Source organism: Copadichromis virginalis, linkage group LG4 (genome assembly GCF_057382275.1).
Source record: "Copadichromis virginalis isolate Kocher_CV1m ecotype Utaka linkage group LG4, C_Virginalis_male_GT1.1, whole genome shotgun sequence".
NCBI classification, from domain to species: domain Eukaryota; kingdom Metazoa; phylum Chordata; class Actinopteri; order Cichliformes; family Cichlidae; genus Copadichromis; species Copadichromis virginalis.
In genome coordinates, this window is record NC_140621.1 from 2258714 (window position 1) to 2320787 (window position 62074).

The window sequence follows — 62074 nt, forward strand, 5'->3', positions numbered from 1 at the left end:
GAAGAAGCTCATCAAACTGAACCATCAGCAGATCACTGCTCCAAAACCAGAACATGATCCGAGTCTCCCTCCACCACCAGAACACCAGCTTTACTAACGTGGTAGATCAGTGTAGTACAGATCAATAACTGATGAGTCATTTGATCAAAATCACTGAGTGCTTCACGTCTGACCCTCTGATGCTTCTGTAGACATTTTGCATATTTAATGAATGTCTGACAGTTTTACATTCATTCTATGAACACAGTGGAAATGTTGTGTTATAGTCTCCATGTTGTTTCCAGCATCATAAATTCTTCAGTTCAGAAAATTAGATTCTTTCTTCACAGCTGAAAAACAACATTTATTCTCTATTGAAATCTGCATCGTCCACTCCAAAGGTCACAATCTGAAGGTAACATCTGGTTTTGTTCCCTGTGGTTAACTCTGAGCATCAGTATGGTGGGATTTATCCACTACATCCACACCACTGTGGTTCAGTGTTGTCCTGATGGAGTAACAGCAGCCAGTATGATCCAGGCTTTAGCTGCTGGGTCTCTGTGTGACCTCTCAGACTGTTTAACAGATCAGACACAAAGAGAATCAGAGCAGCTCTGTTCTTTAAAGACAAACATGAACCCACTCAGGTCACACTTTCCCCACAGATATGAGCATCACTGTCCTCAAACAGCAAATGACCAAGTCGAACATTTGGATCTTTTCTCTTTCATTGTTTTCTTTTTAATGAATCTTTGTAACAATCTGAGGATGTTTCAGGTCATATTTATCCAGGAAACACAAACATGTAAAGGAGTCATCACAGCTCTCTGACCTCGTTGCTCCAGGTTCACCACTGAAGTTTGGAGGTCGACCTTTGGACCAGTCGCTCCTCACAGACGGACAGCTGGACCCTGCAGACTGTGACCTCTGACCTCTGCAGACACAAACATGATTGAAGCAGCTGTGATCACACAGACTGCAGATAATGCAGCTGTTTCCTGTCAGTAACATCCTCTTAGATTAGAGTTCAGCTTTTTACAGGAAAACTGGACAAAACTGATTTTTGTTACAAACTCATTTTCATTTCCTCTCAGCTCACAAACACAGTCAGACAATCAACCAGAGTCAACACTGATTATAATGTCAGTGCAGAATTATTTCTGTTACTCAGTGAGTTCAGCTCTCTGACCTCGTTGCTCCAGGTTCACCACTGAAGCCTGGATTTCGATCTTTGGACCGGTCACTCCTCACAGACGGACAGCTGGACCCTGCAGACTCTGCTCTGTCCTCCTCTTCCTCCATCATCATCTTCAGTCAGTCTGAGAGGTAAACCACAAACACTCAGTGAGTTCACATTAACAGGAGGAACTGACCTCTGACCTGTCATGTGACCATGAAACCAGGTCAATATGTCTGTAGGTTCAGTCATCCAGGTCATGTGATCTAAGGAGCTTGGAGAGAAAAGAGACGTCTTTAAGTTTCTGGAAGACGTTTCATCTGAGAAGCTTCTTCAGCTCTAAAACCAAACGGTGGAGAGTCCCAGATATTTAAACCTGAGAGGGAAAGAAAGCATGTCGCTGACCCACCACTGATGTTATTTCAAGGAGGAAACTGAGAGCCTTTGCACCAGGAGCACAAACATCAGCTCCAGCAATGATCCACTGATGTGTTTTTATTCCATGTATGAATGTTGTTATTGACAGAGATGACGTTTGTGTGTCAGTGATGCAGTGACTGTTGTTGTTACCTGTACAGGCTGGTTAGACTCTATGAAACAGATCATACAGATCTCTGCATGTTAGAAGAGACTATTAAAGGTCATGAATGAGACAAAGGCAGGGAGGCGTCCTTTACAGCTAAACAGCAGAGTGAGAGAACAGCCAGCACCTCTACATTTATCACATTATACAGCACATGTATGATACTGACAGGGATGAGAAGAATTTAGTGATTCTGATCCCATCATTGATATTACTTATTGATTCTCAGTAGCTCTGCTCTGACAGTCACCACCATCACTGAGCAGCATATCAAAGACATTTGTGCACATTAACTGCATGTTGTGGCTCAAATGTTTGTGCATGTTGGAGGCATTTCCTCTTTGTTGTGATCAGTGTTGGTCATTACTCAAAACAGTCATTATTACACATATTACACAGAACACTTTGATTAAAAGTAATGGAGTACGTTACTTCATTACTCCTCATAACATTACTTTGATGTTACTGTGTGAAATGAACAAATGAGCATGTAACAACATAAAGCTGAGGTACAGCCCCACACACCAACACAGATCCTGATGAGGTCACGTGATGTTTCTCTGAGTGTTTATGAACACAAATCAAAGATGAAACAGCACAAAGACACTTCAAAGTGATTCTACTGTAGAAACATGAACAGGTAGAAACCTGCAGCCTGACTGCTCATCACTTTGTTACCTGTTCAAGTTCAGCAGCAGCAGCTCACTTTATCACGGTGCTGGTCTGGGGTCAGTGTTTACTCAGCTTTAACCTCACTCTGGGTTCTTGGCTAGCTTAGCGTTAGCTTAGCGTTAGCTGAACGTTAGCTTAGTGTTAGCATGCTGTGTGCTAGCTTAGCGTCAGAGCTCTGCAGGTGTCTCGTGTGTAAATATTAATCACAGTGACAGTAAAGGAGGTAAAGGGCTGTGACGTCATCACGTACGCTGCGTCCTCTGTGGGCTCTGAGTGAACTCAAAGTACAAACTACAAGTACACAAACACGAACGTAGCTCAGAGTGGCGGACACACTCGGCCTCGTTGGTCCAGCTGTGAGTCCGTTACCGTGAACTATGGAGCGGCAGATTTGTGCTGAACTAAGCTGCACACAGCTGATGTTAGCCAGGAAACATTACACACTGACTTTAATGGAGAGACCGGAAATACAAACACACACAGTTTGTTGTGTGAAGAAATCAAACACGAGCTGAACAAACAGTAAAGTTCCTAAAGACAAACTGTTAAAGGAGGAAACAAAGCAAACTTACAGTTTCTTCACACCAACAACAAGCTCCACTCCACACCTGGACACTAAACACGGACACACAGGTGAGCTGCTTCCTGGAAGGAGGCGGGGCTCCACCTGAAACTCAGCACAGGTGGGAGGGGCTCAGCTCTGTGTGTGCTGATGTGTTAACTTTAAAAATATACCGTCTGACTGCTCAGACTGAGTCAGAGTAAAGTTCACATGCTGACGTGTGGAGACATGAAACCTTGTTGTAGCTGCAGGTGTGAACACACTGATCCCAGATCAGCTCTGCTGTATTTGTAACATGAACATTTCTGCTGCAAAGCTTCAAATGTTCAGCATGTTTCTCTGTTTCCAGTCTATAGATCCAGTCACACTTTCTACCTTCACCTGTGCAGTAAAGACTGAGAGCAGAGCTGAAAGCAAGCGTCCAATCAGTGAGCAGCATCAACACCTGAGCTTCATTCAGACTCTGTTATTGAAGATGTTGTTGGTACAAAGTTCATCTGCTGCTCACATGAATCCATGAAAGATTTATTTCACTGAATGTTTCTTCAAAGCTCATTTCAACCTGTTGAAGTCATGAATGAAAGTGCAGACTGAGAGTGGATCACATGATGTTTGAGGTGTGTCATGTGACATGTTCAGTATTGTCACACATGTCTAGATTGTCCCTGATATCATAACTGCTCAAACACTGATGATTATATTTGAAGAATTATTCCTGATGGCAGCAAAGTTTGAATGGAGCTCTCTGTCTGTGCTGATTTGTCGCCCTCTGGAGGTCAAAGCACAAACTGCATGATGTCACTGTAACCACCACAGTGACAGGAAGTGTTTTTATGACTGAAACACTGAAATGATGCTAACGGCTGTCGTTAGGCTCACTGACAGCAGTGCTGATGTGTTCATGTCAAACACTGGCTCAGGTCAGACTCCTTCATCCTTCTCCAGCGTGAGGCCGCCCTCAGACCCACAGGAGCTCTGACCTTTGACCTCCTGACCCTAACCATTTTAGTCTTGTTGCATCTGCAAATCCATCCAAACTGTAGCCGAGCAAAAGAAGCTGGAAGTTGTTCTATGAATGATGTTGTTGAAGGAGCTTGGAAAGAAAAGCGTCTGGACTTCTTTAAGTTGCTTGAAGAGGGACATGGACGTCTTAACGCCCACTTACATCCTGGGACATTTGATCACAGGAAATCACATGATGGGGTGGGGCTAGATCTCACAATGGGTTCACCCAAAACCTTGGCTGATTGAGACCCACACCCGTTCTCACACCGTGGCTCGTGTGATTAGGTAGAGGATCAACAGGGGCTCCGTGTCCCTGAATTTAAACTGAATCTAAACACACCGTGCACAATGCCAAGTTAGATAATGGTTAAAAGAACAAGATAAGAATAAATAAAAAGATAAAATAAGGATAAGAAATAACTTAAAAAAATAAAATAAAAAGATAAATAACTGCAAATAAGTACAAATAAGTAACTGAAGACACGTGTGGTCTGCAGATGTCGATGTACATGGATGTACATGGAGTTTAATGTGCAAAATGAACTTAGTGTGCAAAGTGACCTGATGTGCAAACTGCAGTTTGAGGTCGGTCAGCTGTTCAGGAGTCTGATAGCAGTGGGGAAGATGGAGTTGTTGAGTCTGGATGTTCTACATTTCACACTTCTGAACCTTCGTCTCGAGGGCAGAGGTGTGTCTCTCCTCTGGACTCTGTGATGGTAGCTGCTCTGCAGAGAGGGCAGCGGGGTCCTGATGATCTTCTCCACAGTTGTTATCACTCTCTGCAGGCGTTTGCGGTTTGCAGTAGTGCTGCCGTACCATGCAGTGATGCAGCTGTCAGGCTGCTCTCCACAGTGCAGCTGTAGAACCTGCTGAGGATCTTGGCCAACATACCAAATTTCCTCAGCCTCCTCAGGAAATACAGCAGCTGCTGAGCCTTCTTGACCAGCTGTGTGAGTTTGAGTCCCTCACTGACTCAAACTCCTTCAGTGACACTTGCAGCCTTGCAGATTAGTTTGCTGATCCTGATGCATCTCTGGAGCTGATGCTGTCCCCCAGCAGACAACAACAACATAGATGCTCTCACTAGTCCACTTTACCCTCTAATCACATCTCTGACATCTGCAGGTTGCTCCATAGAGACTCTTGTGCAATGCCAGGTGTTTGTGTTTGTCTGTAGGTACACATTAGATATGACCATAGACGCACACACACAAGTGAACACAGCAGCACAGATGGTTTCCACCTGCTTCCCTCTTTCTTCACACAACTGTGAGGATGATGAAGAGGTTTCAGGACGAGGTGGTCAGCAAGCACAGGATAAAGCAGGGCCATGAAACTCTCTGGTGCAGCAGATGTTTAATCAGACTCAGCTTTAGGCTTCTTTTCCCACCTGGCAGCAAAGTAACAGCTTCACTAATGTGAACAGTCACAATGTTAAACGTTTCTATATCTTCATATATTTTTATCTGTTGATGCTGCAGAATAAAGTCTGTTAACAGAGTGCAGGATGTGTAGAGCAGGTCCAGCTCTCCCTTTACTGTGTCCACTTTCATCAGCCCCTGTGAAGTGACACAGAGTGCATGTGTGTCTGTCAGCTGTTGTTTGTTGTGAAGGATGGAACAAATGAACACACACTTTTAGAGAAATCTGAAAAAGCAACACGTGCTTGGGCTCCTTCTGTGCTCGTCTTCATTAATGCTGATCTTTCTTTCCTGTTTGTTCTTTGGCACAAGCTTCAGTCTTTTCTCCCAGGGCTCCTTCACACTTAGAAACACACCTACATTCATTTATACACAAACATCATGAAACAAAGGCTTTGTAAAAGAGGACACGAGATCCTCTCTGAACAGCACATTCATATCAAACACAGGACTGAACAGGATATACTGAGTCTGTGCTGTTTTCATTGTTACTTGCTGAGTATTTTTCCAGTGTTTGAAATGTGACTCAAGTCTGATTCTTCTACTGTGTGTGAACTCTAAGCAGCTGCATTAAACAGCTGCTTTTCAAACCAGGCTCAATCCTATGACTCTGTGAATGTAAACTTTTGTCACCTGCATGAATAACAATCCTTGATCTAGTCAGGACTGCAGTGCTCCTGTGATCCCAGCTTATAGATGGAGGCTAGCATGAGAGGCTCAGCAGCTAAAGCAGCACACCTGGGTCTCCCAGCCTATTAAAAGCAGCCCTTTGCTTCACCTGCTTCACTAAACATTATTATTATTATTTAAGCAGAGTGGTGTGATTGATGTAGGCATTGCTGTGTGACAGGAGGACTTTTCTTGAAACAGCTCGTGTGACGTGAGCTGACGTAAAAACAGTGATGTTAGCTTGATTCTCTTGGCTAAAACTATTTTAAAAAGAGGGTCAATCATGCAAATCTGCCAATAGAAGCCAAAGTTACAGCCCCTCAGAGTTTAAAGAGAAAAGGCCCGTTTCCAACACTCGGTTGTGCAAAGGGAAACAGGCCCACAGTGCCTGAGTGTGTGGGTAATTCTTCAAATAATATTCAAAAGCAAACATTTTGAAGCATGTAAATAAAATTCAATCATTTCTGCTCTTCAATACCTAAGAAATGAAAACTGGCAGATGGTCCCAAAATGTGAAACGCCTGGCTATCTGTGCATTTAGTGCTGCAAGTTTTCACTGTTTACCTTCAGAAGCATAAATCTCTGCACAGATAATGTTCATATGTGGATTCCTGGTTTTCTGCAGTTAATTGTGACCCAAAGCGTATTTTTAAAGTGGTTCCAGGCAATAAAGTCTAAAAATAAATACATCTACTTCCTTTTTCTGTGTTCCAGCCTCAGTGACTCTGACACAGTGCTGTAATATTTACACCTCTGATGAAAGCAGAGTTTGTAGTTGCAGAGAAATACTCGACTCATTTTGGGCATTTACGAGCAGGAACCTCAGAAAGCCCCTCGCTGCTTCACTGGTTAAGAAGCAAAGCAAACATTAGTTCACAGTGATGTTAATTAAGGCCCAAAGTTTAGGAACGAACGTCAGCACTTCACTAATGAATGTAATGCTGATTCATGTGCTTGTTTTGTAATGTGCATGTTGTGCGTTGCTATTTCCCATATTCTTTGGCACTGATAGATGAAGAGTCTCAGGCAGGACCGAGGCTGCCAGCTGCTGACAGTGAGCAGGGAGAGAGCAGCAGAAGCTGGGCAAGAGCAGGGCACCTTCAGCCCCCTTCATCAGTCAGAAATCATTTGGGTGTCTGTGTGAAATGTCTGATTTTTAAAATCTTTTTGTAGACATATTTATTAAATGTTTAACAATTATATAGAAGAAAGACAATGTAAAGAACAAAACATGACAAAACAAAAATGAGTTGAAGTTATGAACTGTTTCTGAGAGACAAATAACACCAGGATCCTTTTTGTGTAGCTGACAGCTGGTAACTGTGCAGGGGCGGGTCTAGCAAAGTGTTGCCAGGGGGGCAGGTAGGGCATTAACAGGGAGAGGGGGGCACAAAGAAATACTTTTCTTTCTTATTCTCATTTAAAATGCTTTTAATAAATAATTATCTGAATCTCACAACAAACGTTTTCATCTGATGTAAAATGTATAGAAATCCATTATTGTACATAGTCATTTTTTAGGGTCCCATCATAATTTCTTCAGAAGTAAGTACTGCATATGATGCCAGTGTTTCCCACATTTTCTAGATTCTGCACCAGTACTGTGTGTAAAATGCATCAAAAAGTCAGTTTGATTCTTTCTCAGCTGTCTTTCTGTCTCCTTTCACTTTTTAAAGGTTGCCATGTTAGAAAACATATTTTGCCCTGCCGTGCTGTTTATTGATGTGGCAAATGAAAGGTTTATGAAAACATATCTAAATCTGTCATCAGTAATCAGCAATGATCATGTCTCACCTCTAGTCTCTGTCTTAATGTCAGGTTTCCACCGTGTGTTGTAGATGTTCAGGAGGTTAACTCGACCAACAGTCTACTTCCTGTTTAGAATACCAGGACAGGGAGGATGGTGCAGGTTTAAGTTTATTAGACTGATGCATGTATACCAACAAGACAGCGTCCATCACTGTGACAACAGCGTTTGTTTTCATTCAAAGGCTTCATGGTTTTTCCTTTAATACCTGGGGGGCCGGTCTCCAGTCAAAATGCCCGGGACCATTTTTTGTCCCAGTCCAGCCCTGGTGTCAGATCTGCATGCAGTGTCAATGAGACGATCAACAACAGATCAGACAAAACACTCAGGCGGACACTCCTCTGTAGAAGGAAACATGGAAAGTGTGAGGTAATCAGTGCACAACATCACTTTGTATTTCAGGCTGTTTTTATATAGAACTTCAGCACCAATGTAAAAGTTCTGGTTTGAGGAAGATGAAGAACATTTTCAGGAAGGATGCCGTCTGCAAGCAGAGCTGCTTGAACCTCAGCGCTGAGGTCCAGACTACTTCCTGTGAAGCCACGTGATGTAAATCTGCTGCTGTAACTTCACAGTTTACTGAAGCTAAATGCAACGTTACCATATAATCTGTTTTCAACAAAGGTTTCACTCCGTCCGGTGTTGATGGAATGATTCAGGCCGTACTCGTCAGGCTTCCCGTCGACCACACGCATTTCAGTCACAAACCCCGTGACTGACAACAAGGGAAACAGCAGAAGAAAAGATGTGAAAAATACTGGATGATGATGATGGAGGATTAACCGCGGTGGCTAAACTGTTTCCTGTCTTTGTGGGCGTACTCACAGGGAAGTTTCCAGGCACGTCAGTCTTGGTGGCTAAAGTCTCCATTTTCCAACATGTATCGCTACAGGTGCAAAGACACAACATTAATCATCAGTGTAAATATTTTAATGCTGTCCAAACGGTGTTTGCTTTGTCTGTCCTCTCGCGCTCACAGAGGAAACGAGGACGCCACCTTCAACCCATCTTCAGTTGGCTCAACCATGGCCGGACTTCCTGTTGGCTTTGTGACAGCAAACCACTTGAAATGAGAGCAAACTGCAGTCAAGCACCACTTACAGCAACCTGTGGACACGCAAATGGAAAGCACTGAGAATCATACAGAAGCATAAGAGCTGTTTATTGTAACACGTGTGTGTGTGTGTGTGTGTGTGTGTGTGTGTGTGTGTGCACATTAATAACACACTGATGTATGTTAGTTTGATTTATGCCATATCTGAGAAAACAATTGCAGAATTTTACATCAAAGTTTCCAAAGCTGATGTTTTGTTGTTCACTCTGTTTTATATTCATATAGTTTGTTGTTTTTAAATCAGTGGACAAAATAAATATTATCACACAAAATCCAGGGTGAAACATAACCAAATAACCTAAATGGTGAAGTCATTATAGAAGTACATGTTGCAAAGGTCGGCCTCCTGTATAGACTGCTAAACTGTGTGGGGGGGCCCTGCCTGTCCTCGTTGGATAAGCTCCACCCCTTTTCCATAAGACGGAGACATTTGTATGAAAATAGATGGGCAGTAAAATAAAAAATATTATGGATGACTCTGTAAATCAAAGTCGGCCTGAGGCAGAAGCAGAAACCATGAGGAGCACAGCACCACTCCCAGAAGGGCACGAAGTGAAGCCATAGCTGCTGAAGAGTGAAGACGTGATGATGGAGGAGATCACAGATGAAGATCTGCTGCCTGCTGACTCTTTATATAGAAGAGTGAGACTATCTCCCCACCAGCAGCTGCACTTATACAAACCCCAGGTGCTGGGATGGCTTTGAACATGTGACATTTTCTGCAAACACATGGACAGTTTCATAAGCACAAAGATTATTCCTGCAGCGGCAGAATCGTATCCACTGTGTGAGAGGTGAACGTCAGACAGTTCTTAGAAAATGTAGTTTCTCTTTAAGCTTTTAACGTCTCTTTTACCCCCATTTGTCTAAAACTACTTGACAGCCCTTCATGTCAGAGGTTTATTACCTGTGCAGGATGGAGCACATGGTCTCAGTCAGGCTGGACACGATCACTCCTACAGGAAGTAAATGTGATTTTATTTCACCTGTGAAATGATGAAAAACAGCAGAATAGCTCACGCTAACAAACGGGTGTTGAAATGTTTCATTTTCTGCTGTTTCACAGGTCAAAAAGGGCGTCGAAGCAAACTGAAGCTGAGCTGCTGCTGCTGTTGTAGTGCAGCATCTGCTGTGTGCTTCATCAGAGAACCTTCTGTACACAGCAGACAGAGGCTGCTGCCACTGAAGTCCATCTGCTAGAGAGCTTTAAACACTGGTTATTGAAGTGGCTTTGATGATACTGATACACAGTCTTTGCTGCTGTCACAGGACAGGGATCCACCAGGGAGTAGTTGTCAGGATAAAGAGCCTTCGCTTCTCTAAATATAAACTGGATACTTGTAGGAAACTTTGGGAAGCAGCATTTTTCCTCATATCGTCTAAACTGAAGTTAGCTCAGGTGCTTCTTCCATACTTGCTCTGCAGAAAGCCAAAGAGTTTGGAGCTCTGCAAACATTTGCAGCACAGCTGGATGTTTGTAACTTTGGTCACCTCTGTATCATCCCTCAGATTCTTTCTGCACAGCTTTGAAACCACGACAGCACGAGTGATGCTGAGGAGACGTCCAGTTTAAACAGACCTTTATTCCTGGAACACAAACACATGAAGTGATGCTGCTAAAGAAGAACATTTAATCGCACTAATGAATCAAGCATCTGTTTGTCTGTCAGTCTGTCAACAGTTCCTCTGATCGACTTCAGACTTGGTGGGTGTTTTGTTTTTGCAGCGGTCAAAGTCGATCAGCGTGTTGCTTTGTCTGCTGTAAATCTGCCTGTACAAAGGGAAACATGCATGTTTTAGATGCAAACTCACAACATGGCTGCATTTTTGTGATTATGTGTATTTTATATTGATTTATTCTATTATGTTTTGTATATGAATCTTTACAAGTGTGTCGATACAAAGGCTTGATTAAAACAAAGGTCTCAGCTGTGCTGTTAGGGATGCTCTCATATTTGTTTCAAATGTAATAAATCAAAGGATTTCAGGCTTTTCATCCTTTTTATTTGTTTGGTTCTAACAGCAGCTGGATAAAAACATGCAGGTGATGAATATAATTGTGTGATATTATGAGCATTGTGAATAAAGAAAGAGCAGAGATAGTAAAAAGGAAACAGGTGATGGACGTGAGATTTTCAGAACAAAAGCTCCTCAGTGAGACGATCACCTGGACACAAGGTCAGGCAGCTGGGACTCATCTAGAGAGCAAAATGGAAAAGTGATCTGTGCAGAACATCACTGTTGATTGCAGTTATTTACATCAGACTTCTTCTCTGAGATAAGAGCACCGTTTGTGGGAAAGATGACAGTATTTCCAGGCTGGATGCTGTTTGCAGGGAGAACTGAATGAAACTCTCCTGCACCTCAGCGCTGAGGTCCACACCTGTGAACACAGATGAGGTCAATCTGCTGCAGCACGTAGAGCTTTACTGATCAGCAGGTTCAAAGGATTCAGCAGAGCGTAGAGTCAGAGCTAAATGCCACATCACCATAGAGTTTGTTAACAACAGCTTTCTTTGCCCTTTGTCTCGATGGACTGAATCAGGGATACTCGTCATACTTCACCTCAACCACGTCACTGAGAGACCCCAGCCTGACACAGCAGCAGAGATGATGAAAGCAGAAACAGCAAACAGATGCTTCAGTTGTGTTTCTCTCTGTGTGTGCGCTCACGCCCACTTGTGTGTGTGAACTTTCCACGTACCTCAGCTTGTTTCTCCAACATGAGCCATCAGGGCTGAAAAACATCACTAACACATGAATTCTTTCTCTTTTTGTTATCACCTGTGATCATGTGTCTCATGTTTCTGTCATTCACCAGTTCTTGTAGAGTTACGTGTAACTAGACTTCTGTGGGACGTAAATGATTGTTTTGTATGCAGATCTGTACAAAGGATGGAAACACTTGATTACAAAGGAGATCTCAGCTGTGTTGTTGTGGATGGACTTCAACGTATTTGTTAAAAAAGAGAATAAAGCAAAGTGTTTTAGCTGTTTGGGAGTTTTTGTTTGATTCCATTCAGTTTTATTTCTATGGAGTCAAATAATAAGAAAGGCTCTAGAACAGCCCTGAGTTTGTCCAGGTGACACTCCTCTGAAGAACAAAGACAAAGAGGAAGAAGGGGACTCGTTTTCAAGTCTTGTTTCTTTCAAAATAAAAGCTGAAATGTTTTGGAAGCATGATAATATTTCAGCCAGGATGCCGTCTCCAAGGAGACCTGCACCTCAGCGCTGAGCTCCACATCACGCCCTGTGAAAGCACAGATATAAATCTGCTGCAGTGAGAAGAACTTTACCCAACACAAGTGTAGAAGTAGACATTTGACTTTACCTACAACCTGTTAACAACAAAGCTTTCATTGCCTCTGCTGTTGATGTCATGTAGGACTAATCATACTTCACATCAGCCATGCACACGTCAGAGGATCTCCAGGCTTTCAGTAATAAAGCCAAGCAGATGATGTGAACATAGCAATAGTAAAACATGCATCATAATCAGCTGTATGTGTCGACTATGTGGCACCTCAGTCTTGTTGGCATGAAGAAAAGTTGTGTAACATGTAGCATAAGGGCTGCAAAGACATCATGTAGACAGCAGTCGTCTGTTAGTCGTAACGTATCTCCTGTTAAAGAGTTAAATGTGCGTTCTCCATCTCTGTCCTCTCACAGCTCGCCGTACACCAACTCCAGCTGTGGTAACCATGGCTGTGCCCATCAACACGCTGAAGCTGAGACGCCACCCGTCACTATGGCGACTCCAATAGGGTTACCTGTCAGCTGTGGACGCATGAAAGGAAAACAGCAGAAACACAGACATGTTTACTGGAACATTTCCTATTGACAGCTTTATGGAAAAGTGGGTTTAAACACTTTTCTATGTTTTATTTTGTTTATTTATGGATTTATTGTGAAAGGAATTTCAAAGGTTTAATTTGACCTTTCCCCTGTTTTTCATACAGACTGGAGACGAATGGATGGTGCTTTCTTTGTTTGTCTAAAGATAATGAATAAAACTCTACACACATCTTAAACCACCCTCCTTTCTATATATTTTGTTATATAAATGGAAAGTATATAAGACACAAACTGAGCTTATATGATACTAAGGACCCTGGAGGTCAGTCCACCTTTATAATTCAGCACAGCCTGGAGTCTTGGTCTTTTCTTGGATGTTGGTTCCCTTTGTTTCCATCCTCTGTTAAGATGTTTCAGTAATGTTGAGGTCTGGGGAGGCCAATCCATGGCTGACGTCCTGTGATGCTGCATTAGCAGTTTGTTCATAGTGAAAAATGAAGCCACTGCCAATCAGACATTTGCACAGTGGATCAACTTCTGATGGTACTGTCCTGAATTCCACACCTATAATATGTTTGCACATCCTGATGAATATGTGCAGCTGATTTTCAGTCCAGTTCCTGTGTGACAGACGCCAGTCTTTCTGCCTGTGTCCTTCCTTAACAATAGAGCCATCCTTCCACTGAGACTGTTTCTGATGAGGCTTCACTGAGCAGTAGATGGATCCCTCAGCTCATCTAATCGTCCTATTTCTAACACATGACTGTCAGAAACTGTTAATCTGCTGCAGCTCTTTAACTCCTCCACTTCTTTTTTTGTAATCTCTTAGTTTCCTCATCTTTTAAGGTGGCACTGCACACCAGATCCAAAGTCAACATGCTGTTATATGATGGAGTTGAACCTGTAATGGAGTTTGATTTAAACCAATCAGCAATTAAGTGAATGATGATGAGCAAAGATGGTGGAGGTGGTGGATGAAGACCCGGACAGCTGTGGTTGGCTCCTCGTATAGAGCAGAGTGAGGTTGTGTTTGCACATTATTATAAAACCATGTTCACCATATATTTTAGCTGCAGACAATAACATGATTTCTTTGCTGTGGTGATTTTATTCCACTTTGGTAAAATGGAAAACCATCATTTCTTGCTGTAATTCACACATTATTCCAAGAGCCTCAACACGAGCCTTGTAGTCCGACCATATATAGACAAATCAATAGTTGTGTTTGTAACAGCTCACGAACATGAATCGTTCCACATTACTTTAAAATCATTGTAAACTAAACTGGAATAAATGAGTGTTTATATATAGTTTTGTCTCAGCTGTTCATACACAGTGTTTCAGTTCTTATCAGAGTCCCACCGTCTCACTGTGGTGAACCTTTAGCTCTGTTGTAAGCGTGTTGTTAGACCAGGTTTCCCTCATTTAAAAATAATCTCTCATTAGAAATGGACATGATGTCTAAGACATAGAAATGCTTATTATGGGTTCACTTGATGTCACTGAAAAGATGCACATGGGTAACGTGCAGGCCGTCCAGCTCCGAGGTTTACCTCCTCACCTCGAGTCTGCGACACTCTCTCCGTGTCCTCTCAGATAAGGGCGCGCACATTTCTGCACCATCTTCTAAATTACAAAGAGCGATTCACAAAACAGAAGCTCACAAAACACTCATCACAAACCAAAAATGGCTCCACTGAGCGTCAAACTGTCACCAGAATTTACTGATAATCTAAAGACTCACAGAACTCATTTTGTCTCATTGTGTCTTAGTTTGAGACATAAGTGCATGATCATAATACTGTGTAGTTAGATGAGACAGAGCTGATGCTTGCTCTTAATTATCCTCTTCATGTTTCCCGAGCCTCAGCAGTGGAAGCTACCATGGATAGAAAGACTATGACTCATCTTAAATCTCAAATCTTTGTCTCCAAAGAGCTGCTGATGTGTCCGATATGATCCACAAGCTTAAACTAGGATTATAAGTGTGTGCAGTGATGTGTGTGAAACCTCTGAGGACTCACACGTGTGTGCTTCAGCCCACACACACATATGAAGCACTGCGACCTCACACAGAAGTGTTTTACACATCCAGCCTGAATCCTGATCATTTCTACAGTTTATTAAGTTCAGCTTCACCTGAACATCAGTGATGAAGCTGCTCTGACTCCATCACAGCTCACAGCTGTTGGAATGAGTCAAACAATGAAGAAGGTTCAGAAACAGCTGATGATTTTACAGAAACATGATGCAAACATGAAAATGGACACATGATTTTTTATTAAGACACTGTTTATGTTTCACTGTGCATGACGTCATCAACACTGACACCAGGGGGCGCTCATCAGCAGCCTGAGGAAGTGTGATAAGGGAGGGAGACGCAGTGTTGTGTGTACTGCAGTCGGACAGAAGGAAAAACTTCCTCCTGAAAACATTTTCATCCTTCCCAAAAGTGTTTGAGTCAAATGTTACAAATATATAAATACAATAAAACACAGGGTCTTACATAAAATTAGTGATGCAGTTGTGCACTGAGCACCTTTCCAATGTTCCTTCCTCAGATGAGTCCAGCTGCTGAACACATTAACATCTGTATGTAAATGTAGCCGAGAACCAACCTGAGCACTGCTGGGAAAATACAAAGGCAACCATCAAAGTGCTGTATTATCTTATTTATTCTGAATGTTGACTTAGATCCACACCACGATTTATGAAACTATAGAACTAAAATAACAACAATCGTCTGCTTCTTTAAAATTTCTTTCATTACATCAAACCAGTGAAAACTGAAAAAAACAAAGAGCTGTTAGCATGTTCAGACCAACTTTGAGACAGAGACTGTAAAGTTCTGCACTTTAAATCCTGCCTGTGTTCCTGCAAATGATTCACACTGAAAGTATCTTAGTTTAGTATTGAGTGAGCCACAAAGCAGCCTGATAGCTTTAAAACAGGAAAAGTAAATGAAATTGACAGTTTCAGTGTAGCTGGATCTATTATTGGGGGGTCATGACCCCCGTAACCCTGCCTGGTCCTGAGGTCAAATCCACCATCTTTGTTTCAGTGCTTCATGTTCTCCCGTGTTTGTGTGCGTCCTCTCCGGTACTCCGGCTTCCTCCCACAGTCCAAACACATGCAGTTAGTGGGGTCAGGTTAGCTGTGAGTGGTTGTGTCTCTGTGTTATTCCACCTTAATCAATGACTTCCTGTTAGCATGAAGTGCTTCTGTAGGACTGATGTCATTTTCATGGTTGGATCATTTAAATGAAGCTGGACTCAGATGCAGTAAATAAGCTGATTGATCATTAATGAATAAAGCTGGTCAAACACATCACGTGGACACATGTGATTGTGTGTTGTAGTATTGATCCCAATGCTGGTATCAGTCCTGGATCAATAACACTGGATGGATGCGTTCAGCATGGAGCCCTGAGCTGTGTTACAGACAAACATGGAAACTGACAGGTCTGTGTCATTCACAGTCTGTAACACTTCTAAACAACAGAGGCTGACCCAAGTGCCTCAGAGCCAGGCACGCTCACATCACAGCTCTCTAAATAAGCCAGTTTCAAAATAAGAGCTGAAAGCTGTGTTTGCTTGTGTTAGCTTATTATTGTGGAGACTAACATTCAGTGATCGTGTGTTCAGACTCATAATGATTACTCTCAGAAATCCTGATCTTTGTATTTACTGTGTGTTGGATCAATAACTGAGATTCATGGTATCACACAGCTGTGCTGCTGCTGATGTCAGCACATCTGGAACAATACGAGGTATCTGCTACCAGACTGAGCAGGACGTGAGACCTGTGGACTGTTTAAAGCTGTCCCTCCACAGCTCACTCAGACCTGATCCACACCTCAGTGATATTCTCTGACTTCCTCAGTAGAGACAGAAACCATTCAGATCTGGGACCATCAGCTGACTGATGATGTCACACAGACTGTGTTTTTCAGGAACAGTGATTCTGATGTGAGCCTGCTAGCTGACAGCAGACCTGATGAAAGCACATGTTCACATCTGTGAGGACAGACTGGACTCTTTGACTGCACCTTGGTTCTCCTCAGAGGTCTGTACAGGAGCATGTCCACCCCCACTGAAGATCTCAGTCACTGTGAAACATAGAAAGCTGCTTGTGTGGCCTCTGCCTCACATGTAGATACAGCTACAGGTTTCTCTGTCAGTCAGACTGAAACAGTGTCCTGATGCTGCATCATTCAGCTCTGTGCCCCAGTCAGCATCACTGGGAGCTACCAGTGTTTCTGCCCTTTTCCTGTAACACTACACTCAGCACAGGCTCAGCTGGTATCCAGTGTTGGACTTTGGCTTCAGCTGCTGTGATAGATCCTCTAACATAGATCAGCTCTGCTACATGTTGTTAGATAAGTGCAGCTGCTGTCATGTCCTGATGTTTCTCTGGCTCAGCAGCTTCTCCATCAGAGGTTCACATGGAGCTGATCCAGTATCTCCAGTAACTGTGTTCTGTGCCTCACTGGTTCATCCTTCTGTCTGTGTGACGTCAGTCAGATGTTGAAGTTAAACTCTGTAATCTTCACTGTGTCACAGAGTTCAGTGAGTCCCGTTATTCACAGTATCAATCAGATCATCAGAGAACAGCTGATCAGCAATCAGTGGTGCCAACAGCGCCTCCTGTGGTGAGAGGATGCAATAATGCAATGTAGCATTTTTCCACTCAACACTTGCAGTCATGGAAACTGTCTGTTGGATCTGTGTGACGTTGCTTTCTTGGTTAGAGTTCCTCACAAATGTCCAGATGATTCTTCTAATGAGGCGTCGACCATGTTTGCAGCTCTTTGGAAGAAAACGTCGCCCTTTGCCATCCTTACTTTTCTTTGACTTCTTCAAATGCAGCTGAACTCCAGCTGGTATTTTCTTGGACTTTGCAGCTGTTTCTGGTCATCAGTTCATTCCTGCAAACCTCTGAAGCTGAACAACAATGATGCTGCATTGCTGGCTGATCCCAAAAGGTTGATTCTGTTCATCTGGACGTTTTCAGAAACGTTTGCTCACTGATCAGGTGACTTCTTCAGTCTCAGCTGACTGCAGCTTTACAAGCTTACAAACAGCACATTTGCACAATGACTGAAAGCAGCAGCACCTGATATATATGATACTAATATAATACATATACATACATAATCCATACTAATGATGAAGGAACTGAGCTCACAGTCCATTGTTCATTCAGTGAACTACTCAGTTTATTTTGGGCCTCAGAAATGCTCACTCTGTTTGTACATCACTGTCAGCAATAGACTCATTCTGCTGTGTGGACAGGAACACATGTGACATCACTTCCTGTTTGTTTGTGACTGAAGAGGAAGAAGTTTACAAGGAATCATTTAGAAGAGTTTCAAACATCAACTGATTGAATCCATGAATCTGAAAACGTGTTTGTGAGTGAAAGAGACAGACATGTACAGACTGAACTATCTGTTCAACAGTCAGAGTGTTTCTGTAACAGGAGACACTCTTTACACTCCACTCAGCACAGGGACACTGAGGCACCAGGAGAGACATAAAACCCAGGATAAAGAGTTTGAGTGAATGTGGTGTTGAAGGTGTGGAGGTGGATCAGAGTGTCAGAGGAGACTCTGTAGAAGGACAGAGTGCCAGCAGGACAGTCCACATACACTGCTGCTCTGTTAGAGACAGAGGAGGAGGAGGAGGAGGAGGAGATGGATGTTTGTCTCTTATTGTGCCAGACAGAATGAGGACCATCATCAGTGCAGACCAGACTCCAGGACTGATCATTGTATCCAAACAAACAGTCATCACTGACTCCTTTCCTTCTGATGCTTCTGTAACTCACTGATATATAAACTCTTCCTCTCCACTCGACCTCCCAGTAACAGCGACCAGTCAGACCATTTCTACACAGCAGCTGAGGATAATAATCAAATCTGTCTGGATGATCAGGATATGACTGAACCTTCCACACACGTGTCACCTTCCTGTTGTTGTCAGACAGTTGGAGCTCTGTGTTCACTGTGTTTGTGTCGATTGTGAGTTGACAGGAATCTGATGGAGAGAACAAACACAATCCAGCTGCAGTTATTGATCCATCATCTGTTCATTGATTGACACTTTGATGATGACTCCTGACATGATGAAGATGGTTGAATGTGTGCTGCTTTGTTTTCATGAATCCCATTAAAAACACACTTACACTTCCTCAGACCTGGTCTCAACCATCGGACTCCAGCAGGCTCCACCCTGAAAGGAGGAGGGGGGTCAGAGCAGCACAGTCAGCATGCACACATGGACATTACATGGCTCTCACACACACACTGTTACACACTGAGCTCAAAGCTCGGCTCCACTGTTTTATTCAAAGAAATCTACATTTATTTATCAGCACATTTAAAAACAGCTTGAGCCAAAGTGCTGCACAGAGTAGAGAGAAAATAGGAAACATACACAGTAATGACTATAAAGACTGGTCAGGATTGAAAGCTACAGAGTACAAATGTGTTTCCAACCGGCTTTTAAAAATGTCCAGTGTTGGTGACGACCTGATGTGAAGGGCGACTGTTCCAGAGTTTGGCTGCAGCCATCGATAAAGCTCACCTCTGTTTTTACGTCTAGTTCTGGTCAGAAGCTGCTTATCTGCAGACCTGAGGGCTCCACTTGGATTCTTTTGTTAAAGAGAGATAAGATGGAGCCAATCCATTCACAGATTTAAAGACAACCAGATCTGGAAGTGGATTCTACCACGTACTGGTAACCAGTGGAAAAAGCTGGTGATGGGTCGTCTAGCACAGACCCACCGCTGGAACCAGACAATTGATGAGGGAGAGAACTGTGACAGCGCCGTTCCTTCACTTGACCTCAGTCGCTCTCGTCTGCTCCCTCGTAACACTGCTCTTTATTGAGCTTACATGAATATGCACAAGTTCATTATGACGTCTTACACAGGTATGAACAAAGAGTACCAGTCTGTGCATAGTGTGTGTGTGTGTGTGTGTGTGTGTGTGTGTGTGTGTGTGTGTGTGTGTGTCTGTGTGTATGTGTGTGTGTGTGTGTCTGTGCGTGTGTGTGTGTGTGTGTGTGTTCCAGATGTGACCCTGTGACCCCAAAGCTGGTGCTAAGAGTCCAGCGGTCCCCCTAACAAAGGGCTCTTATACTTAACCAGACACAGAGTAGGTGTCCTCCTACACCAGGGGTCTCAAACTCGCGGCCCGCGGGCCAATTGCGGCCTGCCGGACGATAGTTTTTGGCCCCACCTTAATATGAAAATGTAATGTTAGTTTGATAATGTATGACACTTTACAGTGTTGTGGGCGGAGCTGAATTAACCCACCAATCAGGGTGGGATATGGATCTCAGGGGACACCAGCCGGGCTTGATGCAAGCAGGGAAACATTTCTCAATGAGTCAAAGTTCCAGCAGCGTTGCCCTGGAGTGTTTCTTTCTTTCCTGTGCCTGGCTGGCTTCCTCCTTTCTATTGGGCAAACGCCGACATTCGCCCCAGCGCGCTGCGTTCACAACACTTCAAAAAAAGTTGTTTTTTTAAGTTGCTGCCCAGCGGGACATTATACGTATATAGATTTATACACACGTCAGTGGGATTTAAAGTTATTTTTCCACAGAGAGAGATCTCATATTAACTCTCACAGTGATGCGTAGGCGGCGGGATAAAAGAAAAGTCATGAACTCAATGCAGCCCAATTTAGTCTGCAGTCACATAGCGACACCTGTTCATCGGCAACAACAGTCCCCGGTAACCCGGACTAATTATAGGGTCGCACCGTAATTTGTGGCTCCATGTTTTTATTTGCATCACTGCGTTTGCATTGCAGCAAACATGAACATTACATATATTTCAATATAATGTAAAAGCAGTCAAAACAACTAACATCAGAAACAGCTGATGTTATTTGTTATATGTCACGGTGTCATTTCCGCTTCTTTCTCCTGTAACAACAGCCCGGCGCCGTGAGCAGTCGCCTTTTTTGCGCTCGCTATCCCTGCACTTTCTACCATCTGCAAACGCCACGGTGTTCGTGTCGTCATGAAAGACATGAACATCGAGCGTAAAAACAAAGGAGACTGCTACCGGCTTTTTATCTGCCGATCGCCGTGCTACGGTTGCAAGAAAAAGAAGCAGAAATGACGTTCTCTACGCGTTGAGACGTTCCCCGTCCGTCGGCTAAACGCTTGATTGAAACTTCAATGCGACAGTGACACCAAGTAGAATTATAAATGTCACATAGCCCCAAACATGTCTTTTTCAAAGCCTGCGGTGAAGAGAAAGGTTGGTGATGAGCACCGACAATTTCAGGAAAAGTGGGCAATGCAATATTTCTTTGTTGAGCACAGGGGCACCCCGACCTGTCTTATTTGCACAGAGAAAGTTGCGCTGCACAAGGAATACAATTTGAAACGTCATTACACAACTAGACATGCTGAGCTGGATGCAAAATACCAGGGAGACGAGAGAGCGAACCGGGTTGCCAGTCTTAAAACAGATCTACTGAGGCAGCAAGATTTCTCCAAGAAAGCAACCAAAGAGAATAATGCAGCAGTCGGAGCCACGTGGTTAGTGAGATGATTGCTAAAGCAGGGAAGCCATTCACAGAAGGTGCATTTGTCTAAAAGTGCATATTGCAGGCTGCAAATATAGTCTGTCCGGGAAAGAAAGGTCAGTTTAGCAACATCAGCCTTTCTGCCAACACCGCAGCAGATCGCATTTCTGACCTGTCAAGTGACATTTATGACCAACTGTGTGAGAAAGCCAAATGTTTCAGTGTATACTCAGTCGCTCTTGATGAGACCACAGACATCACCGACACTGCCCAGCTCCCAATGTATGTCCGTGGTGTTGGTGACAGTTTTGAAGTGATGGAGGAGCTGCTCACAGTAATTCCAATGCATGGCCAGACCACCGCTCAGCAGATATTTACAAGCTGTGTGATGCCATTGAGAATGTTGGTTTGCCATGGAAGAGGTTTGTTGGAATAACAATAGATGGAGCGCCATCAATGACAGGGAGGAAACATGGACTGGTGGCACAAAACAAACTGGAAGAGGAAGGCGTGGAGGAGGCCATTGCTCTGCACTGCATCATCCATCAGCAGGTCCTTTGCAGCAAATGCCTGAAGTTTGACAATGTGATGTCTATTGTTGTGAAATGCATCAACCAAATCAGATCCAGGGGCTTAAAGCACCGAAGGTTCTGTGCTTTTCTAGAGGAAATGGAGTCAGAATATGGGGATGTGCTCGACTTCACTGAGGTACGTTGGCTCAGCAGGGGAAATGTATTAAAGAGACTTTTTGAGTTGAGAGCAGAAGTGAAGCCTTCATGGAGAAGGATGGAGTTAGTGTTCCTGTGCTAACTGATCCCAAATGGCTCATGGACTCAGCTTTTCTTGTTGATATGACACATGAGCTTAATGTACTGAACAAGACGTTACAAGGCCAGGGGCAACTTGTCAGTGCTGCCTATGACAACGTGAGAGCATTCTCCACAAAACTGGCGCTCTGGAAAGCTCAGCTCTCTCAGACAAACCTTTGCCATTTCCCAGCATGCAAGGCACTCGTGGATGCAGGCACACCATTCAGTGCTGACGAGTATGTTGATGTCATTTTGAGGCTACAGGAGGAATTTGATCACAGATTTGCTGACTTCAAGACACACAGAGCCACCTTTCACATTTTTGCGGACCCCTTCTCCTTTGATGTGCAAGATGCCCCTTCTGTGCTTCAAATGGAGCTCATTGAGCTGCAGTGCAACTCTGAACTCAAAGCAAAGTTCAGGGAGGTGAGTGGAAAAGCAGACAAGCTTGGACAATTTTTGAGAGAATTGAGCCCTAGTTTCCCTCGGCTTTCCCGAATGTTCAAGTGGACCATGTGCCTTTTTGGTAGCACATACTTGTGCCAAAAGCTCTTCTCCACTTTGAACTTCAATAAGTCCAAGTACAGGTCCAGACTTACGGATGATCATCTTCAAGACATACTGAGGGTCGCAACTGCTTCCTCCCTCAGGCCAAATCTGGCTCGGCTATGCGAGAGGAAACGCTGCCAGGTCTCTAGCAGCAAGGAGTAGGCAAGAGAAGCCATGTTCAGAAGAACAGTTCATTTTCTACAGTGTTCCATTCATGTTCAGAAGAAGGTTATAGAACTGTTAATACAGACATTTCAATCTAAATACAGCAGATATAGAAGACTGAAAGATACACACAAGTTCACTGACTAAAAATATCTTATTATTGTTTTATTTATGTATTACAGATTGATTTATTTTCTTATTAATTCTTAATTTGTTTATTTATTTTTAATATTTTGTGTTAAAAAATAAAAATAAAGAGATTTGAGAAGATTGGAATTTTTTAACCATGTCTTTCTTGTGGAAAACCTAATGCGGCCCAGCCTCACCCAGACTCTGCCTGCAGCGGCCCCCAGCTAAATTGAGTTTGAGACCCCTGTCCTACACCATAAATCAGTAAGAGAGGGTACGACCTCTCTCATGGCCCCAAGTGGTGTGTGCATGCCAGAGCACTCTGGAAGGCACACAGAGTCTTTACAGACTACTAAGGATCAAACCTCTATCATCATGCAATCGATTATACAACTCTAAGCATATATGAGTAAATATTTCTAAGCATAAATGACAATCAACAATATAAACCTTACAGCTGGTTTTAATAACAGAATTCATTTGTTTCTCAAACGAGAAAGAGCTATCGAGAAACACTCCTAAATCTTTAGTTCTTAACTTTTCCAGTGGGCCAAGGTCAACATTATCTGCTAATGCTAAATAGGCTGCCGTTATTAACTAATGCTAATTTGACATGAATTAGCATTATGCACTAATGCTAACACTTACTTTTTTTAAAAATGTGAGTAGCTAATGCTAACACTATTTCCCTTAACTTTATAACAATGTGAACGGCTAATGCTAACACTCTTTTTCCTAGCATTATAACATCTGAGCTGCTAATGCTAAGTAGGCTGCCATTAGCACCTACGTCTAATTTAAGGCAAATACGCATTAGAACCTAATGCTCATATCGTTTTCCTTTGCTTTATAACAATGTGAGCAGCTACTGCTAAATAGCATTAGCTAATAACAGCAGTCTAATTTAATGCAAGTTAGCCTCATTTGCATTACAACGATGTGAGGAGTTAACGCTAAGTATGCTGCCATTAGTGGCTAATTCTAATTAGGGGTGAATAAATATTACCAGCTAATGCTAATATCGTATTCTCTTCCCTTTTAACAATGTGAGCAGCTAGTGCTAGGTAGGCTGATGCTAGCAGCTAATGCTAAAGCTAATTTAATGTGAATTAGCATCACATTAGTGAGGAGTTAATGCTAAGTAGACTGCCATTAGCAGGTAATGCTAATTTTAGGTGAATAGGAATTGGCAGATAATGCTAATACCATATTTTCTTGCTTTATAACAATGTGACCAGCTAATGCTATGTAGGTTGCCGTTATTAGCTAATACTAATTTGAGGTGAATTAGCATTATCCCCTTATGCTAACAATGTTTTTTCTTACTTTTTAACAATACAAGTAGCTAATGTGAACACTTTTTTTTTTTTATTGAATTCTAATTTTTCCCTTGCGATGTGAAGAGTTAATGCTAAATAGGATGCCATTAGTGGCTAATTCTAATTTTAGATGAGAAAGCATTAGAAGCTAATGCTAATACCATATTTTCTTGCTTTATATCAATATTAGTAGGTAATGCTAAGTACGTAGCCATTATTAGCTAATGCTAATTTAGGTGAATTAGCATTATCCACTAATGCTAACACTGTTTTTGCCAACTCTTTTCCCTTGCATTATAACAATATGAGCAGCTAATGCTAAGAAGGCTGCCATTATTAGGTAATGCTAATTATTATGTGTGTTAGCATTATCCGCTGCTGCTAGCAATGTTTTATCTTACCTTTTAACAATATCAGCAGCTAATGCTAACACTACTTTAATTTCAGTTAAACCTACTTAGCATTAATTAACTTCATTTAGCATTAAGAAGTTTTTGCTATAGGCTACCATTAGTGGCTAATGCTAATTTTAGGTAAATAGAAATTGGCAGCTAATGCTAATACCATATTTTCTTGCCTTATAACAATGTGACCAGCTAATGCTAAGCAGGTGCCATTATTAGCTAATACTAATTTGAGATGAATTAGCATTATCCGCTTATGCTAACAATGTTTTTTCTTACTTTTTAACAATACGCCATTAGTGGCTAATTCTAATTTTAGATGAAAAAGGATTAACAGCTAATGCTCATACTGTTTGCTTTGTAAGAATGACAGCAGCTAATGATATGAAGTCTACCGTTATTAACTAATGCTAATTTGATGAGAATTAGCATTATCCGATAATGGTAACTCTTTTCCCCTGCATTATAACAATGTCAGGAGTTAATGCTAAGTAGACTGCCATTAGGGGCTAACTCTAATTAGGGGTGAATAATTATTAGCAGCTAATACTAATACCGTTTTCTCTTTTTCCTTATAACAACTTGAGCAGCTAATGCTAATTTGATGCGAATTAGCATTATATTAGTGAGCAGTTAATGCTAAGTAGGCTGCCATTATTAACTAATACTACGTTGACGTGAATTAGCATTATGCGCTACTGCTAATACTGTTTTCTCTTACTTATTAAAAATGATAGTAGCTAATACTAATACTCTTTTCCGTTGGGTAACAACAAAGTGAGGAATTAATGCTAAGTTGGCTGCTTTTAGCGGCTTATTCTAATTAGGGGTGAATAATTATTAGCAGCAAATGCTAATACCGTTTTCTCTTTCCTTATAACAATATGAGCAGTTAATGCTAATTTGATGTAAATTAGCATTATATTAGTGAGGAGTTAATGCTAAGTAGGCTGCCATTAGCAGCTAAAGGTAATTTGAGGTGAATAAGCACTAGTAGCTAATGCCAATACCCTTTTCTCTTGTGTTATAATGATGTGAAACGTTAATATTGTTCTCAAACAACAGAATGAGAATGAAATATTGATTCTAACAGGGCCCGTAAACAGCATTAGCTTAGCAGCATTAGCTTATCAGAGTCTCCATCATGGTCACACAAATCCTTAGCGGAGCAAAGTGGCCTACTTAGCAATAGCTGCTGTAGAAAGCAAAGGGAAAACAGTATTAGCATTAGCTGCTAAATGTGCACTTGAGAACAAATCTATTGTGAATTCAGCCGTGAATGTAGTGTTTCCAGTAAGCTTCCATTTCCAAATGTTAGCTGCTCCTGTCTGCCTCTTTGTCACACACACAGACTGAAATGATTCACAGCCTTGTTTCATCCTTCTGTCAGTGTCACTGACTGTCACTGTGACTGTGGACATACAGCATGGGAAACACACACATGGCTGATACTTGTATCTAAAGTTACAAAATGTTGTCTCTGTCCAAATATTACCTAACTGTAAGTCTACTTTTAATGAAACTCTCAACATGACTTATCAGTTATCATTAATGTTCCTGCAAACAGACTCCTTGAAGACCCCCTACATAAATATCCATGTACTATCCAGCTAGACTAGTGTGTCTGTCCCTGAAAATATTCCTGCATGTGTGATTGTTCATGTCTCATCTGCAGGAAACAAACAGGAAGTGAGTGAAAGACACAGGAAATGATTCCAGCTCTTCCTCCTATATCAGACATTCTCTCCATACCTGAGAGTGTCCAGTCTCCAGCCTGGATCCTTCAGTCCAGCCGACAGAAGCTTCATTCCTGAGTCACCTGGATGATTGTAGCTCAGGTCCAGCTCTCTCAGATGGGAGGGGTTGGAGGTCAGAGCTGAGGCCAGAGAAGTACAGCCTTCCTCTGTGATCAGACAGCCTGACAGACTGCAGACACACAAAACAACAATCCATCTGTTATCCATCTCTATAGCAGCATAACTAAGTGATGGTTCAGGGTCACCTGATCCAGCTCTAACTATAAGTTTTATCAAAAAGGAAAGTTTGAAGCTGATCGTCAAAGTAGAGAGGGTGTCTGTCTCCTGAACTCAAACTGGGAGCTGCTTCCACACCCAGTCCAACATAGCCAGGCTTTCTTTGCTGCTTTGACAAAACCTCAAATCCCAGTCAGAGATGGTGAGCATCATCACAGTGATGATCATTTCTCTGTTAACCCAGGCTTTCTGCTTCAGGATCTGTGCACGCTCACAGAACAAGGAGACCTTTAAACATCATTTCACTAAATGGATGGACTGAGCTCAGCCTACAGATGAACTGGATAAATAAAGATTTGACCTCAGTGTGCTCAGTGTTCCTGTCTATTCCTAACATATTCCTAACATGATAGCTGCACTTTAGAGCTCTAAAACTGGAACTGACACATATTTAAACTCCACATGTTACTCAGTACATCCAGTTCTGACACTCGCCCACAGTCCAACAAAGGAAACATGGAGATCACATCAGTTTGTCACCAAAGTCTAATTATTCCAGAGGGCAGTGTTGATACAACTAAAGTTATTTTTAAGCAAAGTTGAGTTTTTTATTGTCGCAGTACTTCATGTCTGAAGTATCACTTAAATGCATTACACGCTGTTGATGGCAGCAAACAAACCACCCAAACAAACAGAGGTGGGAGGCTTGGGCAGACTACGTAGATTCAGCTAGTGGGAGGAGTCAAGATAAACCAAAGAAAGACAAGCTAACAGACGCCACAGTGAAGTGAGTAGCTACAAACTTCAGGCCAATTAGTGTTGTTGAAGAAGTCGGTCTGAGGAACGTTCTTAGGATCAACAAATGACCGCATGTATGAGCCTCCCTCAAGACGCACCATCACAAGAAGAACAAATGAGCTGTAGAAAAAGGAGAGACTACGACAGCCACAGCGTTACAACGTGCACCAGCTGTTGGTCTCTCTGTAGACCTGGGAGTTATAGTACATGATATTAATGAAGACTGGGAGCTGCATTCTATAGCAAACAATTTGTTATGAGGTAATCAGCTGATCTTACTTTAACCGGAAGCCCTTCACAATAATTGCAAAGCCTTTATTTTGTCCAACTACCATCAGTTCGTCTGTACTGATGGTAACTTAAAGTCACACTAATGCAGTTTAGTTTGTATAGTGTAAGTAGTAGAAGTATACTACAGTACTCTGATCACTGATAGGATAGATTTATGTAGATATACACCTTTGTGTTTAACATTACTGCATTATAGTACTGTGATCTTTGACCTTATATATGGTTATGTTAGCTATACTGACGTATGCATATAACTGGATATGTATCTTATCTATTCATCTTATTTGTCATGTATTTGTATTGTGTACTTCCTTTTTGTAAGAAACCACACACGTGATCACAGCCACAAGAATCAATCAGTGAAAGAATAAAGTGCCTCAAACCAAACCTTAAGCTCCTTATTCCACACGCTGGGCCTTCAGTGGTGCTCTGGCTGACACACCAGAGTGACTGGAGTGCTAAAGAGTGAATCGGACACACCAGTGTAATCCCTGATATCTCCACTACATTTAATCGTCCTTCAGCCTGTGGCTGCAGTTAGCTGGTCTGCTAGTTAGCTGGTGTGCTAGTTAGCCGGTGTGCTATTTAGCCGGTTCGCTAGTCAGCTGGTGTGCTAGTTAGCTGGTATGCTAGTTAGCCGGTTCGCTAGTCGGCTGGTGTACTAGTTAGCCAGTGTGCTAGTTAGCCGGTTCGCTAGTTAGCTGGTCTGCTACTTAGCTGGTTTGCTAGATAGCCGGTGTGCTAGTTAGCTGGTGTGCTAATTAGCAGAAATGTGACTTTACAGCTCGGCCTCACTCACTGACATTAGTCAGATATGACTGAATCTATATCACACTTAAAGCTTTCTGTAAATGAAAGGCTCAGTGAAAACGAGGCACTTCAGTCAATTTTAAAACACACACTCTGAATATAACCTGATCCAGACCAGGTTATAGGTTCAGCATCAGTAACCACGGTGATGTAGCCAGGTAAACACTTATGCATTTATGCTCACAATCACTCCAGTTAACCCAGCATGCATGTTTTTGGACTGTGGGAGGAAGCAGAGAACCTGAAGACAACCTACACAGGCCACACTATCACCCTTATTTACAGAATTATAATTTAATTGGGTGATAAAGTAAAGAAAATAAATATTTTAATAAAAAAATATTCATAAATGAACTATTATTCAAGTAAGTAAGTAGAATATATTTATATAGCACATAATCTCGTTTGTATAGAAATGTCTTCATCTGCTTTTTCAAAGAGTCAGTGGAGTCTAGACAGCATAAAGATAACAGCAGGGAGTTCCACAGCCTCGGTGCCTGAAAAGCTCGATCCCCACGTGTGTTGAACCGAGTCTGTGGGACCAATAGTGACCTCTGACCTAAAGACCTAAGTGCTCGGTATGAAGCATGAGGTTTCAACAGGTCAGAGATGCACTGAGGAGCTTCACCATGTACAGCTCTAAAAGTTATGAGTATAATGTTAAAATGAACCCTAAAATTTAGTGGCAACCAATGAAGAGAAGCCAAAACTGGAGTAATGTGTGACCTCTTGTTTGTGCCAGTTAAAAGTCTCGCCGCAGCATTCTGTACAGTGTGAAGCTCCAGAGCTGATTTGTTGAGACAAGTAAAAAGACCATTACAATACTCCAAGTGAGTAGAGATAAAAGCATGAAGAATCATCTCAAGTTCTGCCTTTGACACCAGTCTGAGTTTAGAAATGTTTCTTGGATGATAAAAACAGTTTTGAAACAGTTGTTTAGAGAGTTTCTCAAGCAACATTGAACTGTCGAAAATAACACCTAAGTTTCTGAGACTCGATTTAATGGAAGGACCTAAAAACTGATCTGCTGCCTAATTTCTGAAGACATGTGATCAGGAGCAATGATCAAAGTTTCTGTTTTATCCGTATTAAACTGGAGAAAGTTGAAGTTTCACAATTATTTGATTCCTGAAAGACAATTATTTAAACAAGAAAATGTATCAAACTGAGAATCTTTGAAAGAACAGTATAACTTAATGTCTGAATGTCATCAGCGTAGAGATGATAAGAAATATTATTGTAATATCTGATAATTTGGCCTAGAGCAGGGGTGGGGAACTCCAGGCCTCGAGGGCCGGTGTCCTGCAGGTTTTAGGTCTAACCCTGGGTCAGCACACCTGAATCAAATTCATTACCAGGCCTCTGGAGAACCTCAGGACGTGTTGAGGAGGAATTTAACCATTTAAATCAGATGTGATGGATCAAGGAAACATCTAAAAACTGCAGGACACCAGCCCTCGAGGCCTGGCGTTTGTCACCTGTGGCCTAGAGGACGTATATAAACCAAAAAGAGAATCGGGCCTAAAACAGATCCTTGAGGTACCCCAGAAGGCAGAACGGATGTTTCAGACAACACATGATTCATACAGACAGTCAAAGATCTCTCAGATACAGTAGATACGACAAACCATTTTAAAGCAACACCAGTAATCCTGAACAAGTCCTTCAGCCTATTTATCATGATGCTGTGATCAACAGTATCAAAAGCAGAGGAGACATCCAACTCAGTGCACTCTCCAGAGTCTGCTGCCATCAGAATTCAATTCAATTCAATTCAATTTTATTTATATAGCGCCAAATCACAACAAAAGTCGCCTCAAGGCGCTTCATAAGAATGTCACCACACACTTTAAGTTAAGCCATCTCAGTGGAGGACAGTTTACAGAAACCAGACTGGAAAATGTCCAGAACACTGTTTTTCTCCAGAAAGTCGTTAAGTTGTTCTGCAACTGTTTTTTCCACGTTCGTTCAATGATTCATTACAATCAGATTTAGTATAGACTGGTACACGAGGAATATCAGGAGAGACAATTTTCATAATTGTATCAAACAATACTTTGGTTCTTTTCTGAAGCCATTAGATTTGAAAACTATTCAGTTCCAGCTTTTTTATCATGTTGTTAAGTGAGGATATTGATTCCTTGAGATGTACTCGATGAACCTCAAGCTTGGAAGCCTTCCATAAACGTTCTAACTTGACAGAATATCTCTTGAAATTTTGAGTATTTTCATTTATCCAGGGATAGAAATTTGAAGAATGGACAACACTTTGCTTCAGAGGTGCCGCTGTGTCTAAATAAAATGGACAAAGTGTTGTCTCCAGGAGTTTAGCTGATTTAGAGTGGCCAGGTACGGTGGGTGTGCTCCGGTTAAAGAACACGGAGGCAGACTTCCAAATTCAGGTGATTTATTCGGTCTGTAGTGAGGATACAGTCACCTGACCTAAACCCAGTGGAGATGGTTTGGGATCAGTGTTGGGCAAGTGACTTTGAACAAGTAATTATAGTTAGTAGTTACCAAGAAGTAACTAGTAACTATTAGAGATGGACCGATCCGATATTACGTATCGGTATCGGTCCGATACTGACCTAAATTACTGGATCGGATATCGGAGAAAAATAAAAAATGTAATCCGATCCATTAAATATCACGAAAGCACCTCACAAAACTTGCAACACGCCGTAACTCACCTCAGAACGTTAGCACGTCGGAGCAGTATGCATCACGTGATAGAGCGGCTGTGGCATGCGGGACCTGTCGGTGGTCTGGATAGCATGTGGAGCTTCACTAGCAACCCGGCATTTCATCTCCGACAAAGTTATCCCGAGAGAAGTAAAGCAAGTGTGTAAGTCCATCTCTGAATGTTTGTAAAGCATTCCTGCGTTAAGCTTAACAAACGACTGCCTCTTCTTGCTGCTACTTCAATCATGAAACTGCTTAATGATCAGCTGATCGGCTTTTCTGTCTCGAGTCCGTGTCTCTTGTTTGTTTTTGGCCCACTTTGCACCAGAAAGAGGAAACCATCGGCTGAACAACAGCAGCACATTTAAGCTTGATAAGCTGTTGTTACAATTTATTTAATATTACTTTCTACACCAGGATCTTTTTCTACGTAGCTGACGCTGGTAACTGTGCAGGGGCGGATCTAGCAAAGTTTAGTCAGGGGGGCCGATAGGGCATTAACAGGGAAAAGGGGGCACAAAGACATACTTTTCTTTCTTATTCTCATTTAAAATGTCGAGCTTTTAATAAATAATTATCTGACACCCAAAGTTTTAATTTGATGTAAAAGGAATAGCAGTCAATTACTGTATATAGTGACTATTAAGTCTAATATATATACCCTGGTAAGCTATAGTACTTTTTCCTTTGGGAAGGTACCATCTGTGCAGTCTGCAATTTTGTTGAAGAAAGATGTCGAATCTATTTAATATTTCTTGAAAAATAATTGATTTCTGTGCATTTTTTTTCACACTGCATCAAATTAAGGTTGATTACGTCGATTAAGCATCATGAGGTGGAGCGTGAGGGGTGGTTCCCTATTTTTTATTTATTTATTTTTGTTGTTGCTGGGAGTTGGAACCCTATTAGTTAGGTTGCTTAATATTTACGCTAAGTACTCTTTAAAATACCAGAATAGGGAGGATGGTGTAGGTCTAAGTTTATTAGATTGATCAGTATTGCTGAACTATGAAATATTTTTTTTTGCATACAGGTATAACAGAATAGCTTTAGTGTAGTTGTTGTTTTAAACTTGAGTATGAACTTATACAAAATGCAGCAAGATATTTAAAAAAACAGTTTTGTTGATTAAAAAACACTATATCGGATTCATATCGGTATCGGCAGATATCCAAATTTATGATATCGGTATCGGTATCGGACATAAAAAAGTGGTATCGTGCCATCTCTAGTAACTATACTACTAACTATAGTTAACTCTACGTAGTTACTTAGAGTTAAAATATTGTAAGTCAGTTACTAAAAGTAATTAATTACTTGAAAAGTAACTATTGCGTTACTTTAAAAAAAAATGTTCAACCCTCTGGGGTCCAGGGTATAATTGGCCATTTTTAACTACTTTTGATTTGACCTCTATATTCCACCTTTAAAAACTATTTACTTTGCCTGTTTGGTATCATTCTTTTCAGCACAACCTCACGTGTCTGAATTTACAGTTATGTTTTCATTTTGACATACTGTATTAACACAATTGACCTAAAATCAGACAAAAAACAATATGAGTAGAAAAAGTTATATTTTTTACTGTTACAACCACAAACATGTTTAATAAATCATTAACTTGAAATCTAATAATTTTAATATTTTAATAATATTTTAATAATAATAATAATAATAATAATAATAATAATGGATTGCATTTATATAGCGCTTTTCGGGCCTTAAAGTGCTTTACAATGCCACTATTCATTCACTCTCACATTCACACACTGGTGGAGGCAACGACAGTTGTAGCCACAGCTGCCCTGGGGCAGACTGACAGAAGCGAGGCTGCCATATCGCACCATCGGCCCCTCTGGCCATCACCAGTAGGCGCTAGGTGAAGTGTCTTGCCCAAAGACACAATGACCGAGACTGTCCGAGCCGGGGCTCGAACCGGCAACCTTCCGGTTACAAGACGAACACCCTTAAAATCCTATACACAAGGTTTGCAAACAACCATTTTGTTATTTGTAACAATTTACCTTTTACCTTGATTTTTTAAAAATAACTATTTCAAACTATTTACAGAACAATCAGCTGTTCTGCATTAAATAAGATGCCACAAATTATTTGTGCCACTCCAAAAAAATAATTTCTGTCCACCATAAAGGAGAACATCACAGCCTGATACCTGCAGGTCTGACAGCAGCAGGTGTATCACTGCTGTTTCTACCTGGAGACACCGTTTACACTGTAATCTGCATTTGCTGGTTTTGTGGCAGCACCTGTAACAATTCCATTCAATTCAACTCTATTTATATAGTGCCAAATCACAACAGTCGCCTCAGGGCACTTAACATTCAGCAATTGCCTCATTGTTCTGACAGACAACATAAAACTATCCACTACACTACACACTAACTTTTTTTGTTCTTTTTTCCCCTACACACTAACTACACAACACAACATACTATGCACACACTCCAAATACGCTAAACGTCACAAATCTCTCACATCTCACACCGTCACTCCTAAAACTTCCCCCTCTTCCTAAACAACCAAATGTCATGTTGCTATATCATTTTTTTGATTGGTCGACATGGTTCATTTTTCCACCAACAGGAAAGGGATGATTTGGGTTTTTTTTGCTCATAAGCAGAGAGTGCTTGCTGTGCTGTCCTTAGACAGTAAAAGTGACGAAACTATTGAGGAAAAAAACGCTGCGTATATATTGTTTATCATGACTCTGGTTTTATGTGACCTATCAACACAATTTAAAAACTGGTATATGTCACCTTGTTGCTTTGTAATCTTGAAGTGGTCATGTGATTGGCTTACCATGAATACTTTATTCTTCCTCAGCCAAACAGCAGCACTCATGCGATTGTTTTGCCCCCTTAGCTCCAGGTGTTGTGCCAAAAAGTGATCGTCTGCCAGAAAGTGATCGCTGTCCGCGGGAGTGCATGCAGCTGCTTAACCCTTTAAAGCCGGTCAGAGTGGGCACACTCTGTTTTGCGTAACATAATATTCCAGAAACACGCTTTGCCGATCCGATCAGCTGTTTGTAACACTTCCTACTTTGGAATTGACATCAGCGTGAACTATCGCATATCCGCCATGACCTGCCCAAAACCGGAAGTGATGTCATTTTTGCAGAAATGTATTTTTTACCATCATGGCCTCATAACCCTATACTAGTGTTTTTTAAAGTTATGTTTGACTTTCTGACTTTCTGTGTTGTTTCTGGGATGCTTAGGACTCATATTGCACTGCTGGAAATAGTTTATTTTGATGCATATGCTGCTTTTTTGCAAATTTGCACTATAATATTTATTTTCGTTTTTCCTGCAGTGTATAGAAATTAGTGTATTTCAAAAATAAAACTATGAAGACACTCAAAATAAATTTCATGTGGTGGAAAACTATTTTGTGCATCTTTTTTGTATTTACAGTTTTGAGGGATAAGCCTCTTAAATTTCTCTAACTAGAAATATATGTTAAAAAACAAAAACGATTTTCAAATTTTTTTTAGTTTATTGCACTTTTTGCAATTTATGTAATTTCTATGCACTTAATGCATGCATATTATTAAAATTTAGGCTGTAATGGTTGTATTGATGTAGAGCAACTTGAAATGCTCCCAAAAATGGCTCCACAGCATGTAAAAATATAATATAAGCTGTGGCAGACTTGGTTCTATGGTAAGACTTAAAGGGTTAAAGCTGTAGCGCCCAGATTACTTATAGCTACTTCCATGCAGCTGATATAAGATTGGTTGTTGAAAAATAGTAACGCAACCGCACCGAATCCAATTCAGGATTTTGATTTCCATCACACTTCCACTGGATGCCCAGCTGCTCTCCTATTATGTGATTATCATCAACACAGAACTGGAGGATAAGACCGCGGTTCTGGGGGTTGGGAAGCTCATCTTGTAACCAGAAGGTTGCCAGTAGGATCTCTCTGTCTTGGTCGTTGTGTTCTTGGAACACAAGACACTTCAGTATGTAGTTAGTACCGGGCGACTCCCCTCCCCCACATCGGCACCAGAACCCTGTATTATCTACAGGGTAAGAATGCCTGTTTTATCAAACTATGGCTATTACTACTGTGATCATTTGCAGCCCAGTGTGCCGCTCTCTCTGCTGGGATGAACCACTGGAGCTCACCCAGTCATCCCTTTCTTTCTCTCAAGAAGAAGTGAAATAAATGTATTTATTATGTTACGAGTCTAATATTCTTTAAATCAAACTGTAATGAATAAATGAAGCAAGAAGATTTGGTGGCTCCAAGTGTTGTAGAAGAAAAGATAAACATCTCATTTTGAGAAATCAGCCTTTAAAATTAAGTAAGTACTGTGAATAAAAAACTAACAGCAAACCAATCGGTAGTCGCCAATTACTTTTGAAAGTAATTCGGAGTCCAATTATCCACTCAAATGTAAATAAAAGTTCACTTGACAGCTGTATAAAGGTTACCTGTTTATACAATAATATAAGTCACATTTCAAATGATCATCTGTGGAAAAGTTTGAATCCTGACCTGAGAGTTTCCACTGCACACTGTGAACTCTTTAGTCCAGCGGACAGAAGCTTCACTCCTGAATCCTGCAGGTCAGAGTTACTCAGGTCCAGCTCTCTCAGACTGGAGGACTGGGAGCTGAGGACTGAGGACAGAGCTTCACAGCTTCTCTCTGACAGGTTACAGCCACTCAGTCTGAAAAATAAAAGACAGTCATACAACAAATACTCATGTTGAGTTTGTTAATACATTTCACAACATTAAATCTTGACTTTCTATTTTTAGAGGAAACATAAACATACTAAGAAACAACATCATATGTATGAACTTAAATAATTGAATAATTCTAACAACAAACTGTTTTCTGATCTGACCTCAGAGTATTCAGTTTACAGTTTAAACGTTGTAGTCCAGCAGACAGAAGCTTCACTCCTGAATCCTGTAGCTTTCTGATACTCAGGTCCAGCTCTGTCAGACTAGAGGACTGCGAGCTGAGAACTGAGGACAGAGCTTCACAGTTTTCCTCTGAGAGTTCACAGATGTTAAGTCTGAAGATAAAAACATGAATAAAGATTGTTGTTAAAGTGTAATCAGGGTGCAATAGCTTATTGTCTTGTGCTGAGCAGGTTAGTATAAGTTCACTTTAACTTATAAATGAATAAAAATGCTATGGAACAAGGATAACTGGATAAAGTTTACCTTTACTGGTTAAATTATTGATTATTTTTGTTAGTTGATATAAACAAAACCAAACATCAAACATATAAACAAACAGAACTAAACAGAATACAAATTGATCTGACCTCAGAATATTCAGTTTGGCGTGTGGACTCTCCACTGCAGCAGACAGAAGCTTTACTGCTGAAGCTTTCAGGCTGTTGGTACTCAGGTCCAGCTCTCTCAGACTACAGGACTGGGAGCTGACCACTGACAACAAATTTTCACAGCCTTCCTCTGAGATGTTACAGCTGCTCAGTCTGGGAGAGAAAGGGAAAAAACAAAAAAAACAAAAAATATATGTGATCAAATGAAATTTGTTTATATGTTAAACCTTTTAAAAAAAACAAAAAAAACCAACCTATGACACTATGAGTGCTACCAGTCCAGTGCACACGATTGGTACCTTGATGGTACCTTGCTCAGGGGTACCATCAAGGTAGCTGTTCGGTGGATTCGACCCCTGACCTTATGATCATGGGGCGACCACTCTACCTACTGAGCTAATAATTCTGTGTACACTATCATACAATATTAACTAAAACAATTATTTTAGAAAATCTTACTAATTCAGTAATTGTTATGCTATTTAACTGTGAGTAACACTGGATTTTAAACACTAGCTGTATAAAACTCCTCCTGTTAAAGGTGTGTATAAAGGAGATGAGCTGAAATGCAGACTTCATGGAGAATGTTTGCTGTCAGGATATATCAAAGACAAAGCAGAGATCCATCCAGTCTCTTCCACTAAGCCCACAGAGGGAAAGACAACCATTCTCACACACACACCTGCATGAAGTTTAGATCACCAGGTAATCTAACTGCATGTCTGTGGACAGTGGGAAGAAACTGTAGAGGACCCATAGAGAACCCACTGTAATTCTGTGGGAACACTGGTTATGGAAGCCTTACAGTTAGATATGAATACTGTCAAGAAACAGGACCTGAGTGGCAATTTCAATTATGAAGCCCAAGTTCTCCTCCTTGAATCGCTACCTTATCGTGGTGGAGGGGTTTGTGTGTCCCAGGGATCCCAGGGGCTATGTTGTCTGGGGGCTTTTGCCCCCTGGTAGGGTCTCCCATGGCAAATTGGTCCTGGGTGAGGGACCAGACAAAGAGCGATTCAGAAGACCCTTATGAAAAGGATATCGAGAGAACAGTTTACCCTCCCCGGGATAGGGTTACCAGGGCCCCCCCCCTGGAGCCAGGCCCGGGGAGGGTGCCCGAGGGCGAGCGTCTGGTGGCCGGGCCTTAGTCCATGGGGCCCAGCCGGGCACAGCCCGAAGAGGAGACATGGGCCCGTCCTCCTGCAGGCCCACCACCCGCAGGAGGCGCCATAGGGGTCGGGTGCATTGTGTGCCGGGTGGCGGCCAGGAGCGGAGGCCTTGGTGGACTGACCCCCAGCTGCCAAGACTGGCAATAGGGACATGGAATGTCACCTCTCTGGTGGGGAAGGAGCCTGAGTTAGTGCGTGAGGTTGAGAGGTACCGGCTAGATATAGTCGGGCTCACCTCTACGCATGGCTTGGGCTCTGGAACCAGTCTCCTGGAGAGGGGCTGGACTCTGTCTCAGTCTGGAGTTGCCCCTGGTGAGAGGCGGCGGGCTGGGTGGGTATTCTAATATCCCCTCGGCTTGCTGCCGGTACGTTGGGGATTTTCCCGGTGGACGAGAGGGTTTGTTCCCTGCGCCTTAGGGTCGGGGAACGGGTCCTGACTGTCATCTGCGCTTATGCGCCGAGTGGCAGTTCAGAGTTCCTAGAGTCCCTGGAGGGGGGGGGGGGGGGGGGGGGGGTGCTGGAAGGTGCTCCACCTGGAGACTCTGTTGTCCTGCTGGGAGACTTCAATGCTCACGTGGGTAACGACAGCGAGACCTGGAGGGGCTTGATTGGGAGGAACGGCCTCCCTGATCTGAACCCGAGCGGTGCTTTGTTATTGGACTTCTGTGCTAATCACAGTTTGGCCATAATGAACACCCTGTTCGAACATAAGAGTGTCCATAAGTGCACGTGGCACCAGGACGCTCTAGGCCGTAGGTCGATGATCGATTTTGTAATCGTATCACCAGACCTGCGACCATATGTTCTGGACACTCGGGTAAAGAGAGGGGCTGAGCTGTCAACTGATCACCACCTGGTGGTGAGTTGGATCAGGTGGCGGGGGAGGACGCTGGACAGACCTGGTGCACCTAAACGCGTAGTGAGGGTGTGCTGGGAACGTCTAGCAGAGGCCCCAGTCCGCGAGATCTTCAACGCACACCTCCGGCAGAGCTTCAACAGCATTCCGAGGGAGACTGGGGACATTGAGTCCGAATGGACCATGTTCAGCATCTCCATTGCCAAAGCTGCTGCATTGAGCTGCGGCCGCAAGGTGGTTGGTACCTGCCGTGGTGGTAATCCCCGAACCAAATGGTGGACACCAGAGGTGAAGGGAGCCACCAGGCTGAAGAAGGAGTCCTATCGGGCTTGGTTAGCCTGTGGGACTCCGGAGGCAGCCGACAGGTATCGACAGGCCAAGCGGAATGTGGCTCGGGCAGTGGCTGAAGCAAAAACTCGGGTGTGGGAGGAGTTCGGAGAGGCCATGGAAAAAGACTTTCGGACTGCCTCGAAGAGATTCTGGCAAACCGTCAGGCGTCTCAGGAGGGGAAAGCGGTGCTCTACCTGCACTGTGTATAGTGCTGGCGGAGCGCTGCTGACGTCGACTGAGAAAATTGTCAGGCGGTGGAAGGAATACTTCGAGGACCTCCTTAATCCCACTGACACGTCTTCCGAGGAGGAAGCAAAGTCTGGGGATGAGGGGAATGACCCGCCAATTTCCGGGGGCGAGGTCACTGAAGCAGTTAAACAACTCCTTGGTGGCAGAGCCCCTGGTGTTGATGAGGTCCGCCCCGAGTTCCTGAAGGCTTTGGACGTTGTAGGGCTGTCCTGGTTGACACGCCTCTGCAATGTTGCATGGTGATCAGGGGCAGTACCTGTGGACTGGCAGACCGGGGTGGTGGTCCCCATCTTTAAGAAGGGGGACCGGAGGGTGTGTTCCAACTACAGGGGTATCACACTCCTCAGCCTCCCTGGGAAAGTCTATGCCAGGGTGCTGGAAAGGAGAGTTCATCCGCTAGTCGAACCTCGGATACAGGAGGAACAATGCGGTTTTCGTCCTGGTCGCGGAACACTGGACCAGCTCTTTATCCTCTCGAGGATACTTGAGGGTGCATGGGAGTTTGCCCAACCAGTCTACATGTGTTTTGTGGACTTGGAGAAGGCATTCGACCGTGTCCCTCGGGGTGTCCTGTGGGAGGTGTTGCGGGAGTATGGGGTGTCTGGCCCATTGCTACGGGCCATTCGATCCCGATACAACCGTTGCAAGAGCTTGGTTCGCATTGCCGGCAATAAGTCGGACTCGTTCCCGGTGGGTGATGGGCTCCGCCAGGGCTGCCCTTTGTCTCCGGTTCTGTTCATAATTTTTATGGGCAGGATTTCTAGGCGCAGCCAAGTGGCGGAGGGCTTTCGCTTTGGTGGCCTCAGAATCTCATCTCTGATTTTTGCGGATGATGTGGTTCTGTTGGCTTCATCGGGTGAGGGCCTCCAGCTCGCACTGGAACGGTTCGCAGCCGAGTGTGAAGCAGCGGGAATGAGGATCAGCACCTCCAAATCTGAGGCCATGGTTCTCAGCCGGAAAAGGGTGGAGTGCCCACTCTGGGTCGGAGATGAGTTCCTGCCCCAAGTGGAGGAGTTGAAGTATCTCGGGGTCTTGTTCGCGAGTGATGGGAGAAGGGAGCCGGAGATCGACAGACGGATTGGGGCTGCAGCTGCAGTAATGCGGACGCTGCACCGGTCCGTCGTGGTGAAGAGGGAGCTGAGTGTAAAAGCGAAGCTCTCAATTTACCGGTCGATCTACGTCCCTACCCTCACCTATGGCCACGAGCTGTGGGTAGTGACCGAAAGAACGAGATCGCGGATACAAGCGGCAGAAATGAGCTTCCTCCGAAGGGTGGCTGGCCTCTCCCTTAGAGATAGGGTGGGAAGTTCGGCCATCCGGGAGGGGCTCAGAGTAGAGCCGCTGCTGCTCCACATCGAAAGGAGCCAGCTGAGGTGGTTCGGGCATCTGACAAGGATACCCCCTGGGCGCCTCCTGGGTGAGGTGTTCCAGGCATGTCCCACCAGGAGGAGGCCCCGGGGCAGACCCAGGACACGCTGGAGAGATTATATCTCTCGGCTGGCCTGGGAACGCCTTGGTATTCCCCCGGATAAGCTGGAGGAGGTGGCTGGGGAGAGGGAGGTCTGGGCCTCTTTGCTTAGGCTGCTGCCCCCGCGACCCGGCCTCAGATAAAGCGGATGAAGATGGATGGATGGATGGAAGCCCAAGTTTTCCCTCCATCCTGGATGAAAACAGGACAGTCACAGCAGAGATTTATAATAAAAAAGGGAGAGTGTGCACTGAAAATGAGATAAAAAACAAACTGCTGGATTTGGAGACGTGAACAAGCTGACGATAATAAACCTGTCAGAGGGGCTGAAGGATCAGAGCTCATGTTCTTATTGGCTGGGCCTGGATTGTACTTTGATAAGAGATATAGACAAAAATGTGTCAGAAATACTGACACGGCCTGCTGGACTGAAAAAATATTTACTGAGTGAATGATAATCATTTAATTCACTATTTTTATGTTTTTTAACTGTTCTTTGAACTCAGCATTTCTGATTTATTTCCCATGGTTTTAAGATTTTTATCGATTATAAGATTTTAAGCAATGAGTTCATGTTTACTTACAGAGCTTTATTGGAGGCTTTGACCACTGGCAGCATTCTCAGAAGAGCCTCCTCTGAAGCAGAATATTTCTTAAAGTCAAACTCATCCAGATCTTCTTCTGATGACAGTAACATGAAGGTCAGAGCTGAGCACTGAGCAGGAGACAGTTTACCTGTGGAGAGACTTCCTGAAGTCCTGTATTGTTGGATCTCCTCCACTAGAGAACGATCATTCAGTTCATTCAGACAGTGGATCAGATTGATGCTTTTCTCTGCAGACAGATTCTCACTGAGCTTCTTCTTGATGTACTGGACTGTTTCCTGATTGGTCTGTGAGCTACTTCCTGTTTGTGTCATCAGACCTCGTAGGAGAGTCTGATTGGTCTGCAGTGAAAGACCCAGGAGGAAGCGGAGGAACAAGTCCAGGTGTCCATTTGGACTCTGTAAGGCCTTGTTCACAGCACTCTGGTGAAGAGATTCTTTTTGGTTTAAAAAGCTAAAACTCTTGGAGGTTATTTGTTTCTGTTCAAGAAGATTTTTTCCAGAGTTGCTGAAGGTCAGATGGACATGAAGAGCAGCCAGAAACTCCTGAACACTCAGATGGATGAAGCAGAACACCTTGTCCTGGTACAGTCCTCTCTCCTCTTTAAAGATCTGTGTGAACACTCCTGAGTACACTGAGGCTGCTCTGATATCGATGCCACACTCTTTCAGGTCTGATTCATAGAAGATCAGGTTTCCTTTCTGCAGCTGATCAAAAGCCAGTTTTCCCAGAGACTCCATCATCTTCCTGCTCTCTGGACTCCAGTGTGGATCTGTCTCAGCTCCTCCATCATACTTGACCTTCTTCACTTTGGCCTGAACCACCAGGAAGTGGATGTACATCTCAGTCAGGGTCTTGGGCAGCTGTCCTCCCTCTCTGGTTTCCAGCACATCCTCCAGAACTGTAGCAGTGATCCAGCAGAAGACTGGGATGTGGCACATGATGTGGAGGCTTCGTGATGTCTTGATGTGGGAGATGATCCTGCTGGCCTGCTCCTCATCTCTGAATCTCTTCCTGAAGTACTCCTCCTTCTGTGGGTCAGTGAACCCTCTGACCTCTGTCACCATGCCAACACAGTCAGGAGGGATCTGATTGGCTGCTGCAGGTCGTGTGGTTATCCAGAGGCGAGCAGAGGGAAGCAGTTTCCCCCTGATGAGGTTTATCAGCAGCACATCCACTGAGGTGGACTTTCTAGGGTCAGTTAGGATTGTAGTTTTGTGGAAGTCCAGAGGAAGTCGACACTCATCCAGACCATCAAAGATGAACACAACCTGGAAGTCTTCAAAGCTGCAGATTCCTGCTTCTTTGGTTTCAGTAAAGAAGTGATGAACAAGTCCCACCAAGCTGAACTTTTCCTCTTTCAGCACATTCAGCTCTCTGAAAGTGAATGGAAACATGAACTGGATGTCCTGGTTGGCTTTGTCTTCAGCCCAGTCCAGGCTGTATTTCTGTGTTAAGACTGTTTTCCCAATGCCAGCCACTCCCTTTGTCAGCACTGTTCTGATTGGTTCATCTCTTCCAGGTGAGGCTTTAAAGATGTCTTCTTGTCTGATGGTTGTTTCTGGTCTGTCTGGTTTCCTGGATGCTGTTTCAATCTGTCTGACCTCATGTTCATCATTGACCTCTGCAGTCCCTCCCTCTGTGATGTAGAGCTCTGTGTAGATCTGATTCAGGAGGGTTGGGTTTCCTGCTTTAGCGATGCCCTCAAACACACACTGGAACTTCTTCTTCAGGGTGGATTTAAGGTTACGATGACAAACTGCAGCTTGAAGTTCTGAATGAGAAGAAAAATAAACACTCAATTCCAAAAAGAACTAATCTTTAAAACATGTTGCTCCATCTTCCATCTCTGGAAAATGTCTCATTTATCCAGCAGCTTAAATCTTTAGATAAATCCTCTTACTGCTCTGCAGACGGTCAGCCAGCTCCTCCTGCTTCATTCTCCTCAGGAAGTCCACTGTGATCTTCACAAACGCCTCTCTGCTGCTGCTCCTCTGACTCTGTCTTGACAAGTCTGTCAAGTTTTAAACTCTCAGATTGTGAACATATCAGTAATTTTCAGTCTGTTTTCATGGACGTCCTTTCAGTGGTGATGTCAGGGATGATTTTGAAGAAGCTCATCAAACTGAACCATCAGCAGATCACTGCTCCAAAACCAGAACATGATCCGAGTCTCCCTCCACCACCAGAACACCAGCTTTACTAACGTGGTAGATCAGTGTAGTACAGATCAATAACTGATGAGTCATTTGATCAAAATCACTGAGTGCTTCACGTCTGACCCTCTGATGCTTCTGTAGACATTTTGCATATTTAATGAATGTCTGACAGTTTTACATTCATTCTATGAACACAGTGGAAATGTTGTGTTATAGTCTCCATGTTGTTTCCAGCATCATAAATTCTTCAGTTCAGAAAATTAGATTCTTTCTTCACAGCTGAAAAACAACAACATTTATTCTCTATTGAAATCTGCATCGTCCACTCCAAAGGTCACAATCTGAAGGTAACATCTGGTTTTGTTCCCTGTGGTTAACTCTGAGCATCAGTATGGTGGGATTTATCCACTACATCCACACCACTGTGGTTCAGTGTTGTCCTGATGGAGTAACAGCAGCCAGTATGATCCAGGCTTTAGCTGCTGGGTCTCTGTGTGACCTCTCAGACTGTTTAACAGATCAGACACAAAGAGAATCAGAGCAGCTCTGTTCTTTAAAGACAAACATGAACCCACTCAGGTCACACTTTCCCCACAGATATGAGCATCACTGTCCTCAAACAGCAAATGACCAAGTCGAACATTTGGATCTTTTCTCTTTCATTGTTTTCTTTTTAATGAATCTTTGTAACAATCTGAGGATGTTTCAGGTCATATTTATCCAGGAAACACAAACATGTAAAGGAGTCATCACAGCTCTCTGACCTCGTTGCTCCAGGTTCACCACTGAAGCCTGGAGGATTTAGATCTTTGGACCGGTCACTCCTCACAGACGGACAGCTGGACCCTGCAGACTGTGACCTCTGACCTCTGCAGACACAAACAGACTGCAGATAATGCAGCTGTTTCCTGTCAGTAACATCCTCTTAGATTAGAGTTCAGCTTTTTACAGGAAAACTGGACAAAACTGATTTTTGTTACAAACTCATTTTCATTTCCTCTCAGCTCACAAACACAGTCAGACAATCAACCAGAGTCAACACTGATTATAATGTCAGTGCAGAATTATTTCTGTTACTCAGTGAGTTCAGCTCTCTGACCTCGTTGCTCCAGGTTCACCACTGAAGTCTGGATTTTGACCTTTGGACCGGTCACTCCTCACAGACGGACAGCTGGACCCTGCAGACTCTGCTCTGTCCTCCTCTTCCTCCATCATCGTCTTCAGTCAGTCTGAGAGGTAAACCACAAACACTCAGTGAGTTCACATTAACAGGAGGAACTGAGTTACAGTCGCTGACCTCTGACCTGTCATGTGACCATGAAACCAGGTCAATATGTCTGTAGGTTCAGTCATCCAGGTCATGTGATCTAAGGAGCTTGGAGAGAAAAGAGACGTCTTTAAGTTTCTGGAAGACGTTTCATCTGAGAAGCTTCTTCAGTTTTAAAACCAAATGGTGGAGAGTCCCAGATATTTAAACCTGAGAGGGAAAGAAAGCATGTCGCTGACCCACCACTGATGTTATTTCAAGGAGGAAACTGAGAGCCTTTGCACCAGGAGCACAAACATCAGCTCCAGCAATGATCCACTGATGTGTTTTTATTCCATGTATGAATGTTGTTATTGACAGAGATGACGTTTGTGTGTCAGTGATGCAGTGACTGTTGTTGTTACCTGTACAGGCTGGTTAGACTCTATGAAACAGATCATACAGATCTCTGCATGTTAGAAGAGACTATTAAAGGTCATGAATGAGACAAAGGCAGGGAGGCGTCCTTTACAGCTAAACAGCAGAGTGAGAGAACAGCCAGCACCTCTACATTTATCACATTATACAGCACATGTATGATACTGACAGGGATGAGAAGAATTTAGTGATTCTGATCCCATCATTGATATTACTTATTGATTCTCAGTAGCTCTGCTCTGACAGTCACCACCATCACTGAGCAGCATATCAAAGACATTTGTGCACATTAACTGCATGTTGTGGCTCAAATGTTTGTGCATGTTGGAGGCATTTCCTCTTTGTTGTGATCAGTGTTGGTCATTACTCAAAACAGTCATTATTACACATATTACACAGAACACTTTGATTAAAAGTAATGGAGTACGTTACTTCATTACTCCTCATAACATTACTTTGATGTTACTGTGTGAAATGAACAAATGAGCATGTAACAACATAAAGCTGAGGTACAGCCCCACACACCAACACAGATCCTGATGAGGTCACGTGATGTTTCTCTGAGTGTTTATGAACACAAATCAAAGATGAAACAGCACAAAGACACTTCAAAGTGATTCTACTGTAGAAACATGAACAGGTAGAAACCTGCAGCCTGACTGCTCATCACTTTGTTACCTGTTCAAGTTCAGCAGCAGCAGCTCACTTTATCACGGTGCTGGTCTGGGGTCAGTGTTTACTCAGCTTTAACCTCACTCTGGGTTCTTGGCTAGCCTAGCTTTAGCTTAGTGTTAGCATGCTGTGTGCTAGCTTAGCGTCAGAGCTCTGCAGGTGTCTCGTGTGTAAATATTAATCACAGTGACAGTAAAGGAGGTAAAGGGCTGTGACGTCATCACGTACGCTGCGTCCTCTGTGGGCTCTGAGTGAACTCAAAGTACAAACTACAAGTACACAAACACGAACGTAGCTCAGAGTGGCGGACACACTCGGCCTCGTTGGTCCAGCTGTGAGTCCGTTACCGTGAACTATGGAGCGGCAGATTTGTGCTGAACTAAGCTGCACACAGCTGATGTTAGCCAGGAAACATTACACACTGACTTTAATGGAGAGACCGGAAATACAAACACACACAGTTTGTTGTGTGAAGAAATCAAACACGAGCTGAACAAACAGTAAAGTTCCTAAAGACAAACTGTTAAAGGAGGAAACAAAGCAAACTTACAGTTTCTTCACACACCAACAACAAGCTCCACTCCACACCTGGACACTAAACACGGACACACAGGTGAGCTGCTTCCTGGAAGGAGGCGGGGCTCCACCTGAAACTCAGCACAGGTGGGAGGGGCTCAGCTCTGTGTGTGCTGATGTGTTAACTTTAAAAATATGCCGTCTGACTGCTCAGACTGAGTCAGAGTAAAGTTCACATGCTGACGTGTGGAGACATTTAGTATTTAGTATTTAGTATTTATTTATTTATTGTCATTGTCAAGAACAATGAAATTGCGTTTTGGGCTTCCATACAACCCAAAAAAAGAAGATAATAATAAATACCCCTTAAAACCCAAGTGTACATATTTAACCCAGTGTGACTCCAATGCAATAAGACAATCCTTAGCAATAATGTTCGTAGAAATTCAGACAAAGACCTGAGAAACATGACAAAATACAACAATGCAACCCATTCAATATTATTGTACTGTGAGATATGATATCAGATATGATAGTTATCTATTTAAGAAAGAGGGGGGGGCAGGAGGGGGAAGAGAATAAAGATATGATGCACCAATGCAGACCAGTTCATTGCTATTAAGAAGTTGGATATGGTTATTGTCCGTGAGAGGGGGGCAGAGAGTTCAGGAGCCTCACAGCCTGTGGATACAGGCTGTTGGCCAGTCTGGATGTTCTGGCCTGTATAGACCTGTACCTTCTCCCTGAGGGCAGCAGGTGGAAAAGGTGGCGCGCAGGGTGATGTTGGTCCCGCAGGATACTGTGCACCCTCCTCAGACAGCGAGTGGGGAAGATATTACTGATCTCTGGCAGACTTGTTCCAATAATTCTGCCAGCTTCTTTCACCACCCGCTGGAGTGCTTGCTGATCGGCCTTGGTGCAGCTGGGGAACCACACTAGAAATCCATACGTCAGAACGCTGCTGATGGCACAGTTGTAGAAGTTCAACATCAGAGATCTGGGAATGTGTGCGCTCCGCAGTCTCCTCAGGTAGTAGAGGCGCTGTTGGGCCTTCCGTACAACTGAGGTGATATGGTTGCCCCAGGACAGGTCCTCGGTCACAGTTACCCCCAAGAATTTAAAACTGCTCACCCTCTCCACCGCCTCACTGCCAATGAAGAGAGGCAGATGGTTGTTATGACCCCTCTTCCGGAAATCTACAATGATCTCCTTGGTCTTTTTGGTGTTTAAGACCAAGTTATTGTCGTGGCACCATGACTCTAGTTGCTGCACCTCTGTCCTATAGTTTGTCTCATCATTGTTGGATATAAGTCCGAGCACTGTAGTGTCATCTGCAAACTTAACAATGAGATTGGACGCGCAGGAGGAAATACAGTCATGGGTGAAGAGAGTGTATAGCAGAGGGCTCAGAACACACCCCTGAGGGGCACCGGTGTTGACCACAAGGGTGGAAGAGGTGTTCTTACCCACTCTGACACTCTGTCTACGGTTAGTGAGGAAGTCCACAATCCAGTTGCACAGAGAGGAGTTAAGTCCCAGTTGGTGGAGTTTGGGACGGAGTTTGTATGGCCGGATGGTATTAAAAGCTGAGCTGTAGTCTACAAAGAGGAGCCGTGCATAGGTGTTCCTGTGTTCCAAGTGCTTCAGTAATGTGTGCAGCACTGTGGCGATCGCATCCTCGGTTGACCGGTTCTCCCTGTATGCAAACTGGTGCGAGTCCAGGGATGGTGGAAAAGCAGCTCTGATGAAACCTTGTTGTAGCTGCAGGTGTGAACACACTGATCCCAGATCAGCTCTGCTGTATTTGTAACATGAACATTTCTGCTGCAAAGCTTCAAATGTTCAGCATGTTTCTCTGTTTCCAGTCTATAGATCCAGTCACACTTTCTACCTTCACCTGTGCAGTAAAGACTGAGAGCAGAGCTGAAAGCAAGCGTCCAATCAGTGAGCAGCATCAACACCTGAGCTTCATTCAGACTCTGTTATTGAAGATGTTGTTGGTACAAAGTTCATCTGCTGCTCACATGAATCCATGAAAGATTTATTTCACTGAATGTTTCTTCAAAGCTCATTTCAACCTGTTGAAGTCATGAATGAAAGTGCAGACTGAGAGTGGATCACATGATGTTTGAGGTGTGTCATGTGACATGTTCAGTATTGTCACACATGTCTAGATTGTCCCTGATATCATAACTGCTCAAACACTGATGATTATATTTGAAGAATTATTCCTGATGGCAGCAAAGTTTGAATGGAGCTCTCTGTCTGTGCTGATTTGTCGCCCTCTGGAGGTCAAAGCACAAACTGCATGATGTCACTGTAACCACCACAGAGACAGGAAGTGTTTTTATGACTGAAACACTGAAATGATGCTAACGGCTGTCGTTAGGCTCACTGACAGCAGTGCTGATGTGTTCATGTCAAACACTGGCTCAGGTCAGACTCCTTCATCCTTCTCCAGCGTGAGGCCGCCCTCAGACCCACAGGAGCTCTGACCTTTGACCTCCTGACCCCAACATTTTAGTCTTGTTGCATCTTTAAATGCAAATCCATCCAAACTGTAGCCGAGCAAAAGAAGCTGGAAGCTGTTCTATGAATGATGTTGTTGAAGGAGCTTGGAAAGAAAAGCGTCTGGACTTCTTTAAGTTGCTTGAAGAGGGACATGGACGTCTTAACGCCCACTTACATCCTGGGACATTTGATCACAGGAAATCACATGATGGGGTGGGGCTAGATCTCACAATGGGTTCACCCAAAACCTTGGCTGATTGAGACCCACACCCGTTCTCACACCGTGGCTCGTGTGATTAGGTAGAGGATCAACAGGGGCTCCGTGTCCCTGAATTTAAACTGAATCTAAACACACCGTGCACAATGCCAAGTTAGATAATGGTTAAAAGAACAAGATAAGAATAAATAAAAAGATAAAATAAGGATAAGAAATAACTTAAAAAAATAAAATAAAAAGATAAATAACTGCAAATAAGTACAAATAAGTAACTGAAGACACGTGTGGTCTGCAGATGTCGATGTACATGGATGTACATGGAGTTTAATGTGCAAAATGAACTTAGTGTGCAAAGTGACCTGATGTGCAAACTGCAGTTTGAGGTCGGTCAGCTGTTCAGGAGTCTGATAGCAGTGGGGAAGATGGAGTTGTTGAGTCTGGATGTTCTACATTTCACACTTCTGAACCTTCGTCTCGAGGGCAGAGGTGTGTCTCTCCTCTGGACTCTGTGATGGTAGCTGCTCTGCAGAGAGGGCAGCGGGGTCCTGATGATCTTCTCCACAGTTGTTATCACTCTCTGCAGGCGTTTGCGGTTTGCAGTAGTGCTGCCGTACCATGCAGTGATGCAGCTGTCAGGCTGCTCTCCACAGTGCAGCTGTAGAACCTGCTGAGGATCTTGGCCAACATACCAAATTTCCTCAGCCTCCTCAGGAAATACAGCAGCTGCTGAGCCTTCTTGACCAGCTGTGTGAGTCTGAGTCCCTCACTGACTCAAACTCCTTCAGTGACACTTGCAGCCTTGCAGATTAGTTTGCTGATCCTGATGCATCTCTGCAGCTGATGCTGTCCCCCAGCAGACAACAACAACATAGATGCTCTCACTAGTCCACTTTACCCTCTAATCACATCTCTGACATCTGCAGGTTGCTCCATAGAGACTCTTGTGCAATGCCAGGTGTTTGTGTTTGTCTGTAGGTACACATTAGATATGACCATAGACGCACACACACAAGTGAACACAGCAGCACAGATGGTTTCCACCTGCTTCCCTCTTTCTTCACACAACTGTGAGGATGATGAAGAGGTTTCAGGACGAGGTGGTCAGCAAGCACAGGATAAAGCAGGGCCATGAAACTCTCTGGTGCAGCAGATGTTTAATCAGACTCAGCTTTAGGCTTCTTTTCCCACCTGGCAGCAAAGTAACAGCTTCACTAATGTGAACAGTCACAATGTTAAACGTTTCTATATCTTCATATATTTTTATCTGTTGATGCTGCAGAATAAAGTCTGTTAACAGAGTGCAGGATGTGTAGAGCAGGTCCAGCTCTCCCTTTACTGTGTCCACTTTCATCAGCCCCTGTGAAGTGACACAGAGTGCATGTGTGTCTGTCAGCTGTTGTTTGTTGTGAAGGATGGAACAAATGAACACACACTTTTAGAGAAATCTGAAAAAGCAACACGTGCTTGGGCTCCTTCTGTGCTCGTCTTCATTAATGCTGATCTTTCTTTCCTGTTTGTTCTTTGGCACAAGCTTCAGTCTTTTCTCCCAGGGCTCCTTCACACTTAGAAACACACCTACATTCATTTATACACAAACATCATGAAACAAAGGCTTTGTAAAAGAGGACACGAGATCCTCTCTGAACAGCACATTCATATCAAACACAGGACTGAACAGGATATACTGAGTCTGTGCTGTTTTCATTGTTACTTGCTGAGTATTTTTCCAGTGTTTGAAATGTGACTCAAGTCTGATTCTTCTACTGTGTGTGAACTCTAAGCAGCTGCATTAAACAGCTGCTTTTCAAACCAGGCTCAATCCTATGACTCTGTGAATGTAAACTTTTGTCACCTGCATGAATAACAATCCTTGATCTAGTCAGGACTGCAGTGCTCCTGTGATCCCAGCTTATAGATGGAGGCTAGCATGAGAGGCTCAGCAGCTAAAGCAGCACACCTGGGTCTCCCAGCCTATTAAAAGCAGCCCTTTGCTTCACCTGCTTCACTAAACATTATTATTATTATTTAAGCAGAGTGGTGTGATTGATGTAGGCATTGCTGTGTGACAGGAGGACTTTTCTTGAAACAGCTCGTGTGACGTGAGCTGACGTAAAAACAGTGATGTTAGCTTGATTCTCTTGGCTAAAACTATTTTAAAAAGAGGGTCAATCATGCAAATCTGCCAATAGAAGCCAAAGTTACAGCCCCTCAGAGTTTAAAGAGAAAAGGCCCGTTTCCAACACTCGGTTGTGCAAAGGGAAACAGGCCCACAGTGCCTGAGTGTGTGGGTAATTCTTCAAATAATATTCAAAAGCAAACATTTTTAAGCATGTAAATAAAATTCAATCATTTCTGCTCTTCAATACCTAAGAAATGAAAACTGGCAGATGGTCCCAAAATGTGAAACGCCTGGCTATCTGTGCATTTAGTGCTGCAAGTTTTCACTGTTTACCTTCAGAAGCATAAATCTCTGCACAGATAATGTTCATATGTGGATTCCTGGTTTTCTGCAGTTAATTGTGACCCAAAGCGTATTTTTAAAGTGGTTCCAGGCAATAAAGTCTAAAAATAAATACATCTACTTCCTTTTTCTGTGTTCCAGCCTCAGTGACTCTGACACAGTGCTGTAATATTTACACCTCTGATGAAAGCAGAGTTTGTAGTTGCAGAAATACTCGACTCATTTTGGGCATTTACGAGCAGGAACCTCAGAAAGCCCCTCGCTGCTTCACTGGTTAAGAAGCAAAGCAAACATTAGTTCACAGTGATGTTAATTAAGGCCCAAAGTTTAGGAACGAACGTCAGCACTTCACTAATGAATGTAATGCTGATTCATGTGCTTGTTTTGTAATGTGCATGTTGTGCGTTGCTATTTCCCATATTCTTTGGCACTGATAGATGAAGAGTCTCAGGCAGGACCGAGGCTGCCAGCTGCTGACAGTGAGCAGGGAGAGAGCAGCAGAAGCTGGGCAAGAGCAGGGCACCTTCAGCCCCCTTCATCAGTCAGAAATCATTTGGGTGTCTGTGTGAAATGTCTGATTTTTAAAATCTTTTTGTAGACATATTTATTAAATGTTTAACAATTATATAGAAGAAAGACAATGTAAAGAACAAAACATGACAAAACCAAAATGAGTTGAAGTTATGAACTGTTTCTGAGAGACAAATAACACCAGGATCCTTTTTGTGTAGCTGACAGCTGGTAACTGTGCAGGGGCGGGTCTAGCAAAGTGTTGCCAGGGGGCAGGTAGGGCATTAACAGGGAGAGGGGGGCACAAAGAAATACTTTTCTTTCTTGTTCTCATTTAAAATGTCGAGCTTTTAATAAATAATTATCTGAATCTCACAACAAACGTTTTCATCTGATGTAAAATGTATAGAAATCCATTATTGTACATAGTCATTTTTTAGGGTCCCATCATAATTTCTTCAGAAGTAAGTACTGCATATGATGCCAGTGTTTCCCACATTTTCTAGATTCTGCACCAGTACTGTGTGTAAAATGCATCAAAAAGTCAGTTTGATTCTTTCTCAGCTGTCTTTCTGTCTCCTTTCACTTTTTAAAGGTTGCCATGTTAGAAAACATATTTTGCCCTGCCGTGCTGTTTATTGATGTGGCAAATGAAAGGTTTATGAAAACATATCTAAATCTGTCATCAGTAATCAGCAATGATCATGTCTCACCTCTAGTCTCTGTCTTAATGTCAGGTTTCCACCGTGTGTTGTAGATGTTCAGGAGGTTAACTCGACCAACAGTCTACTTCCTGTTTAGAATACCAGGACAGGGAGGATGGTGCAGGTTTAAGTTTATTAGACTGATGCATGTATACCAACAAGACAGCGTCCATCACTGTGACAACAGCGTTTGTTTTCATTCAAAGGCTTCATGGTTTTTCCTTTAATACCTGGGGGGCCGGTCTCCAGTCAAAATGCCCGGGACCATTTTTTGTCCCAGTCCAGCCCTGGTGTCAGATCTGCATGCAGTGTCAATGAGACGATCAACAACAGATCAGACAAAACACTCAGGCGGACACTCCTCTGTAGAAGGAAACATGGGAAGTGTGAGGTAATCAGTGCACAACATCACTTTGTATTTCAGGCTGTTTTTATATAGAACTTCAGCACCAATGTAAAAGTTCTGGTTTGAGGAAGATGAAGAACATTTTCAGGAAGGATGCCGTCTGCAAGCAGAGCTGCTTGAACCTCAGCGCTGAGGTCCAGACTACTTCCTGTGAAGCCACGTGATGTAAATCTGCTGCTGTAACTTCACAGTTTACTGAAGCTAAATGCAACGTTACCATATAATCTGTTTTCAACAAAGGTTTCACTCCGTCCGGTGTTGATGGAATGATTCAGGCCGTACTCGTCAGGCTTCCCGTCGACCACACGCATTTCAGTCACAAACCCCGTGACTGACAACAAGGGAAACAGCAGAAGAAAAGATGTGAAAAATACTGGATGATGATGATGGAGGATTAACCGCGGTGGCTAAACTGTTTCCTGTCTTTGTGGGCGTACTCACAGGGAAGTTTCCAGGCACGTCAGTCTTGGTGGCTAAAGTCTCCATTTTCCAACATGTATCGCTACAGGTGCAAAGACACAACATTAATCATCAGTGTAAATATTTTAATGCTGTCCAAACGGTGTTTGCTTTGTCTGTCCTCTCGCGCTCACAGAGGAAACGAGGACGCCACCTTCAACCCATCTTCAGTTGGCTCAACCATGGCCGGACTTCCTGTTGGCTTTGTGACAGCAAACCACTTGAAATGAGAGCAAACTGCAGTCAAGCACCACTTACAGCAACCTGTGGACACGCAAATGGAAAGCACTGAGAATCATACAGAAGCATAAGAGCTGTTTATTGTAACACGTGTGTGTGTGTGTGTGTGTGTGTGTGTGTGTGTGTGTGTGTGTGTGTGTGTGTGTGTGTGTGTGTGTGTGCACATTAATAACACACTGATGTATGTTAGTTTGATTTATGCTATATCTGAGAAAACAATTGCAGAATTTTACATCAAAGTTTCCAAAGCTGATGTTTTGTTGTTCACTCTGTTTTATATTCATATAGTTTGTTGTTTTTAAATCAGTGGACAAAATAAATATTATCACACAAAATCCAGGGTGAAACATAACCAAATAACCTAAATGGTGAAGTCATTATAGAAGTACATGTTGCAAAGGTCGGCCTCCTGTATAGACTGCTAAACTGTCTGGGGGGGCCCTGCCTGTCCTCGTTGGATAAGCTCCACCCCTTTTCCATAAGACGGAGACATTTGTATGAAAATAGATGGGCAGTAAAATAAAAAATATTATGGATGACTCTGTAAATCAAAGTCGGCCTGAGGCAGAAGCAGAAACCATGAGGAGCACAGCACCACTCCCAGAAGGGCACGAAGTGAAGCCATAGCTGCTGAAGAGTGAAGACGTGATGATGGAGGAGATCACAGATGAAGATCTGCTGCCTGCTGACTCTTTATATAGAAGAGTGAGACTATCTCCCCACCAGCAGCTGCACTTATACAAACCCCAGGTGCTGGGATGGCTTTGAACATGTGACATTTTCTGCAAACACATGGACAGTTTCATAAGCACAAAGATTATTCCTGCAGCGGCAGAATCGTATCCACTGTGTGAGAGGTGAACGTCAGACAGTTCTTAGAAAATGTAGTTTCTCTTTAAGCTTTTAACGTCTCTTTTACCCCCATTTGTCTAAAACTACTTGACAGCCCTTCATGTCAGAGGTTTATTACCTGTGCAGGATGGAGCACATGGTCTCAGTCAGGCTGGACACGATCACTCCTACAGGAAGTAAATGTGATTTTATTTCACCTGTGAAATGATGAAAAACAGCAGAATAGCTCACGCTAACAAACGGGTGTTGAAATGTTTCATTTTCTGCTGTTTCACAGGTCAAAAAGGGCGTCGAGGAGTCACGTGATGGAGCATTTGGGAATGGCCGCGCCATAGAGAGTCTCTGACCCCCGTCGACCCTACATTAGTTTTAAAACAAGGTAAACGCTCCCAAATAATATATTTCCTCACTGCGGTGACTTGCTAGATCAGTGTCCTCGAACTTATTGAGAGACATGGCCACAGGAACTAAGAAGAAGAGCGTGCAAACCCGAATCTCCACGGTGGCAGCGGGGGAAAGTAATGCTAGCAGTGCCAAGGTTAGCCCTGCTAGCCAAGAAGAAGGGCCAAAGATGGATATAAGCGGCCTGTTTGCCGAAATGACTAAGCTTGGAACTATCCTAACTAGTGTTGCGGCCGATGTATCTCACATTAAGTCAGATATGGTGGAACTTAAAAACGCTATAAGTGCAATCCAAATACGGATGACCGAAGCTGAGGGCCGCATTTCAGATGTGGAAGACAAAATGAGGAGCATAACAGAAGATAATGGCAAAAACGCTAAAAAGCTTGAACAACTTTGGGCCCGAGTAGACGACCAGGAAAACAGAAACCGCAGAAAGAATGTTCGGCTTATCGGTCTGGAAGAGGGTCTGGAAAGTGGTGGCAGCATAAATGATTATGTGATGAAGATACTCGCGGATGGCCTAGGTCTACGAGGGGAGGAATATGAGCTGGAAAGATGCCACAGAAGTACGAGACCACGCCTGGGACCTGGTCAGCCACCTCGAATCGTGCTGGTGAGATTTCTCCGTTACACTGCACGACAAAAAGTTATCATGACCGCTAAACAGAAGAAAGGAATACTGTGGGAGAACTGTCGTTTGTCATTTTATGAAGATATGACCGCGGAGCGAGCGGCGCAGAGGAAGCTTTTCTCCCCAGTAATGAAGAAGCTATGGCAGCATCAGATAAAGCACACTCTGGCACATCCAGCAAAACTTCGATTAACATGGAAAGGCCAGCAGAAGAGCTTTGACAGCGTTGAGGAGGCAGAGAAATTCGTGCGTGAGAACTTTCAGGAAGTGGTGGAGTAAGGGGTTAATAAGCTAAATTACGTGCATGGGAGCGCATCGTTAATAGTTTCATAAGACGGGGGCGGGCTCCCTGGGGTGTCGACGGGACAGAAGGAGGACAGCAGTTCACTGTCCACGGGACCATCACGGACCAGAGACAGTTTTGCCCACGGGGCTTTTGCGCTGTCATGTTCCTTTTTTGGACGGCGCTATTTCTTTTTTTATGTTCGTTGTTTTTTGTTTTTTATTTTTTTGGTAGAGATTCTATAGGTGAGGTACTGTTCTTGTTTAAACTTATGTTCTGGTTCAAGCAGGGTTATCAGCACAGGTTAAATGGTTATGGGTTGGAAGATATAAGGCTTATAGATACCTTAACATGGCATAGTCATGGGGAATGTGGACGTTAATATTGTGTCATGGAATATAAATGGCTGTGGCACACCAGTCAAAAGAAAAAAAGTGCTTAGCTACCTCAAGTCTCATAATGCTGATATTGCATACATCCAGGAGACGCATTTTGCGAATGAAAATGAAGCATTGAAATTAAAAAGGGATTGGGTTGGGAAAGTATTTCATAACTCAAGATCAAGCAAGAGTCGTGGTGTCATGATACTCATTAATAAAAGACTAAACTTTGTGTTATTGAAGGAAAGCCGGGATGAAGACGGGCGAGTGTTGGCTCTGCAGGCTCTCATTAATGGAGTTCAGGTTGTTCTGTGCAATATTTACGCCCCAAATAGGGATGAACCTAATTTTATGGATGAGGTTAACAAGATGCTAGGGAACATGAAGGGCCAGATCTTGTTAGGTGGAGACTTTAATAATGTGATGGATGAATATATTGATAGAAGTGCCATTAATGCAACTTCAAGTACTAGAACTGGGACAGCGATAGATGCTTTAAAAGAAGATCTCAGTGTGGTAGATATTTGGAGGCTTGTTCACCCTATGGAAAGAGAATACACCTTTTACTCTTATTCGCATAAGACATATTCCCGAATAGATTATTTTTTGATTTCTAAATCATGTGTCAATTTAGTAGTAAACTGTGACATTGGTGTGATTGCTTTAACAGATCACGCACCAGTAGAATTGCACATAAATCTAAAGGTCGAAAAGAACAGAACGGGTAGGTGGAGACTAAACTCAAGCATATTGCAGGACGAAAAATTTGTATCAACCCTAAAAGAGGATATAAGATATTTTTTAGAGGTGAATGTTGGATCTACGGACAGGCTGGCTATTGTATGGGATGCTTTGAAGGCATTTATTTGTGGAAAGTGCATAGGCTATAGTTCTAAGAAAAATAGAGAAGATAAGGAAAAGATAAAAACTTTGGAGGAAAATATAAGTAAATTGGAAAAACAATTAGCAGGAAAATTTGATGATAATAAATTTAAAGAGATTTGCCAGCTTAAATATGATCTTCATAAAATTTATAACAAAAAAGCAGAGTATGCCCTCTTTCGTCTTAAAACTAATTTCTATGAGAATGGTGAGAAGACAGGCAGGCTATTAGCCAGACAACTTAAGCAAATGGACAATCAGAATGTTATTACGGCAGTTAAAAAGGATGATAAATTAGTTACGTCTTCTTCAGAGATTAACACAATTTTTCAAATATTTTATCAAGATTTATACACGTCCGATAACAAAGTAAGTATGGATCTGCTGAGTACATACTTTGATAAAATGAAAATACCAAAAATCTCACAAGAGGGTAGGGACAAATTGGAAACTCCACTAACTGAGGTAGAAGTAAAAGAAGCTATCTGTGCAATGAAAGCTGGGAAGTCACCAGGAATAGATGGATTCCCAGCAGAATTTTACCATAAATTTATAGATTTGCTATGTCCTTTTCTAACTGAAGTAGTACATGAAGCCTTTGAATTTGGACGACTCCCTGCAAGTTTTAATCAGGCAGTAATATCACTAATTCCAAAAGGCGACAAGGATTTAACTGATCCAGGTAATTACAGACCAATAAGTTTAATCAATGTGGATTGCAAAATTCTATCCAAAGTTTTAGCAACAAGGTTGGAGGTTGTAATACCACAAATTATTCATCAAGATCAAGTAGGGTTTATCAAGAATAGATCTGTTTCTGATAATATGAGGACATTACTACACCTGCTGTGGCTGAATAGAAATAACACAAATCCTGTATTGGCTATATCTTTAGATGCACAGAAAGCTTTTGATAGGGTGGAGTGGAACTTTCTGTTCACAGCCCTGGAAAAGTTTGGAATAGGTGACAATTTTTGCAGATGGATTAGAACCATGTATTCTGGTCCAGAAGCAGCTGTATTTACAAATGGGGTACTTTCTCCTTTTTTTAGTATTTCCAGATCAACACGTCAAGGATGCAATTTAAGCCCATTGCTATTTATAATATTTTTAGAGCCATTAGCTATTCAAATCAGAGAAAATGCAGAGATTAAAGGTGTATTTGGGGGAGGCAGAGAACACAAATTATTCCTGTATGCAGATGATGTGCTGATATTAAACCAAGACCCAACTAATTCTATCACAAAACTATTAGAGGTGATTAATACATACTCAATGTTTTCGGGGTACAAAATTAATTGGCATAAATCAGAGGCGATGCCAGTTTCCCAGGCTTGCAGTCATAACTTAATATCGGGCTTTAACTTTAAGTGGGTGGACAAGGGAATGAAATATCTTGGAATTGAATTGGACCCCAATATTGAGGATATTATGGCTAACAGTACGGGAAAATTATTAAACAAGATCAATAAAAACTTGGGTAAATGGAGTAAACTAAATTTGACATTGTGGGGAAAAGTGAACACAGTTAAAATGGTTGTGGCACCGCTCATCAACTATTATACAGGAATGCTGCCTATGTGTATCCCGCGACGGATGTTGCAAAGCTACAATAATATGATAAAAGATTTTCTTTGGAAGGGTGGTAAACCCCGTATTAACATAAATCGACTGTCCCAATCTGAGAAAGAAGGGGGACTAGCCCTGCCCAATATAGAGTATTATAGTATCTCTTTTGAAATGGCTAGATTAGGCAAACATTGGGCAGGGAAAAATAATATAGACTGGATTTTAATAGAACAAGAGCTTGCATCTCCATTCACACCAATTGATATTTTATCACAAAAAGTGAATAATCACGGTAAGACGCAAAACCCTATTTTGAAATTTTCGAAAATGGTATGGTTGGAGGTGCATAAGAAATACAAACTTGTGCCATATGTACAGAAGTATGCCCCCTTGTGGTATAATCCTAAAATTAAAATTGGTAAGCAGACTGTTTACTGGACACAATGGCTGAGAAGAGGTATCAGAACTGTTAGTGACCTATTTGAAGGGGGTGTTTTCATGTCGTATGAGGATATTAAAAAAAAGTTTTGTTTAGAGGGTAACAGTCATTTCTGGAAGTATTTGCAAATAAGAAACTGTTTAAAAGGAGGAGTTACAATAACATGTGAAAGTAACTCGATAGAGAATTTCATGCTACTACCCCCATTTCTGTGCACAGCTGCGAAATGGTATAATATTTGCCCATGGATTAAAAACAATATAAATAAGAGCCTGAAAAAAGTTTGGGAAAGGGATCTAGGGCGTACAATGGATGAAGGTACATGGGATTCTATATTGTTGAACAATGGATTATACATTAGGGAAGCCAGGGGAAAATTTATTCAATACAAAATTCTTAACAGATACTATTATACTCCTTCAAGGCTGTATAGAATGGGGATTGGTAGAGATGACTTGTGTTGGAAATGCCAAAAAGCCAAAGGTACTCTGATACATGCCCTCTGGGAATGCCTGCTGGTTTTTCCAGTTTGGAACACTGTACTGAATTATTTGCAGGGGTGGACACTTTGTAACCTACCCAGATCACCTAAATTATGTTTACTAGGAGACAAAGGAGAGGTGCCGCAATTAAGTAAACACCAGTTTAGAGTGTTAAGTACTGCATTGGTAACTTGTGCCCGTGTCATTTTGGAACACTGGAAGGACTCTCATATTCCAACGCTTAAAATGTGGAAAGACAGAATGATTGGGAATGTTGCATGCGAAAAGATGCTGGGAAAAATACATCATGTGACAGAAGCTGCGCTGGAACAGTGGGACAATTTTTGCACCTACATGTCTACCTGACTTGGACATTTGAGTTTAATACAACATATGTTAAAACCTCACTTGTTTTGTTTTGTTTTGTTGTGTTTTTTTTTTTTTTTGTTGTTGTTGTTTTTAAATTTATTTATTTTGTTTGTTTGTTTTTGTTTGTTTGCTTCTTGCTTTTGGTTGTTGCATCTCTGTATTTGCTGTTATAAAATGCAAAATCTAATAAATACTTGAATTATAAAAAAAAAAAAAAAAAAGGGCGTCGAAGCAAACTGAAGCTGAGCTGCTGCTGCTGTTGTAGTGCAGCATCTGCTGTGTGCTTCATCAGAGAACCTTCTGTACACAGCAGACAGAGGCTGCTGCCACTGAAGTCCATCTGCTAGAGAGCTTTAAACACTGGTTATTGAAGTGGCTTTGATGATACTGATACACAGTCTTTGCTGCTGTCACAGGACAGGGATCCACCAGGGAGTAGTTGTCAGGATAAAGAGCCTTCGCTTCTCTAAATATAAACTGGATACTTGTAGGAAACTTTGGGAAGCAGCATTTTTCCTCATATCGTCTAAACTGAAGTTAGCTCAGGTGCTTCTTCCATACTTGCTCTGCAGAAAGCCAAAGAGTTTGGAGCTCTGCAAACATTTGCAGCACAGCTGGATGTTTGTAACTTTGGTCACCTCTGTATCATCCCTCAGATTCTTTCTGCACAGCTTTGAAACCACGACAGCACGAGTGATGCTGAGGAGACGTCCAGTTTAAACAGACCTTTATTCCTGGAACACAAACACATGAAGTGATGCTGCTAAAGAAGAACATTTAATCGCACTAATGAATCAAGCATCTGTTTGTCTGTCAGTCTGTCAACAGTTCCTCTGATCGACTTCAGACTTGGTGGGTGTTTTGTTTTTGCAGCGGTCAAAGTCGATCAGCGTGTTGCTTTGTCTGCTGTAAATCTGCCTGTACAAAGGGAAACATGCATGTTTTAGATGCAAACTCACAACATGGCTGCATTTTTGTGATTATGTGTATTTTATATTGATTTATTCTATTATGTTTTGTATCTTTACAAGTGTGTCGATACAAAGGCTTGATTAAAACAAAGGTCTCAGCTGTGCTGTTAGGGATGCTCTCATATTTGTTTCAAATGTAATAAATCAAAGGATTTCAGGCTTTTCATCCTTTTTATTTGTTTGGTTCTAACAGCAGCTGGATAAAAACATGCAGGTGATGAATATAATTGTGTGATATTATGAGCATTGTGAATAAAGAAAGAGCAGAGATAGTAAAAAGGAAACAGGTGATGGACGTGAGATTTTCAGAACAAAAGCTCCTCAGTGAGACGATCACCTGGACACAAGGTCAGGCAGCTGGGACTCATCTAGAGAGCAAAATGGAAAAGTGATCTGTGCAGAACATCACTGTTGATTGCAGTTATTTACATCAGACTTCTTCTCTGAGATAAGAGCACCGTTTGTGGGAAAGATGACAGTATTTCCAGGCTGGATGCTGTTTGCAGGGAGAACTGAATGAAAGTCTCCTGCACCTCAGCGCTGAGGTCCACACCTGTGAACACAGATGAGGTCAATCTGCTGCAGCACGTAGAGCTTTACTGATCAGCAGGTTCAAAGGATTCAGCAGAGCGTAGAGTCAGAGCTAAATGCCACATCACCATAGAGTTTGTTAACAACAGCTTTCTTTGCCCTTTGTCTCGATGGACTGAATCAGGGATACTCGTCATACTTCACCTCAACCACGTCACTGAGAGACCCCAGCCTGACACAGCAGCAGAGATGATGAAAGCAGAAACAGCAAACAGATGCTTCAGTTGTGTTTCTCTCTGTGTGTGCGCTCACGCCCACTTGTGTGTGTGAACTTTCCACGTACCTCAGCTTGTTTCTCCAACATGAGCCATCAGGGCTGAAAAACATCACTAACACATGAATTCTTTCTCTTTTTGTTATCACCTGTGATCATGTGTCTCATGTTTCTGTCATTCACCAGTTCTTGTAGAGTTACGTGT

General features: G+C 42.7%; 2 protein-coding genes and 5 long non-coding RNA genes across 10 annotated transcripts; 1 reads left to right on the top strand and 6 right to left on the bottom strand.

Moving 5' to 3' along the window:
* Window positions 1-695: 695 nt before the first annotated feature.
* LOC146710532 (uncharacterized) lies at window positions 696-3089 on the bottom strand. 2 transcript variants are annotated; one of them, XR_014920257.1, is made up of 3 exons: window positions 2984-3089; window positions 1169-1298; window positions 696-913 (listed from the first exon to the last, which is right to left on the bottom strand). It is a non-coding gene; the product is annotated as an uncharacterized LOC146710532 (long non-coding RNA). The 2 variants fall into 2 exon arrangements; XR_014920258.1 differs by lacking the exon at window positions 2984-3089 and adding an exon at window positions 1360-1794.
* A 5047-nt stretch (window positions 3090-8136) lies between these two features.
* Window positions 8137-9097, bottom strand: LOC146710533 (uncharacterized). 2 transcript variants are annotated; one of them, XR_014919954.1, is made up of 3 exons: window positions 8853-9097; window positions 8701-8761; window positions 8137-8590 (listed from the first exon to the last, which is right to left on the bottom strand). It is a non-coding gene; the product is annotated as an uncharacterized LOC146710533 (long non-coding RNA). The 2 variants fall into 2 exon arrangements; XR_014919953.1 differs by having other exon boundaries at window positions 8137-8761.
* Window positions 9098-11331: 2234 nt separating this feature from the next.
* On the top strand, window positions 11332-13124 carry LOC146710534 (uncharacterized). The gene is made up of 2 exons (XR_014919955.1): window positions 11332-12845; window positions 12949-13124. It is a non-coding gene; the product is annotated as an uncharacterized LOC146710534 (long non-coding RNA).
* Window positions 13125-17901: 4777 nt separating this feature from the next.
* On the bottom strand, window positions 17902-34642 carry LOC146710535 (stonustoxin subunit alpha-like). Its single transcript, XM_085453103.1, has 4 exons — window positions 34079-34642; window positions 26457-26630; window positions 18971-19017; window positions 17902-18822 (listed from the first exon to the last, which is right to left on the bottom strand). The coding sequence occupies exons 2-4, from the start codon at window positions 26510-26512 to the stop codon at window positions 18287-18289; spliced, it is 639 nt and encodes a 212-aa protein (XP_085309229.1). The 5' UTR covers window positions 26513-26630; window positions 34079-34642; the 3' UTR covers window positions 17902-18286.
* Window positions 34643-35342: 700 nt separating this feature from the next.
* LOC146710536 (protein NLRC3-like) lies at window positions 35343-43102 on the bottom strand. The gene is made up of 5 exons (XM_085455323.1): window positions 43098-43102; window positions 41242-43059; window positions 36565-36738; window positions 36136-36309; window positions 35343-35956 (listed from the first exon to the last, which is right to left on the bottom strand). Exons 1-5 carry the CDS (start codon window positions 43100-43102, stop codon window positions 35755-35757), a joined length of 2373 nt encoding a protein of 790 aa, XP_085311449.1. The 3' UTR covers window positions 35343-35754.
* Window positions 43103-44199: 1097 nt separating this feature from the next.
* LOC146710537 (uncharacterized) lies at window positions 44200-46428 on the bottom strand. The gene is made up of 3 exons (XR_014920259.1): window positions 46328-46428; window positions 44521-44650; window positions 44200-44290 (listed from the first exon to the last, which is right to left on the bottom strand). It is a non-coding gene; the product is annotated as an uncharacterized LOC146710537 (long non-coding RNA).
* A 6551-nt stretch (window positions 46429-52979) lies between these two features.
* LOC146710538 (uncharacterized) lies at window positions 52980-54937 on the bottom strand. 2 transcript variants are annotated; one of them, XR_014919957.1, is made up of 3 exons: window positions 53696-54937; window positions 53544-53604; window positions 52980-53433 (listed from the first exon to the last, which is right to left on the bottom strand). It is a non-coding gene; the product is annotated as an uncharacterized LOC146710538 (long non-coding RNA). The 2 variants fall into 2 exon arrangements; XR_014919956.1 differs by having other exon boundaries at window positions 52980-53604.
* Between the last annotated feature and the right edge of the window lie 7137 nt (window positions 54938-62074).

What these genes read in the sequence shown, in the direction of transcription:
- LOC146710535 (XM_085453103.1), bottom strand. Translation starts at nt 26,512, where the DNA reads ATGAAGCTTCTGTCGGCTGGACTGAAGGATCCAGGCTGGAGACTGGAC. An exon ending in TGGAGACTGGACACTCTCAG is followed by an intron (nt 19,018 to 26,456) that starts GTATGGAGAGAA and finishes TCCTCCTTTCAG; the next exon opens with GGTGGAGCCTGCTGGAGTCC. An exon ending in GAGACCAGGTCTGAGGAAGT is followed by an intron (nt 18,823 to 18,970) that starts GTAAGTGTGTTT and finishes TCTCTCCATCAG; the next exon opens with ATTCCTGTCAACTCACAATC.
- LOC146710536 (XM_085455323.1), bottom strand. An exon ending in AAAGCCTCCAATAAAGCTCT is followed by an intron (nt 36,739 to 41,241) that starts GTAAGTAAACAT and finishes TTTCTCTCCCAG; the next exon opens with ACTGAGCAGCTGTAACATCT. An exon ending in TGTAAACTGAATACTCTGAG is followed by an intron (nt 35,957 to 36,135) that starts GTCAGATCAGAA and finishes TTTATTTTTCAG; the next exon opens with ACTGAGTGGCTGTAACCTGT.